This window comes from Dipodomys merriami, unplaced genomic scaffold (assembly GCF_024711535.1).
Source record: "Dipodomys merriami isolate MVZ:Mamm:240054 unplaced genomic scaffold, mDipMer1.0.p SCAF_10, whole genome shotgun sequence".
Classification (NCBI taxonomy): Eukaryota; Metazoa; Chordata; class Mammalia; order Rodentia; family Heteromyidae; genus Dipodomys; species Dipodomys merriami.
The window spans coordinates 16891844-16961890 of NW_027202271.1; the positions used below are offsets into that span (position 1 = coordinate 16891844).

Below are 70047 nucleotides of genomic sequence, written 5' to 3' on the forward strand. Positions count from 1 at the left end.
TGGCACAGGCTGAAATTTTCTTAATAAACACCCAGAAACACAACAAATCAAAGAAGGTTGGACAATGGGATTGCATGAAACTTCAGAGCTTCTGCATGGCAAAGGACATAGCTAGCAAGATCAATAGAAAGCCTATGGATTGGGAGATCTTCACTAGCCATACAATGGACAAGGGTCTCATATCTAAAATATGCTTAGAACTCAAAAAATTAAATTCCCAAACAACAAATCCTCAAAGAAGATTCATAAGTGGGCTAAAGACTTAAAGAGAGACTTCTCTGAAGATGAAATAAGAATGGTCAAAAGACACATGAAGAAATGCTCAACTTCTTTAGCTGTAAAAGAAATGCAAATCAAAACAACATTGAGATTCCACCTCACCCCAGTTAGAATGGCTATAATCAAGAAATCCAGTAACATCAGATGCTGGAGGGGATGTGGCCAAAAGGGAACCCTACTGCATTTTTGGTGGGAGTGTAAACTTGTTCAACCACCTTGGAAAGTAGTATGGAGGTTCCTCACAAGATTACATATAGGGCTCCCCTATGACCCAGCAATCCTACTTTTAGGCATTTACCCAAGTGATCATAAACAAGGTCATACTAAAGCTACTAACACAACTATGTTTATCACAGTATTATTTACTATAGCTAAGATATGGAACCAACCCAGATGCCCCTCAGTAGATGAATGAATCAATGGAAGTCTATGCCTCATCAGAAAGAATGACACTGTCCCATTTGTTAGGAAATGGAAAGACTTGGAAAAAATTATATTAAGTGAAGTAATCCAGGCTCAAAGAACATAGGTCCCTTGGGGCTGGGAAGGTTGCTCAGTGGTAAAGTGCTTGCCTTGCATGCATGAGGCCCTGGGTTCAATTCCTCAGCACCACATACACAGAAAAAAGCTGGAAGTGGTGCTGTGGCTCAAGTGGTAGAGTGCTAGCCTTGAGCTGAAGAGCTGAGGGACAGCGCCCAGGCCCAGAGTTCAAGCCACATGACCAAAAAAAAAAAAGAACATAGGTCCCATGGTTTCCCTTATCTGCAATAACTAGTATATGTCTAGGACAAGCAGAAGAGGTCAAAAGCTATGTACATATGACCATATAACCTGATGCTAAGCAAAATGAACCCCAAGATAGGGACACAAGAGCTTTTATCTTTGTTGCTGTTCTTTTTAATGTACTTATAATGTACTATATGATTTTTTTTGTTTCTTTGTATGCTCTTCCCTGTTGTCACTGTAATTGATTCTGGCATCCTGCATCTTGTATATACATTTTTCTAATCTGGGGAGGGGAAGGGAAATAACAAAATGCTGAAATAAGGATACAGGATGACCCAGGATTGGATGTACAAGACAGTATGTTGAAAATGAATTTTACAACTTTGCAGGCGGGAGACTGGGAGGGGGGGTAGGAGAGGGGAGGGAGGAGTTGGGGAAGAAAGGGATGGTAGGGGGAAAATAAAGGAGTGTGTAACAATGCTCAATAGGAAATGGACTCATTACCTTGCTTATGTAAGTGTAACCCCTCTGTACAGTGTCTTTACAATAAAAATATATATTAATTTTTTAAAAAAAGAACCAGCAGGATCAGCATCATCTGATAATATGTTAGAAATACAAAGACTTAGCTGGGTGTAGTAGTGCATGCTTGTAACCCCAGCTACTCAGGAGATGGAAGAAGGAAGATTGCAAATTCTAGGCTAACCTGGGTAAAGTTAGTGTGAGTCCCTATGTCAAATGCAAAACACAAGGTAGTAGAACACTTGATAACATATATGAGATCCTGGATTATATTCCTAGTTCTGAATAAAAGACAAAGAGAGGGAAAGGAAGAAAGAGCTTCATCCCTGCCCCAAGGTGAACCTAAACTTCCCCTCTGGCTCAGACATCTACAGAGAACTTGCTCCTTCCTCTGCTCTTTCCACCCTTCAGGGAGTAGAGGCTTGGGTGAGAAAAGTCTTTCTTGAACAGCTTGGAGCAGAACCAAATGGCCACACATGATGCACCTTCAGGCTCTCCCCACAGCTCTGTCCTGACTCCTCTCTCTTGCTGCCTACCTCCCAACTAATCCTGAATTGCCCTAACCTGCTTGTACCCTAGCCTCCTCCCCACAGAACATTCCTAGGTGTTATCTAGTGCTTGCTCCCCTGAAAATTATCAGCATTCTCTCTATCCTGGAAGTTACTGACTTCTTACACTTCCTGACCAACTTGGTGATATGCTCCTGTTGAGGACCAACATGGTCCTACTAAGAGTATTAGAAAGAGGACAGGATCTGGGATCTGAGCCTAGCTCTGTCCTTGTCTTCAACAAAAGCTCTGACTATCACAATTGCTTTACTGGTGAAATAAACAGAGAAGTTAGCTACTGGTATATGACTGAGGCCACCGCACATCGAGACATCAGAATAGCACAAGTCCTCTTCCATAATTAACCTGCGGTTGGTCTCCTGGAAGCTGCCAGGTAGGAGGGACAAGCAAATGTTAGCAGTGCCAAGAACAGCCTCTTGTCCAAACTTGCAAGCCAGAGAGCTGGAGCCCTTCTCCCACTCTCCTCCCTGCTGCCCACTAAAAGGCAGGCAGTACAGGGTCCCTTTGGAATCTTCTTGTCAGGATGTCATCAGACAGGCAGGTGCTCTGTTCCTGTTGTCTGTAAAATGACAGTAGCAAGTTCCTTGTACCAGTTCTGTTCTTGGACAGTAGTATGAGAGTGATTTGTGGGCTGTTAAATGAAAAGTAGAGTCCCAGTCAAGAGGACAAAGTCCTCCACCTGTGACCATGGCAGACATGAGTAATTGATCATGCTGCTTTTTCTCTTTGGAGCAGGACACACTATTCAAGATACTTTATTGAAGACCACAGACTTGGTTCTCAAAACTAGCTACTCACTAGAATCCTTTCACTGCCTTTCAAAAAGATCCCAGTGAATGTGTGGGATACTCCCAGCACCCTGACTCACTTGGTTTGGGGGAGGAGCTCAGACGTCAGCATTTTAAAAATGATGAGATTATTTTTCAGCCGCTATAAAGAACCACTGCTCTTGGCAACCATTACCAAATACCCTTATAGACTCATAAGATGTAGCCCAGTAGCCATCTTGCCTGCAACTTACTGTTACTATTTCCTAGCCCCAGATCTCTCACTTGGTTTCCAAATTATCCATCAAGTCCTCACTAGTCTGCCATTGGTCTAACCTTCACAGTGGGCTCTGGGGCTTGTGTGGTTCTCCTGTCTTCCACAAGTGACTCTAGGGAACAGCCCAGATTAATGCTCCCCATCCAGAAAACCCTTGTGAGCCCTGAGGAGTGAAGGAGGGGGGGTGGTAGGAGAGGTTTTTACTTCCCCCCCAAAGTCTGGGTGATAAACCACAAGTTACGCCCCTAATTAGAGAATCTAGTCATCTCTTCAAGCCTCTTGGTTGGAAAGTTCTTCCTGCTTAACCAGTTGTTGCAAAGGGAAGCAGGAAGCAGGGTTAGCAGGTATGTGTGGAGTGGGCTTTACTGCAGAAATGGAGATATCTGTGTCCCATGCTAGCAACACACATATGCACACAGATACACATGCACATGCTAGCAACACACACACAGATACACATGCACATGTGCTTGTCTTGTCAAAAGAAAGCAAACTTGTTGTTGAATCTTGATCAACTCACCTTTTCCACCTCCACCAGGCAGACAGTGGCGTGGACTTCTGAGCTGAGGGAAGCTGGGAGTCTCTGGCTGATGGCTGCCTGCTGGATGATAAAGATGTCTAACCTGGTTCTGTGACTTTGCCCACCCCCAGCCACTAACCACTGCTCTGAACTTTCTAGATGCCATCTCAGCCCATCCAAGCCTTCCCAAATCTTCCACCAGTTCTTCCATACCCTCTTCTTGCCTCCAGCCCCAGGCATGTCTGCTCTTCTATGTAACTGAAGCCCTCTGCCTCACCCCCAACAGCACTGTTAATATGGCAACCTTGAGAATGGGTTGGTGTCCAGAGATTTTGGCTTTACACACCCCTGCCATAAATGTGCTGCTCCTCTCCTACCTCTACCTGCTTAGTAACCTGAAACAGAACTGGCTTAGAGAATCTGTCCTCTCTTTGTCTTTCCCACTGGGTGGGAAAAGTCATCACAACTGTAGCTCTTTGCATCCACAGGCATGTGTCTGGGGAGGTGCTAACTGCACAGCTGCTGGAATCCAGAGCCCATCCCCATCCCATGGCAGCCCCCAGTCATTCGATTTCAGTCCTGCCTCCGCTTCTAACAACTCATTGTCCATCTTCCTCTTCCAGCCCAGGGTATGGGATTCTCACAAGTTCCACCCAGGCAAAGCAGAAAAGATAGGACAAATTCAGATACCTAGGACCCCAGCCTAGAGAGTGTTCAGTGTCCCTGTCAGGAACATAGTCGTTTCGGTCACTGGACTTTGTTCATCCTTCTGTTGAAAGCCACAGAGCAGATTGCATGCACATCCTCCCATAGTTCTCCCTCCTCTCTTATCCTCTCTCCCCTCCTCCCAGCCTCTACTCCATACCTCAAGCCCTGAAACCCCAACAAAGCTCCCTCCCTACTGCCATGTGTACTTTGGTGGGCTTTTTTCTACTTTACCAAAGGAAAAAAAAAGCTACAAACAGGCTGCAGAAGCAACACACAATGGCACACTTGTGTGTGACTGTTCCTATGTACATGCATATTGTTGGCATGTGTAGGTGTGGGGGATGTAAGTGCATGTGCGCACACGTTTCTGTCAGCAATCAAATTGTAGTGTATGTGCACAATTTGAATACTCAGAGACCAACAATTGAGCTTGTGCTGTTTATTGAAGATGCAACAGGGAGGGCTTAGGAACACAGGAGAAGCAAACAATGTCCCCTCTTCTCTGTCTCTGGGTACAAGAGAGCAGAGAGAGACACTCTGAGCCATGCTTGTCCTACTCAGAATGAGAATGAGCCTGGGTAGAATGGGATGGCCATTCTTGGTTGGTTGTCCCTCAGTCCCCATCCTACACTCAGAGCCAGCTCTGGCCAGCTCTATGCAGGAGACAAAGCCCATCAGGGGAGAGGTCTGAGTCCCAGACTCAGGGATCCAGGCAACACAGAGGCTGGCGGGGCTAAGCAAATCCTGGGTATGTGCTGCCTATACAGGCTCAGAAGACACCAGCTGCGGGGAGAAATGGGTTGGCCAAGGGCAAAGCCAAAGGCTGGGAGGCAGGAACAGCAGGGTGGGGCTGGGGCTGACAACAGGATAGAGGAAGATGCTGTGGGAGCCAGAGTTGGATCCACACAGGAGGAAGGCCATGAGCAGCCCTCTCTACCGACCACTCTTCTTGGAGGAGGTGCTCAGGCTGGTGCCCTTCCCCAGGGTATCCTTGTAATCACTGGACCGGCTCCTGCTCTCCCCGCCACGGACACTGCACACACCAGAGATGCAGCTGGTGCTGTTGGCCACATAGCCGCCGCTGACAGTGCTGGGCCGGAAGCCATAGCCGCTGCTGCCGCTGGTGCTGCTAATGATGGCTGCAGAGGAAGAGGTGGGGTTCACACTCAGGAAGAACTGAGTGGTTCTCCTTTCCCCAGGATGGACAGAACTCTTTAGGGACTCTGGTCACAATCACACTTCCCCCTGGTGAGACTAGCCCCAAGACACCTACCCCATATCTTGTCCTTGACTTGCTCAGCTTATACCCCATGTGGCTGGGTTTTACCTTATTTAAGCTCAGAGGCTTATCTCCTTGGTCCAGGTACCCATGTGCCTACCTGTCCTTCTGCCACCCCCCATTGTCTGCACCTATTAATTCCTTGGCTAAGCCCCTAGCCTCTAGCATCTCTATCTTGCTAGCACGCCAGATATGTCAGTTTCCCAAATATCTGATTTAACTCTTTTAGTCCTTCTGAGAAACCTAGATCCAGTATTACCAGTTTGAGGTTCTCCCCTCCTCCCATTCTTGAATTCCTTCAACTTTCTTTAATTTCCCCCAGACAGGTCTGACTGCAACTTGTAGACCCAGCTTATCTGGCCCCACACAGACCCATCATGCTCCCCTATCCCTCATGGCGATAACCACCTCCCCCTGCCGCCATTCCCTGATGCAAGAAAAGAATCCCAGGTAGGGAGAGAGGAGACCTGACTTTCAGCAGGCTCCGACATCTGGCTGTGTGACCTCAGACAAAGTTTTCCTTGCCCTGACTTTTAGTTCCCTCCTCTACACTCTACACACATACAGGGTATGTCTAAGCTCTTCCCAGCCTCCCAAGGTTACAGCTTTAGGTCAAAGGCTACAGATACTCACAGATGCTGACAGGGGATGGATATTCTCCCGACATTCTGTTAAGGAAAGAAGGTGAGAGAGAAGTCATTCCATCTACATTGTCCCCACCAGGCTTCAGAACCCAGCAGGTCCCCATTCTACTCCAGGGTTTCTTCGGCACAAATAGAGCCTGAGAAGCTTTGGGGACCATCTCTGAATCTTTGGGGGTATGTGGGTAACAATCTTTGTCAAGTAATAGTTTACAAAAACTGCATGTGTGCAGATAGCATGTCCATCTCCAGGCCCATACCCTTCCTATCTCCCTAGCACAAGAGGCTGGAATTGTGTTGCCAGCCTCAGTATGCAATTGGCCAGATAGAGAAGATAGAATGCGAGTGTGTAAAAGAAGAATGTAGAGCAGTTCTGTGGGCAGAGAGGACAGTAGGATGGTCCTAGATACATCCAGGAAAGTTATAAGACTAAATGAGCTAATCTACACAGAATATTTTTTCACCCAGTACCTAGGATGAAGTAAATACTCTCAGCATGAGTGGTCACTCCAGGCTACTGATTATGAACTGTTATTAGTGTTCCTATCCTCACCATTCTATCACTACCCAGGAACTCATCTTTTCTGGATGAAGATGTGTTAGGCCCTCTCTCCTTTGGTTCTTCCAAGCTGATGGGGAAGTGCACACCCAGCTCACCTGCACTCCTCACTCTCCAGCAGCTTGCGGTAGGTGGCGATCTCCATGTCCAGGGCCAGCTTCAGGCTCATGAGCTCCTGGTATTCACGCATCAATCGAGCCAGCTCATCCTTGGCCTGGTGCAGGGCACCCTCCAGGTCATCCAGCTTGGCTCGGGCATCCTTGAGTGCATTGTCTCCTCGCTGCTCAGCATCGGCAATGGCGGTCTCCAGGTTAGAAGCCTATAGAAGAAATTCAAGAAGTTAGAAAACTAGAAGTCATCGTAGAAACCATCTACAACCAAATTTCTTCCATTCTTGAAGCTCCTAGGCCACAGTTGCCCAGTCTCTACCCATACTTTGACTCTAGTTAGGGAAGGAAGGGACTGGCAAATCCTTTCCACACTCTACCTCCACACCCTGGGCTCAGATGTCTGTGTGATGGGAAATTCTAAATCCTGCCCTGAGATCATAGCCAAGTTGAGCCCCACTTCTGCACCTCACTTCAGTGCAAAGATATTTACAGAGCCACACTGTGCTAGAGAGAATAGGATAGGTGTCCCAGAGACATTCTGCTGTAGCTGTTGGTGGCATTGACTTCACTAGTCTTCTCTTCTGGCAAAGACCTGGAAGCCCAAGGCTCTCCGCCAAGTCCTATGCCCTCCACCCTGCTCCCTTACCTGCTTCTTTGCATTCTCAATCTCTGAGCGGAGTCTCTGGATGAACCGATTGAGCTCTGTGATTTCATTCTTGGTGTTTTTGAGGTCATCTCCATGCCGGCCAGCTGCCAGTTGCAGCTCCTGGAACTGGGAACCCAAAAGCAAGGACAGAGCCATGGATGAGTCTAAGGATGTGTGGTTGAGGAAGTGAGGTCTCCTGAGAGCTATTTTTATGGGATCAGGGAATGGTGAATTGTGAGATGGACACTACCTCTTCTCTGGGCTCCATCAGGCTGTGGTTACCATATCAGCCCAGCCTTAGCTAGCTCACCTTGGTCTGGTACAGGGCCTCAGCCTCAGCCTTGCTCTTCAGGGCGATGTCTTCATACTGAGCCCGGACCTCATCGATGATACTGTCCAGGTCCAAGTTGCGGTTGTTGTCCATGGATAAGATGACAGACATGTCACTGATGTGAGACTGGATCTGAGCCATCTCCTACAGGAAAGATGGAGGGATCTCTCAGTTTGACCATTGTCAGAAGCTGATGACCTTGGCCAAGCAAGGTCAGAAAGTTTTATTGATGCCATGTTGTGGCTTGGAACCAAAGGCTGCCATATCCTTTGGCAAGTGTTCTGAGCTCCACTATCATGGAATGAGGCCTGTTTCCTTCTTCCCACTCACAAGATTGAGGCTAAGAAGCTTCTAGGGCTGAGATGAACCTTGGGTGTCTGTCTAGGGTCCTTTCTGACACTGGGACCTCTTCCTCTCTCCAACCCACTGGGAATATTTTATCCCTTCCTATCTAAAGAATAGAGAGGGGACAGACTTACAGCTTCAAAGAGACACTTGAAGAACTTGATGTCCTGGTCCATGGAGTCCACCTTGGCCTGTAACTCGACCTTATTGGCATAAGCCGCATCCACATCCTGAAAGATATCCCAACCATCCCCAGGTCACCGCTGATGCAGCCAAGAAGGCAATACCCATCCTAGCCTGGCTTCCCCTTGGAGAAGTAGGCACCCTCTTCCCCTTGGGTGGCTCTTGGGGAAAGAAAGGACCAAACACCAAGCCCTGTCCCTCCTGAGAACGTGTTCCATTGAGAGCAATGGGGTAAGGAGCACCTGCCATTAGAAGCACACCTGTAACATCTGAGCCAGATCCCACAGCTGCAGAGGAGCCCCTATGTAACAGATCCTTTCCCCATTAGCCTTCCTTTCCTTGCACTCTTCTTCTCTTTGTCATGCCTTCTTTCTTTCTCTTTCTTTCTTTTAGTGCCAGTCCTAGGGCTGGAACTCTGGGGTCAGGGTGCTTGCTGTCTCTGAACATATTCACTCAAGGCTAGCATTCTACCATTTGAATCACAGCCTCAATTCCAGATAAAAGTCTCACACACTTTCCTGCCTAGATTGGCTTCCAACCATAATCCTCAGATCTCATCCTCCTGATGCCAGGATTACAGGTGTGAGCCACAGTGTGCAGCTCTCATTCCTTCTCCTAGAGAGCCTGTCACCATGGTCCTCCTGCCTTCTCCTCACCAGGGAGCACCAGCGTGGTGGCCCATGGGAGAGCACACTGGTGGGTGTGGCCAGCACTGTCTTCCCCTCACCTTCTTGAGCAGCACAAACTCGTTCTCTGCAGCTGTCCGTCTGTTGATCTCCTCCTCGTACCTGTGGGAACACCAGGGCTTGTGGGATCCTGTCTCTCCCTGAGATCCCTTCTTTGCTCTAGAAGGACCCTAAGGGAGAATCTATGCACCAGCCAGATGGCACAGAGGCTAGAAGACTGGACAGTGGAGCCAGCTAGGCCAGGAAGACTTCTTGGGGAGAGGACATGGTAGCCAACTCTGGAAAGAGATCACTGAAGATCTAGTTTGGAAGAGGAGGAAGAATATATGGAGTGTTCTACAGAAAAACTCCTGGGAAGTAGGCAAGCTACTCCCACCCCTACATGGGAGCAAAGCATTACAAACGATAACCATCTCCCATGCATTTCCCTCAGAGACTCCTCAGAGCAGCCTGGGAGGCAGATAAATGTATTCCTCTTTTCAAGTGAGGGCACAGGTCCTTGGAGAAAGTGAGCCATTAACCTAAGGTTCCCACAGCTAATCTTCTGACCACTCTCCAGCACCCTGGACATTGGTCTTAAGTGCCAGACTAGAGGTGAAAGCAAGGAATATATTCCAGACTTCTACTTCTCATGCACAAGATGTTATCTTTCATAAGTTTAAGCCCGGGTGACAGCTGGGGACCACCAGAGAGCCAGGGGAAATTGTCCAGGGAAGGAGGAGACCCTCCTCTCTCACCTCTTCTTGTAGTCCTCCACCACGTCCCGTACGTTCCTCAGTTCCGAGTCCAGCCTCACCCGATCCCCAGACAGTGTCTCCAGCTGCTTCCGCATGTTGCTGATGTAGCCTTCCAGGATGGGCTCCAGATTGTTCTTGCAATTGTTCAGGTCCAGCTGCTGCAGCAGCTCCCACTTGGTCTCCAGCACCTGGTTCTGCTGCTCCAAGAAGCGCACCTGGAACGCAAAGCCCAGCTACGGTTGAGTCTCCATGGAAATGATCATTCAAGAGCATTGTACAAGGCACTCACCCTGTATCTTCTCCCTTGCTCCTCCCTGCATTTGTAAAAGGTGAGTGCATCATTAACCCCCCAATGGAGAAGAAAGTAAGGCATGGAGAATTTGGGGGTTTGTCCAAGTTAGTGGTGCCTAGAACTGAACCCAGGCATGTGTCCCTGTACCCTATGTATCCAATTACCGATGGTCAACTTGGAGCAGTGCGTGACCATATCCAAAACACCAGGGCAGAGCCAGGCTGTCAGTCTGAAGAGGAAAGTCTGCTCTTCATCTAGGAAATGTCAAAACTCAGTGAAACTTAGAACATGTGCTTGAGGGTACTCCCGATTCCTACCTCAAGCCCTGACTCCTTCTTTGCTCAGAGTTGCTCCCTCTTTTCTTTGTCCTGCTCCTTACACCCATTTTTCCTAGCATGGGCACAGCATGTGGAGAAGGATGGACAGAGGGAAGCAGACCCTGGCTGGGCCAGGAAACGCGCCAGAAGGTTCCATTTGCAGACACTTTTTTTCTGCTCACTTCTTATGAGCAAGCTATATAACAAGGTTGTGTTCATAGGTCATGGGAATGTTGTCTGGATTTTGCCATTGAGATAGGATTATTCACCAAACAGCTTGTCTCTAGCAGGTGATCTACCATTTGGTTTGGTTTAACTAATCCTGAGTTCCTCACACACCCCTCCTCTGAGAAGCCATAATGCACCTGTCACCACTGGAGCCAGCTGGATTGCAGATAAAACCTCACCAATCCTTTCTGGCTCCCTGAGGTAAGGGATGGCATTCTCCTGAAACTGAGATTACTTAGGAGCTATCTAGGTTCTGAGACTTTTTCCTTCTACCTAAGGAAGTCCACCTTAGTGGTCTATCTTCCTACCTACCCTCTAGACTTCCCTTATCAGCAGAGTTTCACCAGCCCAGCCAAGAGTCAACCAAGCTGCTCCCACTCCAGGATTCCCAGTCCTCAGAGCACCTTGATTGTCTAGACATGACAGGAAGCCACAGAACCATCCCTGGCCTCTAAGGCTGAGCAGAACAGAGATCAGGACTACTCCAGGCACACAGGCTATAGCTGCAAGAGCAGGTGCACCTCTGTTAGCCCAGGCTTTGTCCAGGGCTGGCCCCACCTTGATGCCTGAATGGCATGGAGGCAAACAGAGCCCTCTAGTTTCTTTCCTGAAAGCAGAGGCAGTTGGCTGAGTGTCTGAGCTCACCCTCCCTGTGCTCCATACCTTGGAGCTATTGCTCTCTACATCTTTACTGAGTCAAAAGTTGAGGTAATCATCTCTTATCTACCAGATGTCAGGAGCCTATGTGCACAGGAAGGATCTTCCAGACCTGCACTTCCTCTGCTTCTCAGCATCACTCTCCAAGATCCCAGAGATTAAAAAGAGATCACAACAATAACCATCATTTTTGGAGTACTGAGTGTGGGCCAGGCATTATGACAAAATCTTTACTTATACTTTCTTTTCTAAACTAGCCCAACCCCAAGAGAAGTAGGCTCTTGTCTCCATTTTAAGGATGAAGAGATAGAGACTCAGACAGGCCAAGTGACTTTCCTAAAGCTACAGAGCTGGTTAGTGGTGGGTCAGGATTAAGATTAGGCCTGACTCCAAAGCATCTTGGGGTTTTCTTCCCACACAACACAACTCTACTTCTCAAGGGAGTCCTTAGCCACAGAAACACATGCCCATGGCAGAGCATCTCTCAAAGCACCTGAAATGACATGGAGGCTCTGGATCCACAGGTCAGGTGGTTGGTGGACCACGTCAGCATGTCACAGGAGGAGGGCAGGCCTCCTGGATACTTTGGGGCAGAATCTCCTGCCAGCCTTTACTGAATACTGCCTGTCTGAGTAGATTTAGCAATGGCACAACCTAAGCTCAAGAGTAAGGATCAGGTTTCTCCCCTTTGGATCTCCCATAAGCTTCTGTGGGGCTGACCCTGCCTCTATTTTCTATCTGGAAAGACAGCACAAAACACCAAGATGACAGAAGACACCTGCCATGTCCACCATAAACACCTACTTAATACCTAACCCCAATCCCTCTGTCATGTAACAAAACCCCATATTCCGAGAACAGAAGAGGAGAGCTATCTGCAAGATCCCGAGGTGCCTTTAGACCCACCTTGTCGATGAAGGAAGCAAATTTGTTGTTCAGAGCCTTGATCTGCTCCCGCTCTTGGGCCCGCACTTTCTGGATCTCAGGGTCCAGCTCCACATTGAGGGGGGCCAGGAGGCTCTCATTGACAGTGACCTGATGGATACCTCCAGGTGGGCACACAGCTGGGCATGTAGGCCCTAAGGCCACGCTGCCAAAGATGCTGCCAGCAAAGCCACTGGCCCGGCCCCGGCCAAATCCAAAACCTCCATTCTTTCCGCTGTTGCCTGCTACATTGAGGGAGATGCTCCGGGTGCCCCCAAGGCTGTAGAGGCTCCGGCTGCCAAAGCCCCCACTTAGCCCTTTGCCTCCTGCCCGGTAGGAGGACGAACTTCCCCCAGAGAGCACTGCAGAGCAGCCGCTGAAGCCCCTGTTGTTGGCAGCTCCCGACTTGCAGGTGAACTGGCGGCTCATGCTGCTGGTAGAGATGGAGCTCAGATGCAGGAGTGAGGAAGGCAAAGTCCCACAAGGGTTCTGTTGGCTGTGGTGAGAATCGACAGGTGCCTTTATATTCGCTTGGCACTGGGCTTGCAGATGGGCAGTTGAGAGCTTAATTCGTGGGTTTGGCTTGCCTGGGAGCAAGAAGTCATTTTCTCTGTGCTGAGCTAGAGATCGGGCCCTCCCCACCTCTGAAACAACATGAAACCATCAAATTGCTGGGCTTGCAAGCTTTACTCATGTAATTTGGGTCTTATCTAATTAACCCGCTGTTATAAGGGTAATTTGCCTCAGGCCTCAGCCTCTCCAGGGGGATGTCACTGGCACCTCACCATGGCTATCCTGATGAATCTCTGGGTCGTTGGCTTCCTCTTGGGCTCAGGGAGCAGAGATGGCATGGGCTTCCTTGGACAGGACAGGCAACTGAGCAGAGGATCCGGGGATATCCACCATAGAAGGGGCCTCCTTTCTAGAGAAGGACTGTCTGTTTGGGAAGCCACACACCCCAGGCCTCATACACATATAACCCATAGAAATCAGTGGTTCATTCTCCTGGGTGGGAGGTGGGGGGAATCCTCTCCACCGATCAAGGCCTGGACAAGTTCAAAACCTCCTGCTACCACTAGTTACAGGATGAAGAGATTCTGTGTCTGGCCTGGGACATAAGCAGCAGGTCACCACCCGTAGCGTCCTTCTGGAGAGGCCTGTGTGTAACACTGTGCCTCTCTGACACCCACTGTAACACAAGTGGGGGACAGTGGGAGGGAACCAGATCTACACTGGAGAGGATATGTATGCATACAGGAAGACAGAGCTGGGCAGGAAGAAGTAGAGGAGCTGGCTGTCTGGGGACTACAAGGACAGACCTCTCTGTGTGATCTGTTTTACCACTCTGGTCTCTCTTATGAGATACATCTTCTCTGAAATTCAGAGCTGCTTAAAAGACCCAAATCACCCTTTCTATGTTCAATTTTAAAAGGCACTGTCACCATGAGCCCCCATTCCCACGACCCAGGCCTGAGCAGCTGAGAACGGAAGCTGACTAGAACTCACCCCATAAGGCCAAGCCTCCCCGAACACATATCATCCTGTTGCACACAGTCCTCCAGTGGCTGCCACAGAGCTTTTGCTGTATTGCCTTTCCCAACTTACTGGTCCCTCCTAGAATCATCTTATTTAGCCCACACTCCTACCCAAAGACCCCTGCGTGGACCCCACGGTGAGGTAGGTACAGTTCTTGGCTGGGTAGGGCACAAAGTAGCAGAGAGTCTAGAGACAGGCTGCTTGATTCACGATTGGCCTAGAATCCGTGCTCATCTCTCCCCTACATTCCTTCCCCGGCATTTCTCCCTCTGACCTGCCACTCTCTTTCCCAGGTTTGCTCCCCAACCCTCTGTGTTGCCTCTTCTCCATCATCCCTCCATCTTCCTCTCTTCGTCTCTTGTTCGATTGTCCCCATCCTCAGGGACTTCCTGGATCAGAACAGCCTAGAACTGAGCTCTGCTCACTTTCCTCAGCCCTTAAAATATTGTTGGCTCTACAGGACGCTGACTCTGGGAGCAACTTCCACAATGTCTCTATGAAGGTCATGTCGTGTGTCACCTTAGTTTTCCTGTGTAAGGATGGTAGATGCTTCTCCATAGTAGAGTCTTCCTACTTCCTTTGTCCCTTCAGTCAAACCTCCCTGTGTGCCCACTGTGTGCCTTACACTGTGCCCAGTCTAGAGATAAAGGACTCTATGGTGTGTTGCTAAAGACCTGCAAGTACTCTCAGTACACAGTCCTGGCAACGAGTCCTCCATTGATGGCTTTGTTAACTGTATGCTTCTCTGACATTCACTGCAGGACTCCAGCCCAGCCAGCCACATCCTGTGGCTGCTACTGCCCCTGTCATATCCCCAACACCCTTCTTCCTGAGTGGCTGAAACATCTTACCCCCTGGCCTCAACTTCAGCTACTTCTAACATCTGCCACATTGTTCTTACCTAACCCAGACCCCCTTTCTCCCCACCTCTCTCATCCATATCCGTCTCTCATCTGAAACTCTGCCCCTGTCCTGCCCCCTCTTTGCTGCACTCTAGTTCCTCTGTCCATTGATTCCTGTGTATCAGACTTTCTCCTGGGGTCTGGTGACACCTCCCTCTGAATCTTCCTTTGGGGCCTGGGATCAGCCTCTACACATCCCTTCCTGAGCTAAGAAAGCCTTGAACAGCTGCTGTTGGAGAAGCTGCCAACAAAGCAGAGATGGTGCCTTGAGCCTTCTATTCCCAAATTCCCAAATTCCACTCCATATTCAACAGGGCAGCTTTGCTTAGCCTTTCTGAGCCTCAGCTCCCCACCAATAAAGGGGTCAATAAACACTAATATGGTAGTGGTGAAATGACACAGATACTCCCTGATTTGCACTTATTGTCCAGTAAACTGATGTCAATGACTAAAAAGAGGGAACAGATGGATCCAGGGCTCAGCCATGCTGGCTCCCTGGTTCTTCTCCTGTGGGACCTCTGGATCAGCACATTCCCACACAGTAGCATCAGATGCTGAGGATAGGCAAGGGGTGTGTTCCCTCAGGCCCCAGACTCTCCACTCAGACCCTCCCTGACACTGGAAAATATACTATCCACTGTCCAGCAAGTATTGCCAAATATATAACTCAGTGGGAAGCACGTTCCAAACGTCTGTTGGTATTGGGCCATTTATCAAATACATATTGAGCACCTATTAAGTACTGATGGATGTGATCTGAAGTTTTCTACCCTCAAAGAACTAAGTCTGGGTCCCTACAAGTGACCCTGGGAGACGCAGCTCATCGGGTTATTAACAAGTCATTAACACCCTAGCATACATTAGTTAATCAGATTCAGGCCATGAGGAATGAGACACAAGGTGTTGTTGATGCAGATGATGATAGAGGAGGAAGCCCAGAGTTCTGGACTACCCACAGGAAGGGTGGGCCCAGACAGGACCTGGGCTTCTTGCACTTTGCTGGAGGGGAAAGGGAGGGAACAAAAGACCAAGTTCACCAAAGGTACAAAGACTTTGTCCTTACTCCTGTTTGCGATCAGGACAGACTTGAGAGCAGGAGACAGGGTCCCTGCTTTAGGAGCCTCTTGACCTGGTTCTAGGAGGCCACCTGGAAGCTGCTATGTCCCAGCTTCCTGTCACTCACACCTTTCCCAGGCTTTCTGTGTAAGAACTGAGTTCTAAGCCAGGCTTGGCCAGCCACGGATGTGTCTGAGCCAATTTTACTCATCTATGAAATCACTGGGGAGGATATGTAGGGTTAAACAATCAAACCTCAGGAACACCTAGCTTGAACATCTGAGGATAAATTAAATGGGTTGTTAACTAATTATAGCGATTGAGCTCTTGGCTTAATAACCAAAATGTTTTATGTGCTTTGGTGGTGTCATCTCTACCTGTGGTTTAGGATTTGAGATGGTGGTCAGTTTGACACATTTACGATCCCACAACTCTGGTTGGTACATTTGTCCTCACCTCTCTATGTTCTTTGGCCTAGTAAGCCTCCTAAGAGATGTTCTTAGAAGGTTGAGAGGACTTGGCACAGCATGAGAAGGCAATTGCTGAATGAACATAAGGGAAATAAATAAAAAAGAAGCGGGCTGGGAAGGTGGCTCAGTGGTAGAGCGCTTGCCTTGCATGCATGAGGCCCTGGGTTCGATTCCTCAGCACCACATAAGCAAAAAAAAAAAAAAGAAAAGAAAAAAGCCAGAAGTGGCACTGTGGCTCAAGTGGTAGAGTGCTAGCCTTGAGCTGAAGAGCTGAGGGACAGCGCCCAGGCCCAGAGTTCAGGCCCCACGACCGGACCCCCCCCCCAAAAAAAAGCAAGAGTTGGGGCTCTTAACTCCACAGGGGCCGCTTGTAGAAGGAGGCTTGCATTCAGTCTTTTAAGGGGAGAAGGCATGGCAACAAGAAGTTGGCATAGGAGCCCAAGTGGGCAGGAGGCAGGTCCTTTGTAGGAAAATACCTAGCAGGCTGGAGCAATCATGAGAAGAGTAACCGTGAGTGGACTAGACCCAGGTTGTACATGTAACATGGAGCCACTGAAGACTGTTGAGCCCAGGGAAAGCCTAACCAATGCATGTTTGAAGAGGCAGAATGAAGCTGCTGTATGGGTCACTTCAGCGAGGGGGCGGTGTGTGTGTGTATGGAATGGAGAGACATTTAAAGAAAGAGTAGAAAATAATTGAGCAAAGTAATTGTCCCCAAAATTAGAGAGAATGAGCTAGGCCATTTGAATGACCTCAGCCTAGGCTCTGCCAGACATCCTCAGCAGCTCAGCCTGGGACATGAGCTTTTAATCTCCAGAAGCTTTCTGTTCACACCCTATCTCTACCTGAAGCTTCAGGTAGATGGTGGGTGACAGGCCTTATGGACTACAGTCCCTGGAGGACTTGGCCTCCATCTGGAGCAGCCCAGGTGCTCAGCAGGCTTGCCACTGGCAAGGCTGGAGGTAAACTCACACTGAAGAGCTGGGGTGTAAAGGATAAGTAGGAGGGGGGGGGGGTCTCACGTGGCATTCAGCTCCATGCCCACTACTGCAGAGAGGTGTCTTCCAGGGCCATCATGATTTCACACAGTTCCATGGCCAGGAGCACTTCCTGAGAGATTGGCTGACCATCTCCTTCCTCCAGCCCCACCCCATGCTTTCCATTAGAGTATGTTGCCTTGGGACTGAGGACCAAGGTCCTGGTCCTACTTTTGCCACTCACTAGCCATGTAACCTTGATGGGGGGATCTCCTACCATGCAAAGCCTCTGTGTTCACATCTCTGAGAAGAGGGACAACAATACCCACCCCACTGACTCCCTAAGGTGAATGGAAGGCAGCTTGTAAATAACAATAACAATGGTGATAATGATGATGATGATAAGGTAATACTCAGGCAGTGTTCTAAACACTCCACATACATTCATTCATTTAATCCTCACAACAGCCCTAGGAGGCCGGCACTATGATTACCTCCCAAATTGGCAAATGAGATACTGAGGCCTAAGGAAGTTAAGCAGCTTACTCAAGGTCACACAGCTGATGAGATGCTGAGCCAGGTCTGGGACCAGGAGGCATGGCTGCAGCTTGGCTCTTGTCCTCATACTGCCATGACTCTCTGGTCCAATTCTCACCTCCCCCAACTTCTAGTTTCTGTTCTCTTCTGCCACAGAGGTGCCACCTCAACACGTTCTATCTCACATGGTGTCTCTGCCCCCTGAGCACCCCTGCACAGCCATACTTTCCATCTTAATGGTCCCATTTCATTTCCTTTCAACATATTTCTGTTCATTGTCATGAGGAGGGGGCAATGCAGCAACCGTAATTGGTGGTCTAGTGAGGGAATCATTCATTCATTCATTCATTATTCATTATCCCTGATACCGTGGAAGCAGGACAAGTTCTAATTAGTGAAGCCTGAGTCCCAAAGGCAAGAGGATTGACCTTGTGTGGACATCTCAAGGTCAGTAGGGACCCACGTTGATGAGACTTGCTCTAGCAGTGCACATCGATGGGTCAGTGAGAGCCTCTTGAATTTGAAACATTGGGAGAACATTTATAACATCAGAAAACAAGAAGATCATGGCCATTGGGAGAGGCCCAGGGAAATGGTACAATAAAAGGTGGATGTGGTCCCAGAGACGTGCAGGTGCATAGGTGACAATCATCATCGTCGTCATCATGGTGATCATTGTCGTCTTCTTTTGCATTCAGTAGTCACAATTCTTAACCAACCATTCATTCCTTGATGGGTATTTGGGCTTTTCTGTCTTAGATGTTTGAGCATGGTACCAATATGAATACAAGTGTGTGAGTGTGTTGCTCAACTATCTGAGTTCAATGTTGATGAGTGCATCTCTAAGGGAGCAGTGTGAGGGTCACATGGCAATACTGAGGAGCTGCTGAATTCTCCCCCAGAGTTGTTTTTACATCCTCACCAACAGTGCACAGAGGTTTCCAACTTCTCTACATCCTTGCCAAGATTTATCATATTTTTTTTGAATGACAGCCCCCTGGGTGAAAATTAGCTCCTCGTTATGGGTTTAATTTCATGTGCTCAATGGCCATTTGTATATCTTCTTTAAATAAAATTTCATTGTAATCACTTGATTTTTTTAACTAGGTAATTCTTTTTTTTCCTCAAGGATGGCACTCTACCACTTGAGCTATAGCTCCATTTCTGGCTTTTTGCTGATTAATCAGTGATGGGAGTCTCATGGATTTTCCTGCCTAGGCTGGTTTCAAATCACAATCCTCAGATCTCAGATTCCTGGGTAGCTAGGATTGTAGGCATGAGCCACCAGCATTCAATTTAGGTAATTTATTTCTTGTTGAGTTGCAAGAGTTCTTTTTATATGCTGAATAACTTATTAGATAAATAACCTGTAAAATTTTCCTTTTTCCTTGCCAATTTTTATGAGCATCAATTAGTTGTTCAAGGAGGTTTTATTTTAAATGTGCATTTATACATGTAAACCTTAACTCCAGACTCTCCTCTCTCTGTCTCTCTCTTTTCCCACTTAGTTTTGTTTTGTTTTGTTTTGTTTGAGACAGGATCTCACTACATAGCCCAGGCTGGACTCAAACTCACTATCTTTCCTGCTTCAGCCTCCCTAGTGCTGGGTTTATAGTTCTTTACTACCGTACCTTCTTATTCCACTTCCTTGATAGCACCTTTGAATAAACAAAAGATTTTAAGTTTCATGAAGTCCATTTTAGGTACTTTCTCTTCTGTAGCTTATGCTTTTGGTATCTAAGAATCTCCTGTGAGATCCCAAATGAAGATTTATCCTTATATTTTCTTTATGGTTTTAATTAACTCTTATATTTAGGTTGTTTTTTTTCAAGTGCACAGTGAAAAAGTTTATTTATGACATTTCAAAACCCAGAAGAGAAGCCAATGCACAAAAACATCACAAAACTGTTCTTGATCGATTCGATTTGACTTTCTTTCTTTTTTTTGGTCAGTCATGGATCTTGAACTCTGGGCCTGAGCTCTGTCTCTCAGCTCTTCAGATCAAGGCTAGTGCTCTATCACTTGAGCCACAGTGCCACTTCTGGTTTTTTGGTGGTTTATTGGAGAGAAGAGTCTCATGGACTTTCCTGACAGGGCTGGCTTTGAACCACAATCCTCAGGTCTCAGCTTCCTGAATAGCTAGGATTACAGGCGTGAGCCACCTGCACCCAGCCTTTATTTTTTTATATAATGTAAAGTAAGGCCTGCATTCAAACCTACTGTGATAATGTGATTCAAATTCTCCCTCTACGAGTCTAGGTGCCTATCTTTCTGATTACTTGAGTAATCTCTCTTCCTCCAGGAAGCTATCCTTGATTAGCCTCCCATTATGGCCACTCTTTGATTTGCACAACTTTGAGTGTCTCCTGGGATTGGCACTAGCGACATGGTAAGATTGTGTACATGCAGCAATGGCTTCCATCATCACTAGCAGATATTTGGAGAGACAGACTGACAAAAATGCACCTATAACATCACTCAAGAGCAGTTTATTGAATATACCGCAGAAATTCAGAGTCCTTCGTTCAAGCAAGGGAAAGACTAGCAGGTGCCATTCTGAAGAAGATTTCCACTGCAAGCCATGACCTTTGGCTGGATGGAAGACACAAAGTCAAGTCCCCTCAATGGTCTCAGCTCACGACAATGGTAATTGAGAGTCAGAAGCTACCAAAGAACACAGCTTGTATCCTGCAAAAATAGGATCTGTGGCCAAGTGACCAAGGACCAATCACAGCCTGCAGTCTTGACAAAGGACAAGTTGATCTTCCCTTTGGTAAAGAGACAGTGTCATGTCATGGGAAGAGCTTGGCCCTGTATTCAGCCAGGCCTGAGCTGGCACTTGGTGGGAGGGGAGTGGTGAGTGACTAGGACACATTGCTCTCTGAGGATCAGGCTCCCTGTCCTCTGATCAACACCTTCCCTGCAGGGCAAGGTGAGAATTAGAGGAGACATGTGTAGGGTGCCTGGCATTTATCAGGTATTTACTAAGTGGGAGCAGCTATTGCCATGAATAACAAAGGGGGTTGGTGGATGACACAAGGTGGCAAAAAGTCTCCATCCCTCTCCACTTGGTTCCATGAATAGGATGCAGCTGGTGATCTGAGAATGTACACATTTTCTCCCAAATGACAAAGACCTAATTTCTTATACCCTGGTGGTATGGCTTCAGGTTCACCCCACCATGCTAGCAGGGGTAAAATAAAATCTTTTGAATAATTGAGAACTTGACCTAAGCACAGAATGAAACTATCTCCTCTCCCCTCTCCTCTTACTCCCCTTCTCCTTCCTCTCTTTCTCTCTCTTCCCACTTCTCTCTCTCTCTCTCTCTCTCTCTCTGTAGAGCCTGATCATAGCTGCCATCAGGCCAAGAAGGTACTGATGGCTGTGTGTCCATGGCCATCTGCCAAGCTGAAGGCAGCAAGGAAAACCAGAAGTCATGAATTACACACGGGACCTACGGGTACAGGGAGGGTGATCGCATCCATCAGAACTGGAAAGCAAGATAAGCCATGATGTAGATAGTGTGCTACAGACAGTCCTAAAACTCGGGGATGAGGAGTGGGGTGTGGCAGGCATCTTTGAGCAATGGCAAAGACATCCTTTCTTCCAGGTGTTTGGTGAAGGGGCAACAGGCTTATCTAGTGGTCTTCCTGGCTGGCATGCTGGCTGGAGCACTTTTCTCTTGGGACTCCTGGCGGTCTCCCCCTCGTCCACCTCGAGACTTGATCTGGCCACTTCGCGGGCTGCTAGGGCTACCAGCCACACTGCCAGCCCCAAGGTCAGCACTCACAGAGCTGGGGTGGTAACCATAGCTGCCATAGCTGTTGCTGCTGATGACTGCTGGAGAGGTAAAGCAGGGAGAGAGAGGAAGGTGTCAATCAACCAAAGATGACAACTATAATATCCTTTTTAATCCCACCACATTCCTTCGCGGTCAAGACCTAGCCAAGATGATGGAGACCCTGCCACAGGGCAGCATCTGTGTGGTGGAAGTACTACATAAGGCAGAGACCATGTTTGTTCTCCTGAACCTCTGAGGAAAGTCCCTCTTCCAAGTCTTTCTCTAGATGACAGAATCCCCAAGGGAGACGCAGCAAGGAGAAGAATGGGTGGGACTTCAGTCACTGTTGCCAAGTAACAAGAGAGGAGAAAGTTCCTCAGAAGCCAGAGAGCCTCCACAGGGCTGTAACAAAACCTTCTGCATGCAGGTGAGACAATGAATGGAGGTTTCCCAGAGCCCCTGCCTTTCCCAGCCAACTCAAGGATACTCACAGATGCTCACGGAAGATGGATTCTCACCAGACATCCTGCAAGACAAAATTAAAGAGGAAAAAACCCTCAGGAATGTGTCCAGATTCAGCTGAGCTTTAGTGGGCTCTTGCTTTCATGAGTATGTGAATTTATTTCATTCATGAAGGGATGAGGGAGTGCTGGTAGTGAGACTTGAACTCAGGGCCTCATGGTCTTGCTTGGCTTTTTTGCTCAAGGCTGGAACTCTACCACTTGAGCCACCCCTTCACTTTCAGCTTTTTGCTGGTTCCCTGGAGAGTTTCTTGGGTTTGTCTGCCTCAGCTGGCTTTGAATCACAATCCTCAGATCTCTCAGCCTCCTGAGTAGCTAGAATTACAGGCATGAGCCACTGGTACCCAGGTTATTTCATTCTTATAGGTGGAGATTAGAGCTTCCGTTCCACTGGGGAGAAAATAGAGACCCTCCATAATTTACCAAGACCATACAGCTAGCCTGTGTCAGTCTGTCTGCTCTTCGTAGGGAGCCACATGGCCCCCTGTGTTCATGGCTTTTTGTCTGACATCCCCTGGCAGGAAGCAGCAGTTAAAGTGACCTGTCAAATCATCATCTCTCCTATTCATGTTGTCACCAGAACTTTTGTTGTTCATCTTCCAGATCCAAAACAGCCCCTTAGCCACACAGGACACACACAGCCCCCTCCTCCCGTGGCCCCCGCCCTCACCTGCACTCCTCGCCCTCCAGCAGCTTGCGGTAGGTGGCGATCTCCATATCCAAGGACAGCTTCAGGCTCATGAGCTCCTGGTACTCACGCATCATCCGGGCTAGCTCTCCCTTGGCCTGGTGCAGGGCACCTTCCAGCTCATCCAGCTTGTCCCGAGCATCTTTGAGGGCACTGTCCCCTCGCTGCTCAGCATCCGCGATGACCATTTCCAAGTTGGAACACTGGGGGAGGTAGGCGGAAAGCATGAAAATAGAACATAAAATCATGTCTAGATCATACAGGTCAAGTAACATAATTCTCTCAGTATGCAGATGAGGCCCAAGGTGACTGCAAGAACAACTACAGAGCCAGAAGCTCTGATAGCAGGGAAGGTGAAGCAAAATGGGAAAGAGGCACTATGGTTAGCCTGGCAGCTCTTAAGCCCAAGAGGAAAGATTTGCTTTCTCCTGAACGTCCATCCCCAGCTTCTCCAGCACAGGGGTGATACTGAGCCTTGCATTCTGCACTGCTCACCTGCTTCTTCACGTTGGTGATATCACAGCGGATCCTCTGGATGAGCCGGTTCAGCTCCGACATCTCACTTCTGGTGTGTTTGAGGTCATCTCCATGCCGACCAGCTGCCAGCTGTAGCTCCTGGATCTAGAGGTCAGAGGCAGGAAGGTATGGTGATATGACCAGGAGGGGAAGGATGCTGAACAAATACTCCTACCACCAGGATGAGCCTGAGTAGCTAGGATAGAGAAGGTAGAGCCAGTCCCTGAGTGTCTTTCCAGCTTTGACTAAGAACTAACCCATCCTCTAATCAGAATCTGCATGTGGTCCTCTGTTCCTATCTCTTCCTGGCCTGTAATCTTTCGTGGGATGGATAGGGAAAGATGCAGTTCACATGAACTAAGCATTCCTCAATGTGAGGGAGCTCTAACACCCTCCCTCACCTATTTAATACCTATTCAGGGAAGTGGGTCCTAGAATCCAGATGAGAGCAAGACAGGCAAAACCACTGGTCACCATTTTCCTGTGACACTTCCTTGATCACAGGGAAAAAGAGAGGAAAGTCCACAATCTCATGTACCCTTGAAAGGGATCACAGACAAGATTGATAGGATTGGTGACTCCTCCCAGTACCCAGACTCTGGGAAAGAAGAAATGGAAAGTACATTGACAGGGGGAAAGGGACAGCGGGAAGCAGGAAGATAGACCACAGCCATCCTTGCTGTTAGTGGTGCTATAGTTTGGATTTGAAACTGTGCTTCAAAGGTCCATGTGTTAATGGCTCAGCCCTCAGCTTGGTCCTTTTGGGAGATGTTGGAATCTTTAGTGGATGGGGCCTGATAGGAGGAAGTTTGATAGCTGGAGGGCAGGCACTTGAAGATGATACTGGAACCCTGGCCTTTCTCCTCTCTCTATTTGCTTCCTGGATGGCATAAAGGGAGCAGCCTCCTCCCACCATGTCATACTCTACTGCTACAGTGCTGAGACACCACAGACTGAAATCTCTGAAGCCATCAGCCAGAGCCAACCTTTCCATCTTATAAGTTGATTCTTGGCTATTTTTGTCACAGTTATGAAAAGCTGACTAATACAGGTAGACTATAACAAATGTTATGACAAATATAACAAATAACTCCCCAGAAGCTGGCTGCTGGTGGCTCATGCCTGTGACCCTAGCTACTCAGGAGGCTGAGATCTGAGGATCAAAGCCAGCCTGGGCACCAAAGTCCATGAGATTCTTATCTCCAATTAGCCACCAGAAAACCAGAAGTGGCACTGTGGCTCAAGTGGTAGAGCACTAGCCTTGAGCTGAAGAGCTGAGGGACAGCACCCAGGCCCAGAGTTCAAGCTCCATGACCGACCAAAAAAACAGAAAAACAAAGAACAAAATTAAAAAAACACCTCCCCAGGCTCCAGGGAGTACAAAGGTAAAGAGTTTTGTACCCAACAGCCCCAGAGGGCCCTACCCTGAAGCATAACTCCACTAGTCAGTACACTTCTCCAGTCTGACCTGCTCTTGATGTCTTCCCAGTACCTTTGGTAAATATCTCCAGACTTCCCCTTCTCTCACTCCCCAGCCAACCCCAGCTGTTCTGCTCTGTGGTTATGACTGTCCTCCTGTGCTGTGGCAGCATGCTCCCATTCCTGTCTGTGATGAGATTGGCTCATGCTCTCCTCCCCTCTGTTGAGTATGCCCCCCATACCAGTGTTTTGATCACATTCTCTGAGAATTCCTTTGAGGGAAACAACGTGGAACTCATGGTCATGACCACCCTCTCCTGCAGCACATGTGTGGAGATATCTCCTGCATTCTCTAGTGCAAGGAACCTTTCCTAGGAAGGAGGGAAAATCAGCAAGTGCCCACCTTGGTCTGGTACAGTGCCTCTGCCTCAGCCTTGCTCTTCAGGGCAATGTCCTCATAGTGAGCACGGACCTCAGTGATGATGCTCTCCAGGTCCAGGTCCCGGTTGTTGTCCATGGACAGGATGACAGACGTCTCACTGGCATGAGTCTGGATCTGGGCGATCTCCTGAGTTGGGAGATGAAGACAGAGTCAGGCTCTCAGTTTCCCCTCTTCTGACCTACCAGTCTCTTGAGCCCCTGGTCTCTGAAAATAGGTATCACTGGGATCCACAGAGCTCAAGTGAAGGAAATAGCCACTGGAGATATGCCTGCCCAAAGTGCCCATAGCAGCAGTAAACACTTCAATAACAGCAGGGAGCGGGAGGAAAGAACAACAGGAGGAAAGACTTGTCACCTACAATTTCAAAGAACCCATAAGTCTGTGTCTCAGGAGGACCTCATGGGGCCATCTTTTTCCTGCCTGTGGGTAAAGTCATTATTGTGTCCCAGATGAAATTGTCTCCTGACCAGGGACAGGATCCTGTTCTTCAATAGTCAGTCAGTTCTGGGACTTACATCTTCCTATCTAAACATCTTTCCCTGTAGTATCCCTAAATCTCTCCACTTGGAAGCACCAGGTAATGCTGCAGCTGGAAAGAGATGGGGGTGAGGGACAGGTGGGTTCTCACCGCATCATACAGACACTTGAGGAATTTAATGTCTTTTTCCAGAGAGTCCACTTTGGCCTGAAGCTCCACCTTCACTGTGTAGGCTGCATCTGCATCCTGCCAAGAGACCCCACAGCTGTCAATCAACACTCCCCTTATCCCATCAGCATCCCTGCTCCTGCCCCAAAGCCATCTGAATTTCTGTGTTTTGCCCCAAAGGAAAGAAAACACATAGACTTGTTCACCATCAAGCAACTCCTCCCAGACTCACTAAGTCTTTGGAAAGAGGAAAGGGGGGAAAGGGCCTGCTTTTCCTCTGTCCCATCTTACCACCCCCCCTCCCTCAGAGAACACAAATTCCAGAGAAGTATTGAGTTTCCTCAGGTCACACAGAAAAGACTGAAATGAGCCAGGACAGAGGCAAAGAGTCTATCTCTGTCCAATTTCTGAGCAAGTGTCCCTTCTCTCTAGGTCTCTGGAGACTGATGAAGCCCTGAGCCCTGAGTTGCTTTGGATGAGGGCATAAGAGAGACCAGAGACCATAGACTCTTCTCTGCTTACCTTCTTGAGTACCACAAACTCATTCTCAGCTGCAGTGCGCCGGTTAATCTCCACCTCATATCTGGGCCAGGAAAGAAGACAGAAGAGACCTCAGCCCTACAGGCAAGTGACCTTCTCTTCACACTAACCAGGCAAGCACTTGGGCTGCCAAAGACCAGTAGAGTCTCCTAGGATGAGCACAAACACTAGGCAGTCCCTAGGTTTCTCGCTATAACTCATTTACTGTACTCCAGGAAAATACCCAGGAGCCTGTGGGGCTCCCTGAACTACAGGTGAGTCGATGAATGTGGGAACCCCTACCTATCAACCAGGTAGGATGCTTCCATCATACAGCGTGGACACCTCTCCCTTCACTAGAGAAGAGGACATGAGGTCCAGACCCAATAGCTTGCTCCTTGCCCTCTTAAACAAAAGGGCACATGAACCATGACTCTACTCACTTCTTCTTGTAGTCCTCCACCACGTCCCTCATGCTCCTCAGCTCTGAGTCCAACCTCACCCGGTCCCCAGACAGGGTCTCCAGCTGCTTCCGCAGGCTGCTGATGTGACCCTCATAAATGGGCTCCAGACTCTTCCTGCAGTTGTTCAGGTCCAGCTGCTGCAGCAGCTCCCACTTGGTTTCCAGCACCTGATTCTGCTGCTCTAGGAAGCGTACCTGGAACCCAAATCAAAGGCCACCTAGAACCACATGGATGTTCTTATGCCCCATGGACATGTATTGCCTTTAGACTAATTGGATTTTTATAAAGACTTTAAAGGCAAGTTCTGACTCACTACCCTCACCGCCTGGCAAAAACAGGATCTTTTGCAAGTGTTCATCCCCTAGCTTTCTTCTATTACCTACCACATGTCCTAAGATATACTGTGTGTCTTCCTGTGTTGTAATCCCCTCCTTCTGAATAATGCTTGATTTTTTTCAGCTCTCCTGTTCTTTAGGGAGTTAAGGTTCTGCCTAGCTGTCTCCAGAGGTTCCTTACTTCTTTCTCAAGGTATGGCTACCCTCTATCCAATTGCCCACACTTCTTTGAAAAGTCCCCAAAGAAAACAATACATAGTGGGCTCTGGTGATTCATGACTATAATCCTAACTACTCAGAAGTCTGAGATCTGAGGATCACCAAGGTTCAAAGCCATCCCAGGCAGGAAAGTCTATGACACTCTTATTTCCAATGAACAGCAAAGAGTCAGAAGTGGAGGCATGAATCAAGTAGTAGAGTTCCAGCCTTGAGTAAAAAAAAAGTAAGGTACAATATGAAGCCTGAGTTCAAGCCTCAGGATGAGAGAGAGAAAGAGAGCAGGAAGAGAAGAGGAGAGGAAAGGAGGGGAGGAGAGGGGAGGAGAGGAGAGGACAGAGAGAGAGAGAACAAGAAGAAAGGAGGGAGGGAGGGGAGGGAGGGAGGAAGGAAGGAAGGGAGGGAGGGAGGGAAAATAGAAAAAAGTCCATTCATTTATTCTTTTGCTCTACCTACCTTTCAAATCTGTTCTCCTCTTATAATAAGGTTCCCTCCACCCACCCACAACACTTGGCTGCCTCCTCTCTACCACAAAGAAATTGCTTGAATCTTATTAGATTGCTGTCTCCTCCTGGGGCACATACCTTATCAATGAAGGAAGCAAACTTGTCATTCAGAGCCTTGATCTGCTCCCGCTCCTGGGCCCGTACTTTCTGGATCTTGGGGTCCAGATCCACATTGAGGGGGGCCAGGAGACTCTTGTTGACAGTCACCTGGTGGATGCCTCCAGGTGGGCACACAGATGAACATGCAGGCCCCAGAGCCACACTGCCAAACATGCTGCCAGCAAAGCCGCTTGCCCGGCCCCCTCCATACCCAGAGCCATGCCCAAAGCTGGGCGCTCCAGCCCGAATACCACTGCCTGCCGTGTTGAAGGAAATATGTCGATTTCCCACAAGACTATAGAGGCTCCGACTGCCAAAGCTAGCCCCAACCCCTTGGCCAGAGGCACGGTAAGAGGCCATGCTGCCCAAAGCCTTCCTGGGAACCACTGCAGAAAGCACACTGAAGCTGCCTTTGTCTCCGCCAGGCCTGAAGTTCAGCTGCCGACTCATAGTAGGGAAGATGGAACTGACACTGCTGGGGAAACACAGTTGCCAAGGGCTAGAGAGCATATGTCAGCGCCCCAGAGTGCTGCCTGCTTTTATCCCTAAGGATCCCAGGACACCGGAAAAGGGCGTCTCTCCACTATCTCCTTTCCCTGCTACAAGGCTGGGGCAATTTACAGAACTGAGATCTTCAAGCCTTTGAGCAACAAAGCCCTTCTGATAGCAGGTGGAAGATGCTGTCCTTGCACACTGCAGTGGTCTAATTTGGAATTTAACTATGCTCCCTAATTAGGGAGTAGAGACTTATCCCCTCCAGAGATCTCCTAGCTTTATTTTTCCAAGGCTGCCTCCTTCTTACTTATCCACCAGAAAGGACCAGGGGGGAAATGTCAGCTTTTATCCAGATAGAGCTCATCTGAACAGCCTAGGTTTGCTCACTCCCCAAAGAAACACAGCTCCCTATCATCTGTTCTTGGTGAGGTATTCCTCAGGGAAGAGGAGATGTGGAAAGCAGAGGATTCTTCTTAAAGATCTGGAGTGACCCTGGAGACTACAGCTCTTCTGGGATGCAGCCCAGGAGGGTGGAAATGAGAAGCAGCGTCTGCATGCGCCGGTTCAGGAAGTTGTCTGGGGCTTTCAGTATTGATGTGGCCAGCCTAATGTGTGATGACCTTCAGCTTGCCCTTTCAAGCAGCTTCCACTTTCTCCAGTAGAGTTTGCTTTTCTTGATAAACTGGAATGGCCCCTCTTGGGAGATCAGGGGAAATGCTCTTTAGAATATCCTGTGGCTGAAGTTCCTTGGGCACTCCTGAACAGTCCTACTTCTTGGTGACTTCTAAGAGCCACTCAATTTGGGGACAAGAAATATCCAGCTCTGTTGAGCTCAAGTAGTCCTGATAGAATGGAATGTTTAGAACATATCCCCAAACTAAATATCTGACAGCTGTCCCAATTCAGGACACCGTGGCCACCCATAACTACATGAGGAGCTTGGCTTGCTACAGACAGATGGTACTGGGCAGTTACTCCAACTAAGGGGAAAGAAGCTGTGGGAACATGGTAGGCAATGGGAGGTGATAAAATAGAGGCAGAGCCTGTCCCAGAGGAGTCCATTAAAGGACATTTTCCTGGCAGCCTTAAAGCCCCAATGGCCTCCTTCTTTAAGGTCCCTGTCTTCTGCTTTCTTGGCAGGTCCTGGCCCGAAGGCATGAGCGGACATAATGGAAGTGGTGGCTTGTGGTTTTCTAAGCCAGATCACAATGATGGCAGCAGGTTAACAGTTAACTGGGGTACCACTACACACCCTGACACATACACATACACAAGGACTCAGGCTGTGCCTCCTTTTTGGTGTGGAATGTCAACACATTTTTAAGAGCCTTGACCTGGACTTAGCCAACAGCCCCCCAGGAACCTGTAATCCAGTAAGTGGAATCTGAGCCAACACTTAGATCAGCCCAAGCATTGTGAAGAATGAAAGGAAGTGTGCTGGGGAGTGGCCACTTTGGATGGGGTTTTAGGAACCTCCAGAAGGTTTATATTCCCCACAGAAAGGCTGATCCAGGTTTTCCCTATCTAAAATAGGCTGGTCTCAAATTCACAACCTTCCTCCTGTGTGTTAGGATTATAGGCCTGTGCCACTGTATCTGGCAACATTACTAACTTTACTTAAAGTCAAAAAACTGCCCAGTGCTGGTGGATTATGCCTGCAATCAGCTTCCTGAGATCTGGAAGCTGATGTCTGAGGATCAAGGTTCAAAGTCAGCCTAGGCAGGACATTTTATAAGACACGTATCTTCAGTTAACCAGGGGAAAACAAAACAAAAGTGGAGGTATGGCTCAAGTGGTAGAGTGCCAGCCTTGAGAGAAAAAGCTAAGGCTGAGTGTCCTGGTCCTGAATTCAAGTCCCAGTACCAGCAAACACAAAATAAACAAACAAAATAAAGTTAGGAAACTGACGTTTAGGGGCATTAAGGAATTTGTCCAAGATCACTCACCTTCATGATAAAGATGAAAATCATAGGACAGGAAGCAGAGAGTTCCCATAGGCATGGTGTGCAGAGTTCCATGTGGCAGGCATCACAGGTACGAGCTCAATCCCTTGTGTTTATGCCTTGGAACCTGGAGACAACACTCCAGAGGTCAAAGAGGAAGTTGGCCAAAATTAAGGTGAGCAGAAGAAAAAAAAAGACCCACTTTCATCAGAAGCTAGTTTGTTTTACTACCCCAGTAGCTAACCCTCCATCACAGACTGCAAAGGGATCATAAGTCTGACTCTGATGATCTGAAGGCTATATTTCATAGCTCCTCTGCCATGGCTGAGTATGAGCTCACCTGCTAGAAGACCTTAGCCTCTTACTGGGAACCCTACAGTTGAGGTCCTTCCCTGCAGGCTGGAGAAGATTTTGGATAACAACCAGAAGGCTTGTGGGTGCTTCAATGTAAAATGAGTCCATCCGTGCTCAGAGAGCATGGGAGAACCCATGTAGGACTAGGGGTCCCAGAAGCCTTTGTGTTGTTCATTGTTCAAACATCTGCGAATCATTCATGCACCTGGCTTGGAGCTGTGGATGCTTAGCCTGGGCATGATCATGGCTGTGGTAATGGCGGTGGTCACGGTTGTGACAGAGAAGGAAGAGGTGGAAGGGAAGGGGAATTTCCTGCAGGTGCTGGTATGATGGTGGCCACTCACAGGGGCCCCTCCAAGCTGATCCCTAAAGGATATAATTGCAGGGGAGTTGTCTTTGATCCATGAAGTTGAATCTCTGACAATCCTGCCCTTCCTCATTGTTAACTACCCTTTAGTTACTCATCACAGTTTATACCCCTCTCTTCGGCTTCATTGAACTAATAAGTGCCCAAAGTTTGAAAAAATTGACTCCCTCAATGGGTATGAAATTGAGCACCTACTGTGTGTACAATTTGATGCTAGCCATTGAGAGCGATGGCTAAGATATTCTCTCCTCCCCCCGCCCCAGGACATCAGCCAAACTGGACAAAATACAAGCTCATGAGATATGTTCTGCTTTTATTGTTATTGTCTTAATTCTGTGGATCTTTAGTGGATGATGGGTATAAATGAATGAATCCAACAAACTTATTGAATCCTAGGGGTTTTTTTAATATGCTTATTTGAAAATCATAAGGCCGGACACAGTGGCTCACGCCTGCAATCTTAGCTACTCCAATCTGAGGACCACAGTTTGAAGCCAGCCCCAAACAAGTCTGAGAGACTCTTATTTCCAATTAATCATCAAAAAAAGTGGAGCTATAGTTCAGAGGGTAGAGAACAGGCCTGGATCGCAAAAGCCAAGTAAGAGCACAGAGCTCTGAGTTCAAACCCCAGTAATTATAATAAGTAAAGTTCTAAAATAAACCTAAATCATAAGTATTGACCAGCCTTTATTTATAAATGGAATGGAATAGAAGTCAGACTGGAGTAGGATGGGAACTAAAAGGTTGGCCAGAATCATCAACATATGCCCAGGGCCTCTGTGAGGTAGGGAGGGAGGCCCTGCTGATGGCAGGCAGGGGCAGAAGCAACTTTTCAGAGCCTCTCCTGCACGTTGTACCCCAGAAAAAACTGGATCCACTGTGCTGTCCTGAAAGTAAAAATCCCATTCTACAAAGCACACCCCACTCAAGTAAATAGAAAGTAGTCCCAGATGAGCCATCGTTGCAATCCCAAATGGACATAACCAGTTGTGTCCGCTTGGTTTGAAAGTTGGAAAAAAACATCATTTTTCTCTCTCCCTTTGACCTGTAAGGGCAATTGCCCTTCGGCACGGGACAACAGACCAGGAAAAAGATTCTGTACATCAAGGTCAGTAATGGAGAGAAGAAGATGTTTGAAGGGTTCTTGAGCTAACCTAAGGACAGTGGGGCCTGGCCATAAGTCTGAAGCATCTTAGCAATGGATATAAGCTAGTGCTGAGTTTTCTGCTTTCTTTTTACAAAATGAGCTCATGGTAGAACGTCAATACTCTGTGCCTCTCCTAGTTGGTGGGAAAGCAGCTTGCTTTCCCTTCCTAGCTCCAAGTCAGCTAACCTATACAATGGTGCATTTGCTTTTCTTCCATTGTCACCGTGACTCCATACATTCCCTCTCCCCCAAAACTCTGAACCTTCTTGACATTACTTCCTGGCTCCCAGAGAACTCAGCCCTGGAACCAGTGGGATGTGCTTAAAAGAGGTGAGCTTGGGGCAGGGTGTCATTGCTTCCATCTGGGGGCCTTGACACAGGCAGAAGAGAGAGTTGTAGAGAATGTAGGGAAAGGGGAACAAAGGGTGGTACATTACTAAGAAGGGGTAGGAACAACTGTGAGCACAGAAGATCAGAGCAAGCACCCCATACATGGCTGCCTGGAGTCCCTCAGTATCATTTTGAGGGTTAAAAAAAATCTGTCTATTTGCCCAGTTGAGGAGTTATCCAGGATGTCACTTTCACAGCTGCATCGTGGGAAAAATCTCAAACAGTTGAGCACCCGAACATCACCCCACCACATTTTAGAGACTACTGGCTTCTTCAGTTGTTCTTAGGAAACACCACAGTCATTCCACCACGTCTATCCAATGTCAACACTTGAGTCAGGCACCAGCGGCTCACAACTATAATCCTAGCTACTCAGGAGGCTGAGATCTCAGAATCGAGGTTCCAATAAATTGTGGGAAAAAAGCAGGAAGTGGAGCTGTGGCTCAACTGGTAGAATGCTAGCCTTGAGCAAAAGAAGCTCAGGAACAGGCTCTGTCTAGGCTCTGAGTTCAAGCCCAAAGCTTGCACGCACACATGCACACACAAATTAAATTAATAAAAATGAACATTTGAGCAATTCCCTGAACTCTCTGGGTTCTGCCCAGTGATCCTTTCTGCTCACACATGTGTTAACAAGGATACCAGGCTCAACCAGACATAGGGACAGCTAGACAACAGCCTCTACCTGCTACCCTGCCGGGCCCTAGAGCTGGGCATAGCAGACAGGTCCCTCCAGGATAGCATTATCTGAAGGACAAGACTCTTTTGATGGCTCCTGGCTCCCTGAGCTGGTACCAGCTTCTACAGCTGCCCTAGTGCTAGTCTCTCTGAGATCCTGGGGTGTGTAGTGGGGGCAAGGGGAGTAATGTTCCCCAGCTCACAGTTCATCATGGCTCTGTCCACCGCTTCCTTCAGCTTAGGCTTGCTTCCTTTTCTCTAGCCTGAGTATCCTTTGCCTTCAGCAAACCTGCAATGGTTCTCCCTAAGCCCCTCACTCTCATTTCTCTCCCTTCCTCTCCAGGGCCTGTACAGCCACACAGCCCACTGCCCTATACTATAGATCAAATACACTTTAGCTCTCTGTCTCTCTTCTTTAAAAACTCTCTGAACTCTCTACCACTCCACCCACTGCCTGCCTGGGCATCACAGGCCCTTTCCTCTTAGCTCTAATGCACTCAGGTATGTCCAGGCAAGCTCTGTCTTGCTCTGAAAGGGGTGAAGTTCTTTCCTCTGCTCATTTTACCACACCAGCAAGCCCTCATTTGGGCTGTCTTCATTTCTCTCTTTATCTCAGACCCCTCCCACCTCCGGTCACTTTGAGAAGAAATCAGAAAGGTATTTTCTGACCCCCTCTAACTGCCTGTTTTTTTTCTCAAGTAGAGCTGAAAGGCTAAGGGGTGGGGGAGACATTAATCTTTTGATCATGACTGTGAAGTTGGATGCTTGATCCACCTCTTCCTCTGTGCATTTGCAGAGAAATGCACCAGCCACTCTGCAGGCTGTAATTAAGCCACATCATCACTAATGACATGCTCCCTATCTCCTAGCATCCCAGTCCAAACAGGAAGGAGAAGCCCAGCCCCAGCCCATCCCTAGGGAGATGCCAGAGCGGTAGGCCAGACCTCCGGTGGCACCTGCCTAGGATATGGTGGGAACTGGCCAGCGCCCCCCCCTCCCTGCTTTCTTCCAGTACCCAGGTCATAAACTGAGCCCTCTGGGCCCTGGGGATGGAGGGGGCAGGAAGCAGAACATAAGCTCCAAGACAAGGGAGAAATTGGAGGGCAATCATAAAAACTGGAGCCAAGAATGGTGGGGGGAGGGCAAATGGTAGAAGGGGTGACATTGATCAAGATGCTTCCTACTCACAAATTGCTATGTTGAATTGAAACCCCTGTGTACAACTACTTCCAGATAATATAAAAATAAAAAGTCATCTAGCAGTTTTTTTTCACTAAGTAGTTGTACAAAGGGTTAAAGTTCCATAAGTCAGATTGTGAATATAATGTTTTTTAGTCAGTGTCCTCCTCCTTCTTTTCTTTCCCCCCATTTTCCTTCTCCTGTATCTTCTCTCAAGTGACATGGTTCATTTTTATGTCATGTACATTGATTATAATGACTACCTTCTAGTAATGATATTTTTTGTCAGTTGTGGGGCCTGGGCACTCTCCCTGAGCTCTTCAGCTCAAAGCCAGAACTCTACCACTTGAGCTACAGCTCCACTTTTTGTTTTCTGGTGGTTTATTGTAGATAAGAGTCTCGTGGACTTTCCTGCCTGGGCTAGCTTTGAACTGTGATCCTCAGATATCAGCCTCCAGAATATCTAAGATTACAGGCATGAGCCACCAGCGCACGGCTGCAATCATTTTTTTTAAGAACTAAGAATTATATATTGAGGGAAAAGAAGCCTAAAACGATGGGGATCCATGTGGAGAATAGGCTGGGACTGAGGCTATGAACATGGAGACATTAGTCTGCACCATAAAGCCAGAGGCAGTGGGTGATCTGAGCCCTGGGATTCATGGATGATGACATCTCCACGCAGTCCATCCTGGGATATTTCAGACTGCTCACCTGCTGGCTGCAGAGAACCTCCAAGAGCTAAGGAGCAGAGCCCTAAGCTCCACCCTCATAAACAAAGCTGGGCCAGATAATGCTTAGGGGGTACAGCTCAGGACCAGAGTGTGAGCCCCTCCCACTAAAGCCTTCAGGAAGTTCTCTCCACCTTCCGTATAAAGAAGGAGGCAAGGGACCCTGCTGCCAGGGCTCCAAGCCCTCATCTCCCTAGAAGTCCCCCAAGGAAGCAAGTGAGAACTCATGGCTGGTGTGACACCAGCTATGGAGTCAGAGAGAGGACTAGAAACTGGGCCAGGAGCTCCCTGAATGTTAGAAGATCTGGCTTTCCCAGCTAAAAGAAAAGGAACAGAAGGGCAGCGGGGAGCAAGGATGTCCTAACAAGGATCCAAGGACAGACTCAGAAGAACCAAAAGGGGTGTCAGGAGAACACGGTGCGTGTGAAACAGAGCAGGAAGCTGGCCGGACAGGTGTGCCCCAGATACATCGTAGTCATCCTTTTTCCAGGGCTTGCTATGCTCTCTCTCCACACACACACCTACCCTTTCATGTTTCTCACTTTACAAATGAACAAATAATCAGGGAGACCAAGTGGCCTGTGTCAAGGATTCAGATCTCTTCCAGTCCTGCATCCACCATGCTACTGTTCAGGCCTTGAGCTGTGAGCAGTCTTAATCTAGAACTGAATGCTTCATCTGGAGCTCCAGCAAGAAGGAGTCTGGAGTCCCCAAGAGCTAAAAGACTATCTCGGGCCTCTGGAGATGGGTGAGCAGGAAGCAAGAAGGAGGATTTGAGCCGTAGCCTCCTAAGGGGAACTGCTTCGACAGGTGTGGATGCTTTGCAGAGGGCAGGAGGGGACCCTGAGTCCTCTGGAAATACTTGTCTGAATGTGTACAATAAGTACTAATGATGTACAATAAGCCTCCTTCACACCCTTGTCACGCTGCAGACGGCAGGAGTGCTGGAGCCCTGGAAGGGAAATGGGAGGCAGCTGACAAAGAACAACTCAAACCCTAGATCAGCCTCCCTGTGGAGAGCTACAAAGTCTTTAAGAAGTTCCATAGCACCAACAATTCATGTCCTGCTACCTCCTGCTCCAGGAAACCTTTTTTTTTTATTTTCAGATTGCCTGTGTTCAGCTCTGATGCCTCCCTTCTTCCGTAGCTCTTGGCTGTACTTTGTCAGTGCTTCTCGGCAGGTCTCTTGTGCTGCAGGAGGCAGAGCCATTCTCCAGTGGCTGTCCTTGCAGCTTAGCAAATCCTGGTGGAGTTTGGGAGGAGGGAGGGAGAGGGCATCGACTAGAGACATCGGGAACAATATTGGGATTCTGGGGTACTTTGATGAAGAGCTTTGTGAAGGCCCTGAGCTCTCTAACTAGAGGTGAGGAGGTTCTGATGGCAACAACTACACTCCCAGCCTCCTCCTGCCTCCCATGAGAGAGAGTGAAGAGAAAGGGCCCAGGCAGCAAGGAGGCCAGGGCCAGCCTGGGCATGCCAGGGAGTGATACAGCAGCTCCTCTAGCTGGCCTCTCCACCCTAGCAGGTAGCTTGTCCAGGATCAGCCCCCAAACACCAGACCTCAGAGGAAGTCTTTTCCCCCAGGGCTCCAGGGAGAGGTGGAGGAGGAGAGGTGCAGTACCCAGAGCTGCTGGCAGAGGGCAGTGCATACACAAAATACAGGCAGAAGGACTTAGGGATGGAAGCAGCAAGTAGCTGAATGGACAGGCTGTGATAAACACATCCAGCACCCCTGACCCCCTAACGGGCTCTGCCAGGCCTCTGGGCAAATCTTGTTGCTGCCATATTCAACAGCATAAACCAGCATACAGCCTCCAAAATACACAAGGCCCTATAAACACAAGTTAGCCATACAGTCTGCACTGCAGGACAATATTTTGGCCAACAGTGGGCAGTATATACCATAATGGTTCCATATAATGGGGCTGGGAATGTCCTGTCGCCTTGTGATGGACTCACCACATGAAGACACACGACATACAGTTGTATACTACAGAATCTCATGATGATGATGATGATGATGATGATGATGACGATGACGACGACAACTATAATAAGAACCATGACTGGGTCCTGTCCCTGAGCTTTTGTACTCAAAGCTAGCACCCTACCACTTGAACCACAGCTCCACTTCCAGGTCTTGGGTGGTTAATTGGAAATAAGAGTTTCATGGACTTTCTTGCTCAGGCTAGCTTTGAACCATGATGTTTAGATCCCACCCTCCTGAGAAGCTAGGATTACAAGATTACACTAATGCCTGGCTTCTGCTCTCTTTTTTGTTAGCCTCAGACCCTCACGCTTGCTAAGCAGGTACTCTACCGCCTGAGCCATTCTTCCAGTACCTTTTTATGTTGGTTAATTTTAAGATAGGGTCTCCCTTTATGCTTAGGCCAGGTTGGACTGTGATCCTCCTATTTGTGCTTCCCACCATAGCTAGAATGTCAGATGCACACCACTGTACCCAGTCATTGGTTGAGATGGAATCTCCAAAACCTTTATGCACAGCCTGGCTTAGAACCCAATTTTTCCAAATCTGTCTTCCAAGTAGCTAGGTCTATGGGCTTGAGCCATCACAACCAACTTTATGCTATACCTCTTAGAGTTTACACACTTCTTCTTGCATACACACACACACACACACACACACACACACACACACACACACACACACACACACACACACACACACATGACCGTATACTGTAAAATAGTATGCCATGATACACCAGCCTGAAACATTTCATGTTTATTGAATCTCTTATTGTATTGTTATGTCACATGGAGCTCACACCTGTAATTCTGTCTACTCAGGAGTCTGATTGCTGAGGATAACAGTTTGAAGCTAGCCCAAGCAAGGAAGTCCCTAAGCATCTTATCTCCAATTAACCACCAAAAAGCCAGAAGAGGAGCTGTAATTCAAGTGGTAGAGTATCAGCCTTGAGTAAAAGAGCAAAGGGATAGCACTCTGGCCCTGAGTTCAAGTTCCAGAAGTCACACACACACACACACACACACACACACACACACACAAGCCACATATAATGGCTGATCTATACCCCTGCATATGGATAAGAACATACTAACTGGCACAATGGTCAAATCACTTAATGACATTTTTCTCCAAACATGCCTTCATCATTCACCTGGAGAGTAAGGTCCCTGACCAGGATAGGGTATTTCTCGGGAATTATCTTGGCTTCAACTCCCATCTCTGCCAACATCTCTGTGGGACCCCCTGTAAGCTCCCTATTTCCCCCTATATCCTCACAGTAAGAGCAGCTGCATAACAATAGCAGCTTCCAACAACAGCACCTGTGTCATTTTGGGAAAACTGACAGAGCAGCTGGACTGAACATGCTTAGACAGGCTTGAGAAAATTGCACACAGAAAGCACAAACAAAAAGCCATCTAGCATGAACTATTGTCCAAGAGCAGAACCCTCTACTGGATCACTACAGTAACTTAAGGAACCAGAACTCAGAGCCACAATGCCAGACCCAGGGAGGCCTGGGCCTGAGAATCTTAGCTTTGCCCATTGTCCAAGAATCTAGTTTAGCATCTGTCCAGGACAAAAGGACCAAGGTATAGGCAACATGCAGATGTACAGAAAACATAAACTTACTGACATGATTATAGTAGTGGTTCATTATTTGCATACAAGGTCATGCAGACACATGGCTACCTGGCTACTCCAAGCCATGCAGTCCTGTGGCATCAGTATGCTGAGTGCAAACACCTGTGAGGTGAACTTGAGGGACCTAGAACAAAGTGGGGAGGTTGTGAAGAGTGGAAGAGCAGAGAGACATGTGCACAGCTGCCATGACACCATGAAGATAAAGCATCAGCTGTATGAGGGTTCTGTGGGTGTGTATCCATCAGCCTAGACCCTGTTGCTCCCCTCACCAGTCTTCTTGCCCATAGAACAGAACAGGAAGCTAGAATGTTCCCTATCACTTCATGCTAGAAGGTTTGATGGATTCCACGTGGACATGAAAAATGACATTTCAACTTGGCCACAAGACAGGAGTGAGCATCATGACAAGTGGGGAATGACACTGTAGCTGAGAAAACCATATTTGCAAGGGTCTCTGGGTATTAAAAACCTGGTCTCCTTAGGGAAGGGCTGAAGGGTCAAGTAGGGAGAGGAATGGGAGAGTAAGGAATTATGGGAGTATCTCCCTCCTTGCTGTATTTAACTTTTCTCCATAGCAATTAACACTATTTGACACCATCTTATATATTGCTTTTGTTAGTTGCTTATTTTTACTGACTAGTTGTTGAGCTCCAGGAAGTCTGAGTCTAATTGTTTATTCTAGCATCCCCCAGGTCTGAACATGTGACTCACTCAATAGTTGTGCTCTGGTCCACTGTTTTACACATAAGATAGATACAGGTTCATCCAGAAGCTTCTCTATGTGCAGGCCTAATGCTTGTGGATAAAAGAGAACATGGCTCACAGAGGCTAGCATGGCCATTGTGGGGAAGAAGAATTGGGGTCTGGGAGACAGCAACATGATTGACAGAGAAGACAGATGGTAAAGTATGGGAGGCCAGGCACTGGTGGCTCACACCTGTAAATCCTAGCTACTCAGGAGGCTGAGATCTGAGAATTGTGGTTCAAAGCCAGTTGGAATAGGAACGTCTGTGAGACTCTTGTCTCCAATTAACCACCAGGAAACCAGAAGTAGCACTGTGGCTCAAAATGGTAGAATGCTACCCTTGAACAAAAGAGCTCAGGGACAGTGCCCAAGCCCCAAGTTCAAGTCCCACAATACACACACACACACACACACACACACACACACATACACACAAGTGTGGGAGAACTCAGGGCCTGAGTGACAATGCCACATGGAAACTCAACTTCTGACAGTCCTGGCATGTCTCTTTGTAAAGGGGTTATATTGTCTGTGTCACAAGGCAGTTGTGTAGGGCAAGTGACCCGGAGTACATGCAACACTGAAAAATCTCAGTAGCTAGCTAGGATCTGCTATGACCCAGTGCTCACCTAGTTGAAGCCAACAGCAAAGATCCAGGTGAGGCCACAGACCAGATAGGATCCAGATCAAGAAAAGTTACAGCAATGCACAGATTCCACACTGAGAACAAAAATGCTGCTGGCATTTAGAAATGTGTCCTTGCCCAGACTAGTATTGAAATCTGATTCTCCGTGGGGTGGTGTTGGGAGGCCTTTGGGAGGTAAATAGGTTTGGGGGAGTAGATGTCTTTCTAAATGTCTTTCTAATGTCTTTCTAAAGAGATGGGACTTGTTCTGAGAGTGGGTTGTTATAAAGTGAGTCTGGCCTCTCTCACACATGTATTTGTTCCCATACATGATCACACATCCTATATGACAAACCACAGGCCCTTACCAGACACCAAACAGAATCTGGCACTATGTTCTTATATCTCCGGAACTGTGAGTCAAGATACACCCTCATGTTTTATAAATTCCCCAGCCTCAAGTATTCTGCTATCACACACACACACACACACACACACACACACACACACACACAGAAACTAAAACAAATGAAGCCAACCATTTATTGCAAGAAAAGCAGAAAAATAGACACAATCCCATTAAAGAACCACCCCCCCCCCTTAACAGTAAGAGCCCGAGAAAGAACCAGGGCAGAGGAAAACATCTGGGAATGTGCTCTATCTCTAAGGTTGGGCCAATTACCCCATGAAAAGTAGCCAGGAGGAAGATCACTAAGAAAGCCCATGACCTGCATCAGAGCATCACCCCACCGAGGACAACATGGAAGGGAGGTAAGATTGGGATTGTGGTGATGAAGAAACCACTTTCCATCTTGGAAAGAGGTGCCAGACAGGAGAGCAGAGAGGTGGTTGAATCCTCAGCCTCCCACTCACAAAGCCACGGCTGCCCTGTCATCTGGAGGCCTTTTTGGTTGCACAGCTGCTGCCCGAGGTTTTAGTAAGCGAATCCTTGAGCTCACTGCCACAGCTGCCTTTGGTCTTGACCTCCAGCCCCATAGGTCTGTAGCTGTAACTGTTAGAGGCACCAAATCCCACGCTGAAGCCAGCCCCTGCTGGCCCGGCATTGGTGCTGCTGATGACAGCTGGGAGGGAGGGGGGACAAAAGTATACATGTGGCTTCAGATGTAATTCTGATAAGTCTTCATATAAGTCTGATGATATCAGTATGGCTTCATGTTTCATGTACTTGGCCCTATATTTCTACCTTTCCCTAGTAGTGTATGTCCAATCTGACAATATCAGACTTTAGGCTCATAGCAGACAGGAACTCTTTTAGAGTTCCCCCTTGGTGTAGGACAAATGAAAATAGGTACTTCATAAAGGAAGCATCTATGTTGCTGATGCAATAGGGGCTGATGGGAATATCCCTGCTTTTCATTACACAGCTCCTCCCCAGTGCTCTCTCCAAGGCATAAGCCCAGAGATGGTTGTTACAGCTACTTCTTTTTCATCAGTGGTCTTTCAGTCTCCCCTAAAATCCCCCCTCCTGCAAGCTAAGCCTGTCATCTTGTTCTGGCTTCATTCTTGTAACAGATCGTTGGGTTATACATCATTAAGTCCTTCTGTATTTTTATTGTTGTATTTCCATTCAATGCCCCCTGACAATTACTAAAGCTAGATCCCTCTTTCTGGCTTTAAGTTTTTCCCAAACCCTTCAACTAGAGTGACTTCCACTAAGGAGACTGAGGTGAGAACTAAGATGTCCAAGTACTCACAGATGCTCACAGAATTCGGGTACTCTCCAGACATCCTGCAGATGGGGAAGAAAACAGGCATAACTTTCACAAACAAGCACCGTCTATCCAGGCTGAACCCAGGACTAAGTCTTTCCTCTTAGAATGTGTTCCCAGCCCCATCCAGACTCCTTCCTTTCCAGATTCCAGCAGAACCCCTCAAGAAATGGAGAACCAAGGTGAAAACTTGGGCTGCTATAAAGACTCATTCTCCATCAGATGCTTTGGATTATTTATTTGTTGTGTGGAATAGTTAATAGCTCAATCCCATGCTAAATATTCCAATAGTGTTTGTGTGTGTGTGTGTGTGTGTGTGTGTGTGTGTGTGTGTGTGTGTGTGTGTGCATGCACGCACTCACCAGTACTGAGGCTTGAACTCAGGACCAATGTGCTCTCCCTTAGCTCTTTCATTCAAAGCTAGCGCACTACCACTTGAGTCAAACCTACTGTCTTTTTGCTGGTTAGTTGGAGGTAAGAGTCTCATGGACTTTTCTGCCTGGGCTGTCTTTGAACCACAATCCTCAGATCTCAGCCTCCTGGGTAGTTAGTATTACAGGTGTGCTCTACCAGCACCCAGCACTAATGGCCTTAGACAAATAAGAAGAATGAGCCTACATCCCTTACCAAGCCCTAGGCTTTCCCAGAGTGAATTTGAACTTGGAGTGATTCTTGGTGGCCTTCTTGCCTCTCCTCCACCCATGTAGGGTCTGGGAATGCTTGTGTTCTCAGACCCTGACAATGCTAATAATCCTTCTTCCGCAGCCTCTTAGTGATTGTTACAATTTGGTCCTTCTTGTCTATGACTTTATAGAGTAGGTCCTGCACAGAACCAGACTATTTGCCTTAGAGCTTCTATTTAAAGCAGAAAACAAAACAAAACTGCCCCTCACCTGCTTTCTTCACCCTCCAGCAGCTTCCTGTAGGTGGCAATCTCCATGTCCAGTGCCAGCTTGACGTTCAGGAGCTCCTGGTGCTCACACAGCATCCGGGCCAGATCCTCCTTGCTCTGCTGCAGTCCGCCCTCCAGCTCGTCCAGCTTGGCCCGGGCATCTTTGAGTGCACAGTCACCCCGCTGCTCTGCGTCTGCGATGGCTGTTTCCAAGTTGGAGCACTGAGGAATAAAGAGATTCAGCACTTTGGGTCTGGGATCCCTCTCTGACAAGTTTCCTGACTGTGTGATCCTGATGGACAGAAAGCATTAAGAGGTTTGCTGACTTCCAAACTACACGTGCTCCAGAAAGGGGATCTGCATACCATGGGCAAGGCCACACACCAGAGCAGGGCCCTGAGCCATCTAAGATAGGAGGCCTCCCCTGTTCTCTTCTAAAATCAACAAGAAACGCTCATGTGAAACCTGCGGCTCCTTTACCTCCCGCATGGGGGTCTAAACCAATCACACCATCTGGCAAAGAAGGCATCCATAATCTACCTAATCCTGCCTGATGGTGTTCTCTGCTTCAGGTCACTGTGGTTGCATTGTGGTTGCATTGATAGACGACTGTCCTCCCTGAATGTATAACATACACACACACACACACACACACACACACACACACACACACACACACACACACACACACACACACACACACCTCCATCCACTGCCTCTGCCAGCTCCTTCACCTGGACACCTTCTCCCCAGTGTAATCCCACCTCATACACAGAAGCTTCTCCCAGGTCCTCACTTGCCTCCAGCTCCCCTGGCCTCCAACAGCATGCGCTGTGCTATGTGAAATGCCCTACCCTCATCCCAATGCATTCTGATCTTCTCCACCAGATGAGTTACTGGCATTTGCCTGAGTATAGGATTGTTCTACACTTCTGCATATTCTGTCTTGTCCCACTCAGTGCTCAATCAATGCCATACAGGATTCACTGCAGGAAACCCACCTGCTTCTTCACATTGCCTATCTCCAAGTGGATCCTCTGGATCAGCCGGTTGAGCTCTGAGATCTCAGCCTTGGTGAGTTTGAGGTCATCCCCATGCTGGCCTGCTGTAAGCTGCAGCTCCTGGATCTGAGGTTGGATAACGAAAGAGGAGCACAGTGAAGAATTCACCCAGTTGCTTGGCATCAGTGGCTCAAGCCTATAACCCTAGCTATTAAGGAGATTGAGATATGAGGATCAAGATTTGAAGCCAGCCTAGCAAGAAAGTCAGTGAGGCTGGTAGTGGACCTGTGGTTCATGTAGTATGGTGCCAGCCTTGAGCAAAAAAGCTAATGGGTAGGGTCCACGCCCTGGTTGCACACACACACACACACACACACACACACACACACACACACACACATATACACAAACTTTACCTGTTTGAGAGTGGTTATTATGGGGCAGATGACCACAAGTGTTTAAATTATTGAAGCAATATACGTACCAGCAAAGGAGGGAGGTAGAGGGAAAGGGGGGAGGGGAAGCCTGTTCTAGTTCAGTAGGATCCTTTGATCCTTTGCTTTTCCCATGTGAGAACTTTGTTGCAACTGGAACTGTCTATCCAACTTTTGTCAAAGTTGGAAACAAGAAAGAAAGCAGACCTATTTGGATTCCCCATGACTATGTCAGAGCTTTATCAAGGTTAAGGCTGACAGAGACTCAGCTGCCAGCAAAGACCATTTAAGGTAAGGGTTAAATGTCATTTATATTCCTAAAAAGTCCAAACCTGCCACAATCTCCCTGGATCACAGGATTACATTTTATGGTGCCCAACTCCAAAACACAGGAGATCTCCTACTGAGCTCAAATGCACATGCATACACACATGAGCACGCGCACACACACACACACACACACACACACACACACACACACACACATGGCACACACATGCATGCATGAAGAGAGTGTCCCAGCAGTGGTGATTGGGCTTAGGCTCACCTTGTCCTGGTACAGGTTCTCTGTCTCAGCCTTGCTCTTCACAGCCATGTCCTCATACTGGGCTCGAACATCATTGATAATGCTGTCCAGATCCAGCTGTCGGTTATTGTCCATTGACAGAATGACAGAGGTGTCACTGATGTGGGACTGCATCTGAGCAATCTCCTGCAGAAGAGTTGGAGGAAGAGAGCCAGTTAGAGAATTCCCATGACAGGACCACTTCTCCTGATCCTCTCTGGACATAATCCTCATTGCTCCTGTCTGCCTTTCCTCAATGTTCCAACTGCCTCAGTGCCAGTGGCGGCCGGGTATAAGAATGACTACCTTGAGTTTCATCCCCAAGCAGTGGATTCCTCTTTTATTTTGCATTCAGGACCCTTCTACCCATCTTCATGTTTTTTTCTCAAAAAACCCCAGAAATATCACCTTCATCTACAGCATCACATCTTAACTCTTCTTGTGGCACTTAGAGGTCTCAAAGAAGTCACCTACCACCATTTTGATGTGTGTGCCAGCTCTGGGGCTTGAATTCAGGACCTGTACCCTGTCTCTGAGCTTTTGTGCTCAAGGCTAGTGCTGTACTACTTGAGCCACAGCGTCATTTCTGGCTTTTTAAAAAATAGTTAATTAGAGATGAGAGTCTCATGGACTTCCTGGGTCGGCTTTGAACTGTTCCCAGATCTCAGCCTCCTGAGTAGCTAGGATGACAGGCGTGAGCACTGGCGCCAGGTACCCACCACTTTTTCTTTCCCTGTGCTCTCCTTCCTTCCATAGCCTTCAAGCTTTCACACATTACAGCCTTTTAAATGCTCACTTGTTTATCCTTCTCCATCAGGCTGGAATACCATGCCTTTCCTAGCACCAGCTGAAATCTTTCTCCTTTCTCCAGGGGCTTTCCCCAATGACCCAGGCTGGGCTTGCTATGTTTCCCTCTGCATACTGAATCTCCTGCCAGACCATGAATTCCTGGAGGTCAGGAATCATTCCCCTCCATTTATGATCTCCTCAAAGCCTAGCTCATAGGCCCTCAGTAGAGCTTCAGTGAATAACAGCTATACCAATAGAAAGGCTTTTTACCCTCAACCCTTGATCCACACAATCATCCAGGCCACAGGCCAGAAGCCACCTGCAAGAGGAACAGCCACACAAGAGAGGCTGGAGTGGTCCTTACCCCTTCATAGAGACACTTGAAGAATTTGATATCATCTGTCAGAGATTCTACTTTGGCCTGAAGCTCAACCTTGTTCATGTAGGCAGCATCTACATCCTGGAACACACAGGTGATAGTCAGGGTGCTGTCTGCCCTGCCCTGCCCTCCCTGCCACAGGGAGCCAAGGATTTCTAGCTCTCTCTAACCCCTCACCCCTGGATGTTGGTCTGACTCAAGAGGAAACCAACTCATGGGGGTGCAAAGGCCATGTTGGAAGTGCAGTCCAATGGCTAGATGCTAGACTGGCAGATTTGGGGAAGCAGTGTGCATCCCAGTGAAGGGAGGGAGGATCCAGTAAGTGACCAAGAGGCTGCCTTTCCTCATCCTACAAAGTCATTGTGGCTGGTGGTCAGGATCCATGGGTTTCTCCCAGCCCTGCCTGCACTCTGTGTACCTTCTTCAGCACCACGAACTCATTCTCAGCAGCAGTGCGTCGGTTAATCTCCACCTCATACCTGTGGACAGGGAGAAGAACAGCAGTGGCATTGGGACCATTCAGTCCCACAGATACTCACTGAGCAGTGTCGGCCTCCACAACAGCAGCTGCCAGGGGAAGGTCATCTACCACCACCACCTGCAGTCAGGGTGCAGCCTTCCTCTAGGGGATGTGGGAAAGGGCAGCTTCAAATGAGTCCATTCTGGAGCTCTCTGCACATTCACCCACTCACAGACCCTCACGACTCATTTTCTCTCCAAACCCTCTTGGATCTCCACTTAGGCTCTGATTTCCATCTTGATTCCACTTGCACTAGTCACACTGTACTCATTTCCACTCTGAGATTATTCTTTAAAACTGTGCCCATAATCTGTGCTCCCTCGAGATCAAGGACCTTCACCCCTTCCCATGAGGTTTCCCTGCAGGGCTCAGAAGAGAATAGATAGCTAGGTTGCATGTGGATCAAGACAAAGAACTCAGCACTAGCTCTTCCTCCTGCAACTGTAGAAGTCGCCTATACCTAAGACAAGTTTCAAAACATCAAGGTCACTGAATCTGTATTTATTATCATCTCACCTATATCTATCACTCTCACGTCTATATTTATTATTCTCTCAGTGACTCAATTCACAGGAATATCTGATCTGTTCTTTCAGATACACTCCTAGTGTGTGTGTGTGTGTGTGTGTGTGTGTGTACACACGTGTGCGTGCGCACACATGTGCTGCAGCTTGGATTCAAAGCCTGAGAGTTATCCCTTAGCTATTTTGCTCAAGGTTGGCACTCTATCACTTGAGTTACAGCTCCATTTCTGACTTTGTAATGGTTAACTGGACATAGAGGTGTCAAGGACTTTCCTGCCTGGGTTGACTTCGAAATGTGATCCTCAAATCTCAGCCTTCTAAGTTGTAGGATTATGTAAGTAAGCCACTTACGTAAGTAAGTAAGGCTGGCTTCATTATTCTTTTGAAAGATGGAATTTGTAAGCACAGACTCACTTTGACACAAAGTAAGTTTTTAAAATTCATTTTTTGTTACTTTTCACATTTGTTCTAAAATTAGTGAGTGTTTCACATACTGAGACTTCCACAGAAAGCTCCTCTTAAAAGGAACTCCAAAATCATTTGGGTTGTCCATCTGGTTTTAAGCTCATTATTTGCCCTCATTCTTTATTTCCAATGCTAGAACTTGGACCCACATCCTTAGGCAGTTCAGAGCACCATTCTGGGTAAAATGATGTAGGTTTGTCTTTCTAAGCCTCATTCTACCTACATGTCTCTCCCTCGCCTGTGGCACAGGAAATAGCAATCAGTCATCTCAGCAGAGGATATAGGCAACAATGCTGGCTCCAAGGTAAACCACATCTCCAGCAGCTTTCTCTGCCTCCCACTCACCTCTTCTTGTAGTCCTCCACCACGTCCCTCATGCTCCTCAGCTCCGAGTCCAGCCTCACCCGGTCCCCGGACAGCACTTCCAGCTGCTTCCGCAGGCTGCTAATGTAGCCCTCATGAATAGATTCCAGATTCTTCCTGCAGTTGTTCAGGTCCAGCTGCTGCAGCAGCTCCCACTTGGTCTCCAGCACCTGGTTCTGCTGCTCCAGGAAGCGTACCTGACACCCAAAGCCCAGCTACTGTTGAGTCTCCATGGAAATTGTCACTCAAGAGTGGGACAGATCTACGCACAGGTGACTAACATGTGAAATCTTACCCACTTGGGAGGCTGAGATCTAAGTGTCACAGTTTAAAGCAAAACAGACAAATTCAAGAGACTCATCTCTAATTAATCAGCAAAAAGCCAGAAGGTGGAGGTATGACTCCAATGGTAGAGTGTCGGTCATCAATACAAAAGCTAGATGAGAGAGCATGAAGACCTGAGTTCATGCCCAAGTATGCAATGGAGCAAGCCGCACACATATTTATGTTTACTACAGCACTACTCACAAGAGCCACACTACGAATCATCCAATAACTGATGGTAAGGATAAGTGTGATATACATACACTATGGAATTTTATTCAGCCATAAGGAAGAATGAAACAATATCATTGGAAGGAAAATGGATGGAGATAATTATGTTAAAGTAAATTAAGCCATTCACTTTCATATGCACAATCTAGAAAGGGAAGAGGACTCACAGTAGGAGGTCCCTGTCCTCCAGAATAGTGGCTGTGTCTCCCACTCAGCCTCTTCTACCAAGCCTCCTCCTTTACCCTCCTTAGCATACACACACAACCCACATTGACTGTTGTCAACTTGGGCTCATTTCTTAGCCTTCCATGGCCTTAGCTGCCTCATCTGCAAGGCAGAGTAATAGGAGAATTGGAGGTTGTGCCTTGAGAAGTCCATCACTGGGACCAGATGCTGAACAGCATCTCCAACAGTGTTAGCTACTGTGCTTATTATGTGTCCTTCTCACCTGTCATAGTGGAGACAAAGAAGCCCATTCTTTGTTTCTTCCCACTCACCTGAGCCAGAGATACCTTCCTCGTTACCCTCATTTCTGAGTACACTCTCCCCAACATACATTCGCCTTGACATGTCTTTCCTCTGAATGAGCCCTCCAAGAGAACCATGGAAGGCGTGATGTTGATCTAGATGACTTGCACTTATAAGCGATGTGTTGAATTGAAAAATAAACAGCCCTTTAACCCTGACCCTTCAATGTTCTGGCTTTGTTCTCCCACTTCCTGTGGAAGGTTGTCTGTCTTACATAACCCTTCCTCTTCCTACCTTTCAGTCGCTTCAACATTGGCAAAGTCCTGGAATATTCCATGGTTTATGTCCTTCCAGTGACCCTATCCTAAGTGTGTCTCCATTGACTTATGTGATAGCCGGAGCCCTCAAAGGACCAGTTCCACAGGTCTTCTACCTCTGGTTTACCAGCTCCCTTTCCAAGGTCTTCTCCCCACAAGGAATAGAGAGGTTCCCCTTCCTTGGGAATGTGTGCCAGGCACTAGTCTAAGCATGAATCCGTTGGTCCTGATTACTGCGCATTAGGCTAATATTCATTACTGTGCCTGTTTTGCAGATGAGTAAGGAAAGGCTCAGAAAAGTATTCACTCGCACCTATTCCCACTCGCCCATCAGTGGCAGAGTGGGCGCAATGGGCACTGGGAGCAGGGGCAGAGGCAGGGATAGGAAGATGCGCCAGGACCCACCTTGTCAATGAATGAAGCAAACTTGTTGTTCAACGCCTTGATCTGCTCACGCTCCTGAGTGCGCACCTTCTGGATCTCAGGGTCCAGCTCCACATTAAGGGGGGCCAGGAGGCTCTTGTTGACAAAGACCTGAGGGATGCCCCCCGGGGGACACACAGACTGACATGTCGACCCCAATCCAGCGCTGCCAAAGACGGTGCCCACGAAGCCCCCGGGACGGCCACCACTCGTGCCCCCCTGGCCTGGCGCAAAGCCACCCCCCCGAGCAGCGCTGAGCGCCAGGCGCCGGCCGCCCCCCATGTTGAAGAGGCTCCGGCTGCCAAATGTGGCTGCGCCCTTGACCCCGGCCCTGAAGGAGGAGCGACTGCTGCTGAACCGGCCCGAGATGACTGCCGAGCAACCACTGAAGCCCAGGCGCTCCCCGCTGGAGTAGACGGACAGCTGGCGACTCATGGCTGGCGAGGTCCGAGGGGCGTCTGGGCTGCCTGGGCTGCCTGGGCTGCTGGGCCGTGCGCAGAGCGCGGAGCGGGCAGGGCGGGCACTCAAGGGCGCTCAGATACACTCCTGGACCAGCTGGCCCCTTAAATAGTTCAGTGCGGGCTAGCAAGCTGGAGTCAGCCTAATTTGTACCTTGGGAATACCTTTTATGTCACTTTGGACCTCTTGGGTTCTTCATTTAGGAAATTACCATCTACCCTCCAAGATTTTTGTCTCTTAGACTTGAACTCTCCATGAATTGCCAATAAAATGGCCCAGAACCTTGCATTTCCTTTGCTTACCTCCTGTATTATAATAATTTGGCTACCCTATCTCCACGTGCTTCCCTCCAATTACTGGATTCATCACTGCAGAGATCTTCCAGTGGGTCTGGCCTGAGGGGGAGGAACAGAGCAGATGTCCAGGCTGTTTCTGCTGGGTGACTGCTATGTGGATGAAGGTAGATTGACCCTCTCCACCCCCGCTGCCCTAGGGCGGCTGTGCAGCAGACTGGTGCTTAGGAAGATCTCCTTGCTGGGCTCCGAGTTATTCCCCTGGGGTCACTTCTAGGGTAGTCATATGGTCCCTGGGGGCAATTGAGTGACAGCTTCCAGTGAGCCAATCACTAGGTGTAATGACAGCTAAGTTGTTTATTCACATTGTACAATGTGGTGGAGACATCCGGGAGTCCAGAGATGGTGCCAGACACTGATGCCTAGATAGAGAAAATTGGGGTGTCCCTGGTGAGGAAGGGAGGGCTCTCTGTGCTGTTCAAGGAGGGGTCTGGGGGCCGCAGACCCTTCAGGAACCTACAGGTTATCTTCATCATACAGAATATTCTCATGATTTCGCAAGATTTTCCTGTGCCCTGTTGTTCACACACACACACACACAGAATTTTGTTATTTCTTTGTTTTTAGACATGATTTTCACTTACTCAAGACCAGCTAGGAGAATTCATTGATAACACACATTTATTAAGTGCATATATGTGCAACAGCAGGTTTTAGACATGCCATAGTGCATTTCTTCCTACTGAAGCCAGGAGCCATATAGTCCTCCTATTGGTTAGGCTAAGAAAGAGTGTATTAATTCTAGCCACTGAGAAGATTTAAACAAAAAAAAAATGATTTAAATAGGAAGAGAATCTTTCCATAGCATTGGCTTACAAAGGGAGTCATTGAATCTCACCTGTTTACTGGAAACTTTTAAATAATTTGAGACCCCTGTTCCTCTGGGATCAAGGTTTGTCTGCCTAGGAATAGGAGACAGATAAAATGGCATATTCTTATCTTCCCCAGAGGGCTCCCCTGGCTGTATGAATCAGACGTAGGTCCACACCGCCATCACATTTATTATAGATGGGAGGGAGACCGTCGTGACACATGGAGGCTCCAGAGGCATCATCCCATGTGTGGGGATGTGGGCAGATCAAAGGTGGCTGAGGTCTGGGAGGGCAGTTTCTCATGGCACTCACCTCTAGCAGTGGCTTCCTGTGTCACCTCAGGCTCTGGTGACCAAGTAGCAACCTTAAGTTTGGTCGACTATGCTAGAAATATTGCCTTTGGAAATAAAAGGGCTTTACTACAAAAGATAGATGAAACTACTTGGGTTGAAACTGGCAAATGTGCTGAAAACTGGGTCTCTTTTACCCCCAGGAAGCTGCTATTTGGAAAGTAATAGGTATCATGGGAGAAAAAAAAACATGAGAGAATGGATTTTGTGCTGAGTTAAAACAAAAAGAGTGTTAGGCAAATGCCTTATTGTTTCTAGATCCATTAATATTCTTAGTGCTGGAGGATTTTACAGCAAGTGAAAAATCTTTATATGAAAATTTTTAAGTCTGTAAGACAGAATAATGGTAGACATGTGTCATTTATACATTTGTTCCTACCCACAGAATGCCTAGCACTACGTATGTCAACTATGGCCAGGCACTAATGGCACATGCCTGTAATGCTAATGCTAGCTACTCCAGAGGCTGAGATCTGGGGATTTCAATTCAAGGCCAGCCTAAGCAGAAAAGTTCGTGAGACCCTTATTTCCAAAGAAGCAGCAAAAAGCCAGAAATGGGTTTATGGCTCAAATAGTAGAGTATCAGCCTTAATGAAAAAGCCAAAAGAGATCATGAAGCCCTGAGTTCAAGCCCCAATACCAGTACACACACACACACACACACACACACACACACACACACACACACACACACACACACACACACACACATACACCCCTCACAAAACCTGTTCACTATCACCCTAAACTCAATGATGTCCATTCACTAGTAATAATAAATGTTTCAGTCTGCTGGATGTTTACAATGAGAACACTGTGCGTGGAGGGAGGGACCCACGGGACATTTCTATACTTGCCACTCCAACTTTACTGTGAACCTTGAAGTTTTCTTGAAAAAGTCGATTTAGCCAGGTGCCAGTGACTCACACCTGTAATCATATCTACTTAAGAGGCTGAGGATAGTGGGTCAAAACCAGCCCCAGCAGGAAAGCCCATGAGACTTTTATTTCCAATTCATCACTACAAAAAGCCATAAGTGAAGCTGTGACTCAAGTGGTAGAGCACTCCCTTTGAGTACATATGCTCAGGGACAGTGCCTAAAAGTCAATCTAGTGAATACATGAATAAGTGATGAATGTATAGTCCTAAACTATGTCAACAACAATGAAAGATACATGGTACTTTTTGAGGGGTAATAGAAAAAGTCTTTTCCACAACAGTGACTGAGAGATTGATTGATGGGGTTTGGTCTACTATTTATGATTTCATATTTTTTTAACATGAGCTTAATTTTTTAATAAAGGAACTTAACTTTATTTTTTGTTGTTTTTTTTTGGGGGGGGGTCCGGTCCTGGGGCCTGAACTCTGGGCCTGGGCGCTGCCCCTCAGCTCTTCAGCTCAAGGCTAGCTAGCGCTCTACCACTTGAGCCACAGCACCACTTCCGGCTTTTTTCTTTTTGCTTATGTGGTGCTGAGGAATCGAACCCAGGGCCTCAGGCATGCAAGGTAAGAGTTCTACCACTGAGCCACCTTCCCAGCCCCAAGGAACTTACTTTAAATAAAACAAGAAAGCAAAGAAAAATAAAGCTGATTCTAATACCAAATTTTCTAATACAGAATTCTTTTTTATTAACAGTAATTTTGGGTTTTTTTTTTCTGGTTCTGGTGCTTAAACGCAGGGACTGGATGCTGTCCTTGAGCTTTTTTTCTCAAGCTTAGTGCTTGAGTCACAAATCTACTTGTGGATTGGGGGGCAATTAACTAGGGAAAAGAGTCTTATGAGCTTTCCTGCCCAGGTAGGCTTTAAACCATGATTATCAGATCTCAGCCTCCTGAGTAGCTAGGATTACAGATGTGAGCCACCCGCACCTAGTTTGTTAATGGTATCTTAAAAGCACTCTCTTAACTATAGCTCTATCTCGTTAGCCAAAAATCTTAGAAGAACAAAAGTTTTAAGAAACATCCTTTACGAAACCCTGAGCAAAATTCACCATTTCTTGGACATAAATTCCTCACATGGAAGCAGATTTACAATATCTCATAAAAACACCAAGGAGACCTAAAATATCACATGCAGCCCAATTGCTATGGCCAGGGTTACACTGTCAGAATCCAAAGGAGTCTGAATGGACTCTAGAGAATACACGTAGCATCTTCCCAGCACTGGCCAAAGGTGGAAGAACTCTCAACCTTGGACTAGCATTAGCGTGCACACTGAGGAAGCTTGTGCCAAAGTCTGCTGAGAGTGTGTAAAATTTCCATATATCTCCTCCTGTCACAGTCTTCATTGGAAACATGTGACCTGTTGGCCAATGAAATGTGAGTGGTGTTGGAGCAATTAGCCTCCAAAGTGCGCTGCCATCTTCCTTCCCCCTGCCTCAGTGACGATGGAGGCCACATGTTGCATGTAACAGGACCATACAACAGAAGTCCTCCCAGGATGTCCATTAGGGAAGGTCATGAGACTAGCTTCCTTAACCTGCCCTGGATTTGGGAATCAAAATTACTTTCTGTTGTGTGCCGGTACTCAGATTTCATAGTTTGCCCATTGAGCCTGTCGGGCTGAATTGTCAGAATCCAAGCATAGGAGTTGGATGGCAGAAATACCTCCTATCTGCCAATGCTCTTAATGAAGTTTACATACGTCATCAGAAATGCACTTTCTGATCTCTATTGAATCTTCTCTGCTCCTCTTTTCTCCTAAGCTTCTTGAAAGAACAGTCTACATCTCATAAGACTAAAAGAAACTATGTATGGGTACATACTAAGTGCTTGGCATTAAATCATTCTCAAACATTATTTCATTAAATTCCATTCTCATGGCAACTTTACGGGATAACAGCTGTTATGAACCACTTCTACTGACAAGGAAACCAAGGCCTATAAAACAGAAGCATCCTACCTAAGTCATACAGTCAGGGACAGACAGTCCTCCTGGTTCCAGGTCTCGTGACCAAGTGGTTAATTCTTCCTCACACTCCTCAGGATAAAATCTCAGCTCTTCACTGACAAGAACGGGCCTCTCTGATCCTTTTCTGCTGCTGCCTCTTCATATAGGGGCCTTTGTTTCCCTCCAGGGCTGCTGAGCTCCTCCAGTTTCATTATTCACATTCCAGCAACAATAACCAATTTATATTCTTGTGTCAGTACTGGGACTTGAACTCTCTGGGTCTTTGGCTCTCGTTTGGGTTTTCCAAAAAGCTCCAGGCATTCTACCACTTGAGCCATATACCTACTTCTGGCTTTTTAACACTAGTTAATTGGCGATAAGAGTCTCATAGACTTTCCTGCCCTGAAGGCTAGCTTCAACCCAAAATCCTCGGTTCTAAGCCTCCTGAGTAGCTCAAATTACAAACAGTACCAGGATAACAATAACTAATTTTTGCCATGCAAGTACTCTGGCTCCAAAACCCATGTTTTCCTTTTGTACCCCTATGAGCTCCCTCCTGGTCTCTGAAACCTCTGCACATGTTACCTCAGCTGACAGTCTGCCCAGCCCTCCATGAGGTTCCTTTACTCTCCCCTGGACTACCCCTGGATCTTCCTTGGTTTTTATCTCACTCATATTGCATTATCTTTTTCTTTTTTTTTGGTCGGTCATGGGGCTTGAACTCTGGGTGTGGGCGCTGTCCCTCAGCTCTTCAGCTCTACCACTTGAGCCACAGCACAGTTTTCTGGTGGTTTTATTAGAGATAAGAGTCTCATGAACTTTCCTGCCTTGGCTGGCTTGGAACCACGATCCTCAGTTCTCAGCCTCTTAGTAGCTAGGATTACAGGTGTGAGCCATTGGTGCCCAGCTTGCATTATCTTTGTTTATGACCATATCTCCCTGAGGAATAGAGATCATTTTCTCCATCCCTGTATACCCAGTGTTATAGATCAGGTCATTACTTACTTGGGTCAGGTTATTAGTTAAGGTGAAACCTATGTTTTCTTTCTTTCTTTCTTCTCTTTCTTTCTTTCTCTTTCTTTCTTTCTTTCTTCCTTTCTTCCTTTCCTCCTTTCTTTCTTCCTTCATTTTGTGTTGGTACTGGGGCTTGAACTCAGGGCCTTGCACTCTCTCTTGGGTTTTTCACTCAAGGATAGTACTCTACCATTGAGCCATATTTTCACTTCTGGCTTTTTGCTGGTTAATTGAAGATAAGAGCCTCCTGAACTTTTCAGCCTGGGTTGGATTTGGACTGTGATGCTAGGATCTCAGCCTCCTGAGTAGCTAGGATCACAGGCTTGAGCCACCAGTACTTTAACATTTTGGGGCCTTTTTTTGAGGTAACAGGGAAAGTATTAACTCCTAGCCATCCTAGAATTGGCTTTCTGCTGCCTCCTGACAAATCTTAAATCTTGCCACTAGATAAGTGCTGGCTCCTTCTTCCTACTGATAACCTGAGTGTTCTTAAAGATTTCATATCCACTGGACCATGGTTGTGAGAAATACATGACTTAGAAGGAGCATTTGCTAGGGAGTCAGGGAAGATGAACCCTAGGTGTCAGGATCCTCCATCCAATGCAAGATCAAGATATATTGGAACTCTGGGGCAGTGGGACCTTAGATGTCCCAATGTCCCATTTAATGACCACTGTACATGCAGAAGAGACATGGCCTGAGATAAGGATTTCCTTAGGAGAGAGAGAGAGGCAACCTGACTCTGTATGAGTTTTATAAGTTTATTGATGGGACACAGAAACAGGAAGGTGAGGCCAAAACAAGGCCTACAGCTCAGAGATGGAGAGTGCAATCCCCATGACTGGTTGGCCCAGCCTAGAGAGGTACGACCAGCCCTGTGATGGACGGTGATCCTGCCAGACATATTCTGCAATCAGGTGCTTGGTCTGAGTTGGTGCTGGCCTAAGAGAACACAATTCTTACAGGGTTATTCATCAATGCATCTGAAGCCTTGTATACCCAAGGAGCACCCGGCCAGGGTGTGAAGGGTAGCAGGAGGATTGGGATCATCTTAGAGCAAACCTTCCCCTGCAAGAGGACATGCAGTCAGAGAAAGGCCCGGCTCCTCACCAGGAAGGGGAGGTTGGGTTAAGAGGTCTCTGTATTTGTGATAGCAGAGTGGCAACATGATTCCACTCCTAGAATCCTGGATTGTGATTAAGAAAGACTAAGATGAGAGGTCAAAGAGGAGGAAGCAATATTGGAGCCAATGAAAGGAAGGACAGGATGGCAAATGGGACAAATGAAGTCCCTAGAGAAGAAATACAGGCAGAGAAGATGCTGGAGAATGAGGCTGTCACTCTATCTTGTGGCTTTCTTGGTAGGTGAGCCCAGGACCAAGTTCTTCCCTGGAACATCCTTGAATTCGCTTGCACTTCCAAGCCTAGTCTTGGGCTCCCCACGGGAGCTGCAGTTCCCAGTGCCAGTGACACAGCCCCCAGAGAGCATGCTATAGCCCCCACCGACAGAGCTGGACCGGTAGCCATAGGTGCCAGTACCATTGAACCCAAAGCCGGTTCCTGTCCCTGCTGTCCCAGCTGTGGAGCTGCTGATGACTGCTGTGAAGAAGGGAAAGGGGAGAAATCAGTGTGTCTCTCAAGTTAAGGGAGGCCCCAAGTTCCCTCCAACCTTAACCCCAACTAGCTCAAATATCTCCCTCCTAAGCAAACTCTTCCACTGACCGTGAACCTGGATTTAATGATGTATATTCAATTCCCAAGCCATTCAAACTCCAGGACAGACAGTCCAGATGCCACATGGTTCCCTGCTCATTCTTTTTTTCCCCTCTACTTCTGGAGCTTGACCTCTGGGACCGGCACTGTGCCTTAGCTTTTTCACTCAAGGCTTGCACTCTACCACTTGAGCCACAGATCCACTTCCAGCCTTTTATTGGTTAACTGAAGGCAAAAGTCTCATAGACATTCCTTCCCCAGGCTGGCATCAAATGGTGATCCTGAGATCTCAGCCTCCTGAGTAGCTAGGCATACGCTACCAGTGTCTGGCCCCTTGCTTGTCCTTGAAGTGAACAAGAGTAGCAGGGACTTCTTTTCAAAGGACAGAGATAGCCAATAAGCCAAGTTCTGGCACTTAACCTTAGAATACATTGCTAAGTTGCTTCTTTTAAGTGAACTTCCTAATGGCTTAAATTAAGGAATCAGGACTGGACCCTAGCTTAGGAAGCGACAGGACTGAACAGGACAGGGGCAGATTACAACTGATTTGCACAGTGTCTTCCTTTCCATAAGTCTCCACTGCGGGAGGGGAAAGCTGGTTCTTTGGACTCAGTTTCCTCCAGGAGGAAAGCTGAGGTAGGCAGGGCAGGGAATGTGCTGTGCTACCCTGTAACTGGGAGCTGGCTCTGCTAGGAAAGAAGCAATTCCAAATGGCAGTTGGAGGTGAGACAGGAAACAGAGCTCAGGCTGTGCCACGGTGGTCTTGATAATTAACATTAATTCACTTCATGTTTGTTGATTGCCTAAACAGATGTGAAATACTCACAAATGCTCACAGAGTTGGTATATTCTCCAGACATCCTGCACACAGAGAGAAAACAGAGAAGATCCCCATTACATGAATCCCAGACATCATCTGCCATATCTACATAGGCCTTGAGGCCCTGGGCACCAGAAACATTAACCTTCCCCACTCTCTCCTTCCCTCATCCATTTTCCACTTCAGAGATGTGAGGACTGGGGTTATTCTGTAGGGGAGGAACATATAAAGCAACAAAAAAAACCAACATGGTACCTTATAAATACGTTAGAAACAATAGCAAGAAAGAAAAAACCACTTGCGTCCCAATCTTGGGGTTCATTTCACTTAACTTCATCTTATCTGGTCATATATGCATAGCTTTTGACCTTTTCTACTTGTCCCAGACATATACTAGTTATTGCAAATAAGGGAAACCATGGGACCTATGATTCTTTGGGCCTGGCTTACTTCACTTAATATAATTTTTCCAAGTCTTTCCATTTCCTAACAAATGGGGCGATGTCATTCTTCTAATGGAGGCATAGAATTCCATTGTTTATATATGTACCACGTTTTGTTTTCACTGTATTTGATGTCAGTATAATTTGGGAGGGGAAGGGATAAAACAAAATGTTTAAATAGGGATACAGGTGGACCTATTGTAACAATGAGATGTATAAGACACTATGTTGAAAAATGAACTTTACAATTTAGGAGGGTCGGGGGGAGTGTAGTTGTGGAGGTGGGAGGGAAGGGATGGTAGGGGAAAAACAAAGGAGGAGGCAACAATGCTTGATAAGAAATGTAATCATTACCTTGTTCATATAACAGTAACCCCTCTGTACAGTATTTTCACAATAAAAAATGTATTATTTTTTTTAAAAAAGAGATGTAGGACTGGGGACCCTGGGGGTCCCTACACCAACACCATTCCTATGGATTTCTCAGGAGCCCATTGCTTTACTGCTGAGAGGTTACTGCTTGAATAAATAGATGAATGGAAATATTAGGATCAGAGTTGCTACTAAGGAGCTAGCTATGCAGCTTTCTGAAATTCTCCACTCTGTGCTGTGGGTTTTGTGTATTCAGTCCTTGTGTGCTAGCCTTCCAACTATTACCATAAGCACCTTACATTGTCCAAGATTTAGTATTTTGGGGACTGCGGGTATGGCTCAAATAGTAGAATCCCTGCCTAGCAAGCATGAGGCTCTGAGTTCAAAGCCTAGTATGACAATAATAACAATAATAACAAATTATAAAAATAAAAATAAATATAGTTATATATCATATATCCTATATAACATATAAAATTTTACATATGATATACTATATATGGGGTATTTTGAACTGATCCGACCTTTTATAAGGTAAGTATATTTTTCTTAAAAGGAAGTTGTGAAGAAGAGTAAAGGAAAGGGTGGCATTGTCTAAAAAGAATTGTATTCGTTACCTGACTTATGAAAATGGCAACCCCTCTATAAAACACCTTAATAATAACAATAAAATTATATTTTAAACTTGTATATCATCATGGATAAGTAGGAAAACTAACATACTTAACCAAGTAAGGGGAAGAGGTAGTGCTACAAAAAATAAAAATGAAATAATTTAATCAGGGAAAGAACTGCTATTACAGTCTTCTGAGAGACTCTGGGCTTGGGATCCCACTGTCTCTTTATTAATGGGAGACATTTGCAAGTTGCCTGCTGCTTGCTGAGACTCCCTCTGAGCTCTAAAGGACGTTGCTGTCACATTACCTGACTGGATGCTGCTCCAGGCTATGTATGTGGGCAAACTGAAAAGCATCCTCAGCCCTCCCAGCTGTCTGCACCATGCATGCTGGGAAACTGAGGCAAAGGGGAAGATGACAATGGCTCCCTCAGCCCCTCCACCCACTCGCCTGCACTCCTCGCCCTCCAGCAGCTTGCGGTAGGTGGCGATCTCGATGTCCAGGGCCAGCTTCACACTCATGAGCTCCTGGTGCTCACGCAGCATTCGGGCCAGTTCCTCCTTGCTCTGCTGGAGGCGGTTTTCCAGCTCATCCAGCTTGGCCCGGGCATCTTTGAGGGCACAGTCTCCCCGCTGCTCCGCATCCGCGATGGCTGTCTCCAGGTTGGAGCACTGTGGAGCAGGGAGGGTTCATCATCCCCTGAGCTCTACAGTGCCTGGACCTCACTTCCTCCATGTACACTAGATGACTGGACCCTCCTCCCTCCTCCCTTACTTTCTAAAGCAGAAACCCTGGGAGGCATATCATTCTGAACCCTGTGGCTTTTTTAAAAGACCCTATAATCAAATCCTACTTCAAGTGAGAGTAAAAGGCAGGTGAAAGGGGTTCTGAGATGAGGAATAAAGAGAGGGAGATGGCACAGAGGGTTGCTGAGCAGCCCACCCCTCCTTCAGGAGAGATTCGGGAACCCCCGTCCCTCACCTGTTTCTTCACGCTCTCAATCTCCGAGCGCAGCCTCTGGATGAGCCGACTCAGCTCGGAGATCTCATTCCTAGTGTGTTTGAGGTCATCCCCATGCCGGCCAGCTGCCAGCTGCAGCTCCTGGAACTGGGATGGGGGGGGGGGGAGAGAGAAGGGGGGGCGGAGCCAAAGCAGAGATGTGACTTAGAGCTAGGTGAACCCAGCCTGGCACAGAGACCATGCCTAGAGAGCTTGGCAGAGGTCAGACGCAGTCCCCATACTCACTAAGCTATCAGAAGCCGCCATTTCAAACCACTTGTCACTGAAGTTATTTGCGTTAAGCTTAACCATCTCCTCAGTTTGATTTGTCCAAAAGAACTATTAGAGGTCCTGTACTCTCCACACTGAATCTTTATTAATACCCATCTGCAGGGGCAGCCCTCCTTTCCCTGTAGTTCTTCAAGGTCAAGGTCAAACTCCTACCGAATCCTTTCTCATTGCCCCTGCCCATCATCTATCTGGCTCCCAGCTTCACCAAATATGTCCCACTCATATCTCTTGAGTGTGCAAAAGCTTCCTCCTCCACCTGGATGCCTCTTCCCTCTCCCTTTTCTCTAGCTAGCTCCCACTCTGTCATGGCATAGCCACTTCCTCAGGCCTTTACTGATCTCATGCTTGGGAGAAATTCAGTTTCTGTTACCCTGGATACACCAGTCCATAATGAATCGTGATGTCACCCTTCTGTACTTTCCTCATCACACTCAGAATGAATGGGTATCTGATCTTTTCTTTTATTTCAGAATTCCCAGGATCTAGCATAGTGCCTTGTTGGTGCTCACTATGTCTGATGAATGAACAAATAAATGAGGGAATGAGCAAATGAACAGAAAAGGGAGTCAATTAGCTGTCCATTTGTATGTTCTCCTTGCTAGCTTAAGTGGATCTTAGGCTATAGGCCTGGGCTGGGCTGGGGGTTGGGAGGGCTTGGCCCAGAGGCATATTTTGTATGTTTGGTGGAGCCAGTACAACTAGCCATGAATCTTGGGTCATTTACTACTTTTGGATTCTTGCTGCCTTTGATGTTGCCATTGAATAAGCCACAGAGAGAACATGGCTTAATGGGAACACACAATAAGAGTGATCTTCAGTGAGCAGGAGATAGATAATATGCTGCCCTATCCCCTGACACTGGGTCCTAATCTGCCTAAGCACCATGGAGTTAGCAGTCAGTCCCCTAAGACTTAGATCCAGCTCCATCACTTGTCAGCTAAAGGCCCTTGGCTGTTTCTTTAAATGGAAAATTATGAAAAATGTAAGCTTTCATATGACTGTAGTTAGACATTTTGCTTAGTGCATACCCACCCCTCACTAGAGAAGCAGAGGTCCACACAGATAACCCCAAATAGCCAGTGGCCATGTCTATGCAGACCTTTCTTCTGGAAAGATTGTGAGGGTGACCACCTGGGGCTGAGGTCACATGTTCATTCCCAGTCCTAGCTCATGACAATAATGAACAAGGGTCTGGAGTCCATCCCTCAAGTCTATACTGTCTCCTAGTCCCTGAGACCCTCTCTCCTCTCCCCGAGGGCCAAACCTCCCCATACCAGCTTGACAAGGAGAAGTGGAGGAAGAGATAAAGTCTCCCAGGAGTGATTTCCCTAGGGAAAGAGCCTGATAAGAGCAAGGAACAATTTAAAAAGTTTCCATCTTGATCTGAGAAACCAAATTACCTGAAGAGTTGCCTCCTACCCACACCCATTAGAGGATCTAAGATCTAAGGGACTTGAACACCCCCTTTGTCCTTGGGGTTAGACTTGAGTGAAAGATAGGAGCTCTCTGATATCAAAGCACACTGAGCAGAGCCCTAATTTATTCTACTGAATGAGACAGATGAGGTGCTAACTATTCATATTTCCCCTACCTCAAACTCACTCTCTAGGAAATCAGTACTTACCTACTCCCCTAGATCCAGGTCCCAACTCTGGACTCTGTTTACACCACATTCATTTGCACCCAGCGTTGTGTACCCTCCAATGTCCACCACAGAAGGACTAAGGTCAAAGCTGTGTCTTCCTCTTTCGAGCTTCCCTTAGTGCCCAGGACAGTGCTGGGTTCCCAACAAACTGTGGGCCATGGTGGGTCACAACGGACTAAACAAATATGGGACCATAGTCCCTGCCCACATGACTAAGGCAGGTGTGCAGCCTCACCTTGGTCTGGTACAGCGTCTCTGCCTCAGCCTTGCTCTTCAGGGCTATGTCCTCATACTGGGTACGGACCTCGGTGATGATGCTGTCCAGGTCCAGGTTCCGGTTATTGTCCATGGACAGGATGACGGATGTGTCACTGATGTGGGACTGCATCTGAGCAATCTCCTGCAAGAGACAAGGTAGCATGAGGGAAGTGCCAAGGTGATAGCCCAACCCATCAGCATGACCCCACACCATCCTAAGCAGGTGCCATGAGAACTGAATCCCCAAAGGCTAGCTGAGCTTGTGAGCCCAAGCTTCAAATCCACATTGAATCACCAAGAATAAAACAGTCCATGTCTGTCACCTGAGACAGGGCAAGAGTGGAGAATGTAGGGGGAAAGCACCTAGCTTGTACTGCCCAAAGGACTCTCAGGACACAAAAGCCCATGTATTCTTGGTTAAAGATGAAGCCTTGAAGCCAGATATTCCTAAAAGAGCTTTAAAAAAAAAGTCAAGTACTGGTGGCTCACACCTGTAATCCTAGCTACTCAGGAGGCTGAGATCTCAGAATCATGGTTCAAAGCCAGCCCAAGCAAGAAAGTCCATGAGAGTCTTACCTCCAATTACCCAACAAAAAGGCAAAAGTGGAGCTGTGGCTTGAGTGGTAGAGAGGGGGGGAGGGAGGGAGGGAGGGAAGGAGAGAGGGAGGGAGGAAGGAAGGAAGGAAGGAAGGAAGAAAAGAAGGAAGGAAGGAAGGAAGGAAGGAAGGAAAGAAAGAAAGAGGGGGGACAGAGGAGAGGAAGGATGGAAGGAAGGGAAAGAAGAAAGAAAGAAAGAGAGAGAGGGAGGGAAGAAGGGAGGGAGGGAGGGAAGGAAAGGGAGGGAGGGAAAGGGAGGGAGGGAAAGGGAGGGAGGGAAAGGGAGGGAGGGAAAGGGAGGGAGGGAAAGAAAGAAAGAAAGAAAGAAAGAAAGAAAGAAAGAAAGAAAGAAAGAAAGAAAGAAAGAAAGAAAGAAAGAAAGAAAGAAAGAAAGAAAAGAAAGAGAAAAAAGGGAGGAAGGAAGGTAGAAAGAAAGAAAGAGGGGGAGGGAGGAGAGGGAGAAAGGGAGGAAGGAAGGAAGGAAGGAAGGAAGGAAGGAAGGAAGGAAGGAAGGAAGGAGGAAAAAGAAAAGTGAACTACAAAAAAATGAGAAGAGTCCCCATCCCCTTGGGGATTATTGCCCAGTACCCCAGGAAACACCTCAAACAGCAGAAAAAAAATGATCAGAAATGAGAATATGCTTGGCTGCAGTTAGTGAGATTCCCTCAAGGACCATGGTGTCCTGGAAGTTGTGACAGCAGGACATCAGAGGTCACACAGGAACTGATAAACACCGGAATAGACAAGCACTTCTGTCTTTGATCCACAAAGCCCCCAAACGCTGGAGTTCCTGAGCTCTTAAGTTTCCTGAAGGTAACTGACCACCCATTTCACATCTGTCCTTATGGAAGACAGAGCCAGAAGCATGCAGGGCAGCCTTACCCCCTCATACAGGCACTTGAAGAACTTGATTTCTCCATCCAAAGCATCCACCTTGGCCTGAAGCTCTACCTTGCTCATGTACGCTGCATCCACATCCTAAGGAGAACCAGAGACACCTGACACCATCTTTCTTTAAGCCCTGATAAGCCTCTTCCCCAATGTCATCCCAGCTCTCTGCATCTAACTGCCTCAGAGAATAAAGACCCGCTGGCAGGAACATAACTTTCAGCTAGGACTCACCTCAAGACCTTAGACAAAATCCTTGGGCCTTCTGTCTCTTTCCCAAAGTCCTAGCACAGGAGCCAGCTTCTCCTCATGAAGGGTCACTGAGCAGTCAGTGAACCAATGACAGCCACGGCAATTTACCAGTAATGAGTAGAAGGAACATCCCTACCCTCTCAGAGAGCATCCTGTGCTTCGGCACAAGGACAGGAGCTGGGGACTGAGAGCTCAGCTGGAGTCCTGTTTCCATTTACACAAAAGTTAGAAACTGATGGAGAGATTGGCACTGGACAGTCATCAAGTGTCCAAGATGTCCCAGGCAGCAAATCTCCATCTCCTACTCCAGTCCCTTCCGTGAGAAAGACAGGCCTGAATCCCTCCTCCGCTCTTACTCTGTACCCACCCTTGGGGACCCAGGGCCAGAAACCCACCTCACCTTCTTCTTTTTTTTTTTTTTAGGTCAGTCTTGGGACTTGAACTCTGGCCTGGGCGCTGTCTCTTAGTTCTACAGCTCAAGGCTAGCACTCTACCACTTGAACCACAGTGCCATTTCTTGCTTTTTCTGCTTATGTGGTGCTGAGAAATCGAACCCAGGGCCTCACACATACAAGGCAAGCACTCTACCACTGATCCACCTTCCCAGCCCCACCTCACCTTCTTAAGCACCACAAAGTCATTCTCTGCAGTTGTACGCTTGTTTATTTCCTCTTCGTACCTGTGGGAAAAGCACCAGTGAGAAGATCAGGGGCGGGGGGGGGGGGGGGGGGGGGGAGGGCACACGAGCATGAGCATGCTGGTCTCAGGGCTTGAACTCAAGGCCTATACACTGTCCCTGAGCTTCTGTGCTCAAGGCTAACGCTCTTCCATTTGAGCCACACCTCCACCTCCAGCTTTTTTGTGGTTAATGGGAGGTAAGAGCTGGCTTCAAACCACACCCTCCTCAGATCTCAGCCTCCTGAGTATCTAGGATTACAGGCATGAGCCACCAGTGCTTGTCTCTCCATAATACATATTTTTAATGGATATTGTTCTACATCTTGGCAACTCTCCAAACTGACTAAGACTACTTGGCCAAGTTGTGGCTAGGGTCCCAGTCCACAGCTAATGACAAGTGGGTCTGAATTTTCTCTGATGTCTGGAGACTAAGTTGGTTCTTCTTCTCCCTCTCAGCATCTAAAGCAGGAACATGCCAGCCCACACCCCCCACCATCCATGCTTCTTGGGAAGCCTTGATGCCTGATACCCCTACCAACGACTCCCTATCATCCCCAAGGCAGGAGCTACAAAGAACTATAGAAGAAGGGGCATGTCTCAAATGTGCAGGGCCTCAGGGAACCCAACACCTTCTGCCCTGCTCAGGGTCTCCTTGAAATTAGGTGAGCATAGGAACCAGAAATCTGGGATATACACACACAGGGGTTCTCTAGTAGGGAGAAGAAGGGGAAGCATGCCAAACTGGGAATTGGCAGAGCCTGAGAGGCTGTGTCCACTGTCCAGCCACCTGGTTGTCCAGAACTCACTTGCCTTGGCAAGTGAGTTTAGCTAGGTTTGCTCTCCTCGAATTCAGAGGCAGATATCCCAGTGCCTTCTGGGAAAGCACAGTCTGGGCACCAGGACCCTACTCACCTCTTCTTGTAGTCCTCCACCACGTCCCTCATGCTCCTCAGCTCCGAGTCCAACCTCACTCGGTCCCCAGACAGGGTCTCCAGCTGCTTCCGCAGGCTGCTGATGTGGCCCTCATAAATGGGCTCCAGACTCTTCCTGCAGTTGTTCAGGTCCAGCTGCTGCAGCAGCTCCCACTTGGTCTCCAGCACCTGATTCTGCTGCTCCAGGAAGCGCACCTGGAACCCAAATTAATAGTTCCACCTAGAAATCACCCCAGTCAATGGTTTCAAAAGAAAAAGGAGAAGGAAAGAAAGATAGGAGGTTTCCCTCTGTTCTATTTGACACAAGTAGAGGATGACCAGCCCGCAGGCTGTATGAGACCTACAAAGTCATTTAGTGTATGACAAGACAGACATGCAATGCTTCCCTTAGGCTGCTTTTAGACCTCTGCCTAGGTCCATAATCTTGTATGAGCCACACCATATTATTATAAATATCCAAATGGCTCTTGGCAGAAGAGGATTTCCCACCCTTGCAAGCCACCTTCCAACCTAGAACCCTTTGTTCAATAGAGGTGCTTGCCCAGGAGGCAGCCTCTGAGATCAAGATGGGCTCCAGCATCTTCATTTTCCTCTGTTTGTCAAGACCTAGACACTTGCTTCCTCCCTGTCCACACCACACCTGCCAGGCCCAATGTGTGTATTCAGCTTGGGCTGCCTCTTGAAGACAAGCCCTGGTACACACAAGCCAGCCTGTGCTGACCTTCCTGTTCTTGGGCCCCTCTGCTCAGAGCTGGCAACCTAGCCTCTCTCCATTTGCTTGAAAGCACCCATCCCCACATAAGACCTGTCATCCTGCATGTGTTCCCTCTCCTAAGGGATTACTATGGCCCACTTCAGTCTGGAAAACTATTCATACTTCACCACCCACCTTACTGACTTCCTAAGCCCAGGAAGTTTTTATTTCCTAAGACTCTCCTACCAGTCAGCCTCCAATAGTTTCCAAACTTGATTGTGCACAAGCATTACCTAAAGAACTTATCAAAATACACACTCCTGGGCTCCTAGAGTTCTAGAGGTCCCTGTCTGCCTCTGGCCCCTCCTCTGCCTGGCTTCAAAGTCTCATGGGTTGAAACTCTGCCCGCTCTTCATCCTCCTTCCCAGATGAAGCTCTCTAGTTCCTTGTATCCTTCTACCCCCATCCCTCAACTCTGTGATGCAGAACATTGTCAGAAAGTGTCCTGCTGGTTCCAACCAGCAGATTCCAGGGTGACAGATAAAGAAATGCTCATGAATTTATTAATATTAATATCATTTATTAATATTCCAGTTACTACCATGAGGCAAGAAATGAGCTTAACGGACAGACACGGTTAAACTGAAGATGACTTCCCCAGTCTCCACTTCATAAGTTCAAGGTAGCCCAGGGCAAACAAAATAGTTACAAGAAAATGGACAAAAGAGCACATTCCAAGGGGTAAGTGGCAAAAAAAAAAAAAAATCCAAGAAACACTTAAGAGGTTTTGGTAAGGGGTCTAGACATTTTCTCACTAAGGTAAGTAAGTAGATACAGGAACTTCTGTCTTTTGACAGGAATACTGCAAATGCTCAAATACTCAGACACCTGTGTATTCATTTAGACACAGGATAAAAACCCATACCACCAGAGTTTCCCACTGATGTCATTCCAACTTCAAGCATACTCTCAAATCCCCTGCAGCCAATCTCAGACCTCACTGGAGCATTAGGGTTCCCACAGTGTCCCTCCTGGAAGGTGTCCCCCTTTCCTCTGTTCCAGATAAGGAGACGTGGGGGGAAGGGGGAGGGATGGCTGTCCCTATACCCACCTTGTCAATGAAGGAAGCAAACTTGTTGTTCAGCACTTTGATCTGCTCCCGCTCCTGTGCCCGAACTTTCTGGATCTCAGGGTCCAGCTCCACATTGAGGGGGGCCAGGAGACTCTTGTTGACAGTCACCTGGTGGATGCCTCCAGGTAGACACATGGATGGACTCGAGGACCCCATGGCCACACTGCCAAACATACTACCAGCAAAGCCGCTGGCCCGATTCCGGCAAAACCCATAGCCCCCTGCCCGGCCACTGCTGCTGGGGCCATTGAAGGAGGTGTTGCGGGCACCCCCCAGGCTGTAGAGGCTCTGACTGCTGAAGCCCCCTCCGAACCCTTTGCCTCCTGCCCGGTACGAGGCTGAGCTGCCTCCAGAGAGCACCGCAGAGCAGCCGCTGAAGCCCCGGTTGGCTGCGGCTCCAGACTTGCAGGTGAATTGGCGGCTCATGCTGAGCAGGCCAGAGAACTCGACTGAGATGCTAACCCTTAGCTGTGAAGCAGCTCACTGGCCTATGATTTGGGCCTTGTCCTTTATACGGTTCAGAAAAGAGCCACTGCTCTAATTTGTACGTTTAGTTTGCCTGGGAGCGAGAAATTATTTTCTCCCCAGCAAAATCAGAGACACTGGGTAAATAACTTGAAAACCCCCAAAGTGCTGGCTTGGCAGTCTTTGCTCATGTAATTGATGTCTTATCTAATTAATACAGGGTCATTAGCCGAGTCACAGTATCTTCAGAAAGATCTGGGCTGGGAAGTCTGTCACAGCCCCAGTTGTCCTTCCCAGAGGAGGGGGGTGGTGATGAGGGGGCTGGGATTATGAGGGTGCTGTAAGGAGACCTTTAATTGTCAGCATCACCTGTGGGAAATCTCACCAACCATACTGGCATCAGATAGGCTGCTCTGGGGACGGTAGCTAAGCTGCTTTCATGTGGTTAGGGAGACATCCCAGGACGTGGCTCCCCAGGGTAGATGGAGACAGTTCTCATGGTCAGCTAGCTCCACTGAAGAGAAGTCCACCTGGAGTCTTAGCCCCACCCTTTGGCTGCCGGACTCCTGCTTTATGCCCAAATAAGTCCCTGGTGCTAGCCAGGCTAGCTAGACAGGTGCTAGCTACTTACCTTTACCTCCACACTGTGACTTCTGCCCCACTGTTTTTCTTTTTCTTTACTTTTCTTGTGCTAGTACAGGAGCTTGAACTCAGGGCCTGAGTTACTTGCCCTTGAGCTTTTTTACCACAGCTTCATTTCTAGCTTTTGGGATTGTCCATTAGAGATAAGAATCTCGTGGATTTTTTTTTCTGCCTGGGTTGGCCTTGAACCAGGATCCTCAGATCGCAGCCACCAGTGTAGTTAGGATTAGGGCATGAGCCACCGATGTCCAGCTTTTACCTGTTTCTTGAGATTGGTGACTTCTGATTGATGTTTGGATCCGTTCACTGACTTCCATCTTTATTACTTCAAGGTCATCTCCCTTTCTTCTGGCAGTCACCTAGGGCTCCTGGTACTGGAATGATGAAGAGGTGAAGGTGATGAGAAGAGCATGGGAAAAGAGAAATCCGGAGCTCCTGATATATCTAGGACTATGCCAAGTCTGGCCACCATGACCAACACCAGAAGTAACACATGTCTTTCAGCTAGTAATGTACATTCCAGCCAAGAGGCCAGAATATTCTCACACATACCACAGGTATGTAACTATCAAAGGTCACCTGGCTAGAACACACTTCTGCTCTGACAGAGCAGACACTTCTGCTAGTCAGTCCTCACAGGCAGAGATTGCAAGAAAGCACCACAGTGAAAGAAATCATCCACTATTTTATGCATGGACCTTTCTATTCTTTCTGCCACAGAATCATCTCAGATCACATTCTTCTCAGATTTAGATTTAGAGCTCCTGGGCTTCCTGAAGTTGGCTTTCCAGGGGGCACAGTGATGGGAGGTGGTGGGGAAGGTGTAAGGGTTGAAGCAAGCCAGCCTGAGCAGAAACACGGGAACCAGCTGCTGACCACTGGTATGCAAGCTGCCTGGTGCCTTTCAGTATGCTAGGTCTACAGAGTTGGGACTGCTACTGTAACCCCTGGCCCAGGATGACCTTGACCACAGGGACCACATGTAAAGACAGACAGACAGGAGAGACAATGCTGAAATAGCAAATGATACCTAGAAACAATGCTGGCTCAGGGAGACTTGTTCCATGGTTTTCTCTATAGTAGATG

At 47.7% G+C, this 70047-nt stretch overlaps 4 protein-coding genes across 4 annotated transcripts; all 4 read right to left on the reverse strand.

The window, feature by feature from the left end:
• Positions 1-5118: 5118 nt before the first annotated feature.
• On the reverse strand, positions 5119-12732 carry LOC138836943 (keratin, type II cytoskeletal 71). Its single transcript, XM_070035646.1, has 9 exons — positions 12286-12732; positions 9886-10100; positions 9190-9250; positions 8414-8509; positions 7914-8078; positions 7604-7729; positions 6946-7166; positions 6281-6315; positions 5119-5507 (listed from the first exon to the last, which is right to left on the reverse strand). Exons 1-9 carry the CDS (start codon positions 12730-12732, stop codon positions 5302-5304), a joined length of 1572 nt encoding a protein of 523 aa, XP_069891747.1. The 3' UTR covers positions 5119-5301.
• An 8683-nt stretch (positions 12733-21415) lies between these two features.
• Krt74 (keratin 74) lies at positions 21416-28383 on the reverse strand. The gene is made up of 9 exons (XM_070035658.1): positions 27913-28383; positions 26757-26971; positions 26317-26377; positions 25777-25872; positions 25110-25274; positions 23267-23392; positions 22754-22974; positions 22054-22088; positions 21416-21621 (listed from the first exon to the last, which is right to left on the reverse strand). Exons 1-9 carry the CDS (start codon positions 28381-28383, stop codon positions 21416-21418), a joined length of 1596 nt encoding a protein of 531 aa, XP_069891759.1.
• Positions 28384-41112: 12729 nt separating this feature from the next.
• Krt72 (keratin 72) lies at positions 41113-50081 on the reverse strand. The gene is made up of 9 exons (XM_070035670.1): positions 49629-50081; positions 47866-48080; positions 46430-46490; positions 45997-46092; positions 44826-44990; positions 43845-43970; positions 42845-43065; positions 41937-41971; positions 41113-41303 (listed from the first exon to the last, which is right to left on the reverse strand). Exons 1-9 carry the CDS (start codon positions 50079-50081, stop codon positions 41113-41115), a joined length of 1563 nt encoding a protein of 520 aa, XP_069891771.1.
• Positions 50082-56865: 6784 nt separating this feature from the next.
• LOC138836969 (keratin, type II cytoskeletal 73) lies at positions 56866-68297 on the reverse strand. Its single transcript, XM_070035681.1, has 9 exons — positions 67834-68297; positions 66009-66223; positions 65037-65097; positions 64161-64256; positions 62659-62823; positions 60470-60595; positions 59939-60159; positions 58063-58097; positions 56866-57122 (listed from the first exon to the last, which is right to left on the reverse strand). Exons 1-9 carry the CDS (start codon positions 68278-68280, stop codon positions 56866-56868), a joined length of 1623 nt encoding a protein of 540 aa, XP_069891782.1. The 5' UTR covers positions 68281-68297.
• Between the last annotated feature and the right edge of the window lie 1750 nt (positions 68298-70047).

Excerpts from the sequence above, each read along its gene's own strand:
- LOC138836943 (XM_070035646.1), bottom strand. The coding sequence starts at position 12,732 with ATGAGCCGCCAGTTCACCTGCAAGTCGGGAGCTGCCAACAACAGGGGC. Across the intron at positions 9,251-9,885 it reads GTGGAGGACTACAAGAAGAG|GTACGAGGAGGAGATCAACA; the intron begins GTGAGAGAGGAG and ends GTGTTCCCACAG. Across the intron at positions 7,167-7,603 it reads TTGAGAATGCAAAGAAGCAG|GCTTCTAACCTGGAGACCGC; the intron begins GTAAGGGAGCAG and ends TTTCTTCTATAG.
- Krt74 (XM_070035658.1), bottom strand. The coding sequence starts at position 28,383 with ATGAGTCGGCAGCTGAACTTCAGGCCTGGCGGAGACAAAGGCAGCTTC. Across the intron at positions 25,275-25,776 it reads TCAAGTGTCTGTATGATGCG|GAGATCGCCCAGATCCAGAC; the intron begins GTGAGAACCCAC and ends CTCCCAACTCAG. Across the intron at positions 21,622-22,053 it reads TCCATCTTCCGTGAGCATCT|CAGTCATCAGCAGCAACAGC; the intron begins GTGAGTATCCTT and ends TTACCTCTCCAG.
- Krt72 (XM_070035670.1), bottom strand. The coding sequence starts at position 50,081 with ATGAGTCGCCAGCTGTCCGTCTACTCCAGCGGGGAGCGCCTGGGCTTC. Across the intron at positions 46,093-46,429 it reads AGTTCGTGGTGCTGAAGAAG|GATGTAGATGCTGCCTACAT; the intron begins GTACACAGAGTG and ends TGTGTGTTCCAG. Across the intron at positions 41,304-41,936 it reads CCCGAATTCTGTGAGCATCT|CTGTCATCAGCAGCACCAAT; the intron begins GTGAGTACTTGG and ends CCTCCCTCCCAG.
- LOC138836969 (XM_070035681.1), bottom strand. The coding sequence starts at position 68,280 with ATGAGCCGCCAATTCACCTGCAAGTCTGGAGCCGCAGCCAACCGGGGC. Across the intron at positions 60,596-62,658 it reads AGACGCTGTACCAGACCAAG|TTCCAGGAGCTGCAGCTGGC; the intron begins GTGAGGCTGCAC and ends CCCCCATCCCAG. Across the intron at positions 57,123-58,062 it reads TACCAACTCTGTGAGCATTT|CAGTCATCAGCAGCTCCACA; the intron begins GTGAGTATTTCA and ends CCTTCTTCACAG.